The following is a 63,433-nucleotide window of genomic DNA, read 5'->3' as shown; positions in this document are numbered from 1 at the left end:
CTACAGAGATGGGTAATATGGTCAAGTGACCTTATTGCCTGGATTCTAAGGTAGTGAAGGTTTCTCATGCTGAAGTAGTTAAGCAGTAGTGTCTGAGGAAACAGTTTTAACTTTCCATAGCAGACCTTTTATGCAGTGGAATTGAATTTATTCGTAGTTCATAACTGTTCTTCTTAGGTAGCGTTATTTTCAACATCTGGAGTAGTTTGTTTCCTCAGAGCCATAGAAGGCCATAAAGCTCTCATACATAATTCCTTGGCAAGTTAGACCAAGCAAGTGGAGGCAGCTGTTAGAAAACACCAATACATGAAAAAGAAGCTCCAATAGCTACAACACAAGCTCTAATGCTCAATAAAACAACTGTCAGAATGCTCTAAACCCAAAATGCGCATGCACTGTCTTCATCTTGCATTTGTCTCATCTTCATTAAAACAGCCAAGAACAAAGTTTATTAGATCGAAATTGTGTGCTGTTTTTTGGTTGTTTACATTCAAGTAACAAAGGAAAGACTGTTTTGAGTACTTGGATCTTTCTTTGAGTTGATAAGGACTTTGTGTTAAGTAAATCTTTCATGTTTCTGCACACCCTGCAGCATTTGGCCGGCCTGTGATTAGAACATCTTACTTTCAAAAGTACACAGATCAGTTAGTAAATACAACATGCTTGCACTGGAGGACTCGAATGCATACTGTTGCAGTTATCAGAGAAACTAGTTTTGTTATTGAAAAAAGAACAGACTGTGTGAGAAGACCAGCTGTGAGAGATGAACCGTGGCTTGGAAGCTGAATCTGTATGTGTTTTTTGTTGCAGATGTATTGGACCTTGATCAAGTAATATCTCCTTGTTATATCAGAAATATTAATCTATAGAAGCATTATCAGGAGCTTTGTGCTGCTGCATTCATCGCTATTTAAAAATGTTCTAAAACAGTTGTTTGATTTTTTTTTTGTCCTGAATTCATTTTTTTAAACATACATACATTAAAGTTGTCATCAAAGTACAAAAACTTTCTATGTGTGTGGAAAAACTTGTCAAATGTGTGGAGGTTATATGTATCTGTTACAGACATCTGACCTTTTATTTCTGTTCAAATATGTAAGGAAACTTTAATTTACCACTGAAACACAGTTCTGTAGCTGGAGAAACACCACTAAAGACAAAGCCATTTCATATCCTGCTAAATTACAGAGAACGTTGTCATGCAAAACAAAATTTTCAGTTCTGGGACCTAATTAGAGAAGGTGATTTTTCCAAGCAGTCATAAATGCCTTTGTGGAGCAACCTGACCAGCAAGCTGCCTCTTTTTCATTGTACAGCCTGTGGCCACAGTTTTATCTTTTGCTGATGGATCTTAAAGTTTCACAGATGTGGGATGCATCTACTGGGTCCTGGCACTTTTCCACAAAGAAATGTGCATGCCTTGAGGACAGAATGTCAGGTATGTAAGACTGAAGTGTTGTGAATCTGGATGTGTTTCAGGAAGGAACAGCTGTGCCTGGACTAACAGAGACGAGCAATCATGGGTGTGGAGGGGGCTCATGTTAGGAAGAATGTTTTAGCTGGAAGACAAGCTCAGCAAAAATAACCATCTCAATGTAAAAGTCCATTGTATTTAAGACAATGCACAGAGAAGTGAATTAGACTATAATAACTATTTTTGCTGGACAACTAAAATCACTTGATGTTTGGCACTGTATTGCTTACCTGAGTGACCACAGCACTAACATGCTGCAGCTTACTTTGCAGCCTGTGCACAAATAAGAAAAAAAGATCAGTTTAGTTACTTATTTTTTTTCAAAGGAAGTACACCATGTATTCATTTACTTTTCCTTAAGGGCTTGAGGTTGTTTTTAGAACTGAATTTGAGATTTTGAGCAGGTTTGAAAATCTACCAAGCCCTCATGTTATTAGTGCTCTATTCCCGCTGAGACTGAATTGCATTGTTACCAGCTCTTCCTTCAGAAGTCATTATTGCGTATTGTTAACTTATGTTTCCATTCACGTAATAACAAGGTAGTTGAGAAATGATGAGGAAATGATAAGAAAACTATTTTCTGCTGCTTTGTAGATCTGCCAACTGACCATGATGAAATGTGATTGGTCATGTTCAAGGCCAAGCTCCTGCGGACAGTGATACCTCTGGGGCACCTAAACCAGCTGAAGGGGAGCACTGTGGATTCTATCATCAGGTAGGATTGCAAACTGAGGTCCATATATAGGATATACGGTCCAGCAATCTACAGACTTCTAGTTTTGAATGTTTCAAGTAATAATCAGTATATAACAGACTGCAGCATGGAGCAAAGCTACATTAAATGGCTTTTTGGAGGCGTGCTGATTCCAGGAGGAATCTTACAGATGGCAACGTGAAGCACTGGGCAGGCAGATTGCTCCTGCTGCTGTAGCTGGAGGCTGTAGGTGACTGTATCTACTGGGCAGAACCCAGCAATGCTAACAGCATGGTGGAAACCATGGTAGTTCACAAGAAGTGTGAGGGGCAAAAAGTAAGAACAAGCCACAGACACAAACACCGGGCAAACTCAATTCCTAAGTGCACTTAACCTGGCAAGCTCCTTAGTCTCCACTGCTGCTATTTTGGTTCAGGAACTGTTTTCTTCACATACTTTTCTGGGGTGCCCTGGACCTAGTTTTAATTTTTCTGGGGTTCTAGAAGGTTCAAGGTGTTCACTTTTTCAAGAATTCATAACACTGAGGGCAAAAACTTCTGAGATTCCTGTTTGGTTACTTAAACTGAATGTAGCTTTTTTTTTTTTTCCCTGTATGTCATCACAAATCATGTTAAGACAAGACTTTTTGTTTTAGAAAAAAAGTAAATAAAAGAAAGCTAATGCTTAAACTTACCTTTAGCCTTTATACATCTATATGCCAGGTTCAAGCTTGTCAGTCTCAGTTACCACAATAAGAACTAAACTCTGTGTCTCAATGTTTGCACTCAGATTTCTGTGAATTTCCTCATTGAGTCTGAGGGCACAATTTTCTCATACCCGTTTGGTGTGAGCTGTATATATGGGGCTTTTAATGATTAGAATAGTGTAGTGAATGAGCTTTACATTAACAAACTCACTTAAACTACAGTGAGACAGAAGCACCATCAACTCCATTTGATATAATACCCGTACTTGTGAGCAACCCGATGCTCTCTGTAGCTTTGGCTTTTTTGATCTTCAGGCACTTCTGTATACCTCAGATCAGTGCCATATTCCAAAATTTTCTGAAGATGAAATGAACCAGCTTCTGTTGGATGGTTCTTGATCTCAGCAGGGAAAATGTAATCAGTGAAAGCACAGTAATGGTTTTGGAACCTCTGGAACATATTTTGTTAGCCTTTCTCAATAAGTATTTTGAATGACACACAAAGTTGTTTTGCTGTGAACTTAAACAAGAAGTAGCCAGAAATCAAGGGTGGTCATGCTTGCTCAAATGTGAGCTGAACTAACTGGTATCTAAGCAACAATTCAGAATGCAACACCTACACTTTGACTTCATAGCTTTTCCCCTAAAAAGATTGCATTCTGCTCTGTGATGCACAAATTGTAGCCAAGCAAGCTTTTGATAGGTGTTCTGTCTTGCATGCAGGATCTGTTGATAGATAGAAGAACATAAGAATATTCCTGGTTTCTTTTTAAACACTGTGTGCTTCTTGCTGATGCTCTGGGACAGGAGGAAGGGTGCCCACACAGAGACAATTGAAGCAAACAGAGGAGGAGTGCTAAGAGGATGCATTCTTCACCTTGCTTCAAAAATACTATTTTAATTTAGAACTTTTTTTTAATGAGCTTTTGTTCACCTTGTAGAGATACAACTAAGAGCAGTCACTTTCACTATTGTTTCATCCCTCTATTTTTCCTGACTTTCTGATTTGTGTGTCTATTTCTGTTACTAAAACAGCTTGCTGCTTACCTTCCCCTGGCCAACAGAAAAAATGAACTTGCAGCACTTGCGTATACTAAAACATGAGCTAGTATTGTACCATTTCTATGCTGCTCAAGATGTTACAGTTCTGTCTGCCCTCACACAGATAAACTTTGTGTATTTCTTGCTTGCTCAAATGTAGATATTTGTCAGATCTTAATGTTCTTCCAAGTCTTAACGTTGATATGGTGTGAAACAAAAAGTATTTCTTCATCACAGGAAATTTAGCAGGTAATTTTACACAACTTAGCTGAACTTTTTTATATCATAAAATCTTGTGATTTCCAAGTAGGCAGTTCCTGCTGAGCTACCTACAATAGTGGGGGGTGATTTCCATGGTCGTTTGAAGGTTACGTGAGCCTAACTATGGAGAGGATACTGGTAGAAAGAAAGATTATACATATGGACTGATGTGTTTAGTACTTAAAAAATAATCTTTATTATAACTTAAATGTGATAGGAAATAAATGTCAGAAAACTAAATGGGGAAAAAAAAAAAAGCAGAGGTCAGTACAAAAGATCACCTTGAAAGAACTCAGCTGATGGGATAGGTGTGGTACAAAAACCAGAACATGGTTATTTCACCTTCTGTATAAAGAGTCTATGTTCCTCAGTAAACAAGTAAGCGTTTTGAACTGTACAAAAATGTACCTTTTTAATTAAAGGAAGAATATATATATATAAAAATATACAGATATGTACATTGTTGTAACATTCACGATAAAAAAAAAAACAAACACAAAAACCAGAACAACTTCTGCCTGCCAATGTGTTTGGCGCTAAAGGCTTCCTTCTGATGTGAATTGTTTGCAATCTTTTCTATGTAGTCTATGCAAATTTGGATACTATAATTGACATCTAAATATCATTTCATGCATAATAAACACAGTACAGGAACACTCTTCTGTTAAATTCTGTTCACCTCCTCTGTTATCTTCAGGCTCATAATCAACAGCTTGAAGCACTGTCTTTCATTCTTGCAGTGGGGGAGCGAACGCATTCACTTCACACTGTTTATTACTGCCTCCGAGGTCTGCTTTAGTTTGTTTCAGTTCTTTATTGAAATCATTCTATAGAAGCTATCCTCCACTAATTACAGTGTATGAAATCCAATCCTGCTTGCAACCTGCAGGACAGAATGGCTTTGGGGACTCGTGCAATTAGCTGTATTCATCACTGCTTCTTGGAATAAATAAACGTGCTTTACCTTTTCATTTAGTTTTTCAAAACCTACGTGGTTATTTGATCCCCCTCATGAATCTCTGGATTAATGATGGTTCATTGCTGGAGGGTGAGAGAAAGGAAATAAAAGACCAGTAGAGGCATTCAGAATGAGTCACTAAAGTGACACCTCCTTAGGCTTCATCATGCTGCTTCTGGAGGCAAAATTTGAAGAAACTCGCTCTGTATTTCATTACTGAGACAGCACGGTGGTGTTCTGGGCTGCTGGAGTGGTTCTGGGAACACTGTGAGGCAGCAGGCATTGGAGAGAAAGCTGCTTTGTGGTTCTGCTCGAGTGGCCTCCTACTCATCCATTTCAGATACACATCACGTGTCTCAAGTTTTCATGACCACTTCAAGGAAGTAAACGTAATTAATGCTCAGTAAGATCTACAAAGATGCCAGGTTCTAAAAACTCACAGAAGTCTGCCGAGGCTGAGTAACTGCAATTGCATTATTTATTACAAATCAGTCAAAGAAGTATTGTTCCTCAGCCTCATCTGACTGTTCCATCATAAGCTGCAGAGGAGCCAATAGGAACTCTTTAGCTGTGTTTAGATTTTGCTTTTCCTTAAGAAGTTGGTGAAATGCTACATTTTGGGATGCTCCTTCAAAGTCTTCATTCTACTTCCATGCTTAATGGCAGCTCCATCTTTCTTTCACATCTTTCTTTCACATCTGTTACTCTTAGGCAGGTTCTTTCCCTAAAAAGCTGTGGCAGATTCAGTTCCACGGCGACTTCCAACTCTGACAAATTCCCGAGGGAATTTGTCCAGCTGTTCGTAGGCCAGTCTCCCATCTTCACCTGAACACAACATGTTAAAGCATCATAGCAACCTGTATCATTGCCATACAACGTTTGAACTATTGGATTCTCTGCTATTAGAAGGTTACCAGTAACTTCTTTCCCTCTTAACATTTCTTACATTGTTGAAGGCAACTTCAGAAATTACTTGGAAAATTAAGTATGCTTGTACAACCAACTTAAGGATTACTTGGAAGAAAATGTTCAAACTATTTCTTAGTTTGCCCTTGCCGGTTGCTGGTTTTATTTAGAGCAAAACAGAAGCAGCTCTGGCTTGTATGGCTGGATGACAGTGTCTGTACAACTGTCTTACTTAAATGATCTGCAGTGCTCCATGTCTCAGCTGCATCTGTAATATGCTTGAGGCAGATTATGTTTATCTATTTCTAATTTAGGCACTTTCACCCACTTCTTGCTTTCTGGCACTTCTAAGAAGTGAGTCTAACCACATCTTGAGTTCACCATTAGCAATCAAAAAAAGTTCTCTGGTACATCATCTAGAAGAATGGTACAATCTCCCAGAGTTTACACAAGTGACACAGGGTTAAGTGTTTCAGAATCCGAGTAACAACATCAGCAGCAGAGTGAGTTCCTGCTAAATTGGTAAATGAAGAGTGTGTGTTTGATGAATTTGCATAAGTAAAATTACAAATGGACATATACCCATGAGCAAAACTTTGTGTCTGCCCTCCGGAGTTGAGGACAGGCCAGAAAAATACAGCTTTGTTTTTTTTTCCTGTACTGGAGTAGTGCCACTTAAGTACTGGGGTCCTGAAACCGTGCAGCCAGGTTCCAGTCACGCTGGTACACAGCTAAATAACAGGTTAATGAGCAGGGTGGCTGTTGTCTCCACAAGGTGCCTGAGGTTCTGTGTGAAGGAGCTGTCGCAGGTTAGAATCTGTCCAAATAAGCATATGGAGATCATTCAGCTCAAATGAAAGCTTGGTGGTGCTAATGGCACTTGCAAGTGTGATTTGTTTCAGTAAGCTGTTTAGGTAGCTAGGAAGTGCAGGGTACAGAGGATGCCCAGGAGGACAGGGTGTGATATGTTGCAGAAGGGGAGCTGGTTCTGCCTCCTCAAGGAGGAGAGGTTACACTCCCTGCGAGAAGCAGAACACAAATGCTGTTCTTCTACATAACTTTAATAAAAGGTGTTGTCCAGAATGCCTACACTTGTTTTTCAAGCATAAAGTCATTATGAAGTAGATCTCTTTTGTCAACTTTTCCTTTGCTATTTTTCCATTTCTGCTCCCCCCCTAGACTCAGACAGTTCAATTTCTCTCATTTTGGTCCATTTTCATGATCTTCAGAATGAATTATTTCTAAGAACATATACTTTTAACCTGTTTTTGTGTAATTCAAGAGTTTTATGTGTATTTCTGTTCAAAAGAAAACAAAATGCTGCTGTAAAGCAGGTAACTCACCAAGTGAGAGCAGGGTTTCAGAGGCTACTTTTCTAATCTCTTCATTGTCAGACTGGCAGAGCGTGACCAGCATTTTAATACTCTCAGTAGCCTGGAAAATAGAAAAAAGAATCATATTAACACTGCCTATTATGGTTTAATTTCAGAACATCTCATAGGAGTATTTACCACCCTCTGTGTTTCCTTTCCCATTCACTATGCACATGAAAATACCATCTTGTGTCCTTGATCTCATCTTAAAAGTGTTCACAAACCAAACTGCATGACAACATGCATACCCTTCTGCCCTGTCTCACTTCATGCAGGATGAGAAGGGCTCCTGCTCCACTAGCTTTGACCAGGAGGTTTGTGCAGGGGAAGCTGCTGGAGCGCCCAGCTCACCTTTCCGCAGCACTAACATGAGAAGCCCCATATCTCATGCTTCATGCAGGAGAAACTATCACTCTGCTGTAGTTCTATTGCATGGAATGTATTTTTTTTTGCTGTGTCCAGTATCAGCTGAGTTAGCAAGCAACTGTTTTTCTTTTCTTTTATGGGAAGTAGTACAGAAGTGGTACCAGAGGTGAGCTGATAAGGTAGCATGGCCTAAACTTCCTCTTACAGTCTCTCTGCAGTGTCACAAATTTGCTACGTGTCTCTTCTACTGTTGCAATCTGCATGCATTATAGCTAGTTTTATCCTGAAAAAAGATTATTTTCTTCCTCTCCTTCAAAACAAAGCTTTGAAACTGTTTCCAAACAAGGAATCTATAAAATAATATGCAGCAATTCAAAACAAAAGCAATACTGCTGTGCTATTGCAATTTCTATTTTATCATTCTCACCTCTCAGGTGTCCTTTCTTTAAAGTAATGCCAAGAACTACGACTAAACTCCTTGTCTCTTACCTTGAGATATCTCAGAGCCAGGCAGGCTGCTTTCTGCAGCTGGAGGTTGGGCTGGGTTAGCGCTTCACAGTAATAAATCAAGGCCTGGAAAAAGATAAAGAGAAGTAGCCTTGAAAATGTCTGTGGCTGTGTGGAGCAGCAGGCTGGAGAGTGGAGTCTGCCACGAATGGCTGGAAGTCAACCCCTAATTTCTTCTCATTCCTTTTCTCCCATCTCTTCAATTTCTGTGTTTAATCTGGCCCTACTTCCTGCCTTCAGCATCTGTGCTAGACTCAGATCTTAGGTGGGAGATCTCAGCTGCCAGCTTCCTTTAGGGAAAAAAAAAAAATGCAACCTACATCTTTGTGTACTGGTGATGCTGGGGACTTGCCTTCAAGCTGGGTTTAAGGTAGGCTGGCACAAAAGCCAAGATGTGGAAGATAGCTGGAGAGTTCAGTACTTCCTAAATACATGCACAGTCTGGTTTAGTACTTGTTTAGTGTAATTACAGATAGAAGCAGACTGGTATAATGACAGAAATAAACCTACATATTTACAGAAAAAAATAGGTAGAAAATCCCTCTGGTTCAGTTTAAATCAGGCTCAGAGCAATTATTTTATAAATGTAGACATTTGAGACACACTGACAGAAAAAAAAACTTTATGATTATACAGATCCCTTATGCAATAGGTGATTTTCTGCCACTTACCTTCTCCCTGAAGTGCTTGTTTTCTGTAGTAGCTGTCAGGAGTGATGCCACAGACTCACTGACTTCATTTTTATTTTCATTGAGAAGTAAAGCCAAAGCTCTCAAAACTTCTTGCTGTGGTGGGAGGTTGTTGGAGTTTATTTTGGACACATTTTGATGCAGTTTTCCATCTTTCACAGACTGCAACATCTGAACCACAGAGGCTAGAAGTCCAGGAGGAAGGCTTTTGTTACTTTTTTTTATCCCACATTTCAGATTTCTCATTTCCCCACCAGCAAACCTCACTATATAAAGAGGACAAATGAAAAATCCCCATCTGAATATGCATTGTGGTGTATCTTCACAGGGAACTGGGCTTTAGGTTGTGCTTGTTTCTCAGTCATTCTTCTTAAGGAGGTGTATGGGAACTGCTGAGTCACAGCCTGAACCACTGATGGATCACCTGAGGCGAGCAATGAGTCAGCCCTGGGAGCACAGGTGAAGGCAATTCACCTGTGTGACTGGAAGGGGTGGAGCCTGGCTGCACCTTTCTTAGACCTCATTTAAGGGCTGACTGCCACTAGGGAAGGATTTCTTTCTGGAGATCGCTTCTCTGTGTAGTTTTTTCTGCAAGTCTAGATCTTTGGATAAAGGTGAGCGTTTCTTTTCATTGTAATAACCTTTCTAGCTGTAACACTAGCTAGCTATAACAGGAGGATATGAGTAGATGGACTAAATGGGATGCTGTTGTGTCACTTAAATTTTTATCATAACAAGGGAAAACCAATATCCTAACCAATGTATTGACTTTCAGTGCAGTTTTATGGAAGTTTTTCCTAGGCAGGTTGATGTCTCCTATTAAAAGCTAGGGCTGATGTATTTCAGAAGTGAGCTGAAATGTCCTTTTCCTTCCAGGCTTTTGATTAAAGCTCTCCAGTTAGGGAAAACTAGACAACTTTCTTCAAACTGCATCTCAGCTAGCTCATGGCAGAGTTTTGGAACCCAGTGATCTTTGAGGTCCCTTCTAACCTAAGCCATTCTGTGACTTTGTGAAAACTTGACTTGCCAGGAATTGCAGTCTAGCATGCTTTGTAGAACATCTGCTTCTCTCTTTAAGTCTTGGAGGCAGAGCCTACCAGTGACCTAGGTGCTGTGATCCCTTGGCTCCTGAGAAGATCTCAGCATTTCATAGAATCACAGAATTCATGAGATGTCTCCATAAAGGAGGATGAAAGACTGGAACTCCACCAAAGCTGTGAGTATGGAAAATTTGCCAGGCCTTGGGCCTGGCTCAGCACTATCAGCTATTTCCTAAAAAGTAACTTAAGAGTCTTTTCTTATTCATTTGTGGAAATAGAAATGACTGACAGTGAATCTGCATCAGCTCCTCCTCTTTGATATGTGCAACTTTGGGGTGCAGTCACATTTAGTCTCCAAGGCATTTCTTTGCCTCTCCCCTGCTCTTCTGTAAAATCAGAAGGACACCAATGCAATCCCTGTTAGCTACTATATTTTGTATACCTACCTTCTTTTGCAAGCTGCAGCAAATAGCTTCCAAGGTCATTAACACTGTGGCTGGCAAAATAGTTGTAATACTGAAAGACTGTAATGATCTCTGAGGACATGGTGGAGTAGAGGACGGGCTCTGTCCGGTCCAGAATCTGAGATACCAGGATTCGGAAAACTGTAGGGACAAAAGGATGCGTTAGTGAGAACAGAAGCTGCTGGCATTCCTGCCCAGGTGTGTGGCGTGCAGAAAGTGAGCCTGGGAATGTCCTGGAGAGCAGCAGAATGGAACAGGAAGGAAAAACCCACCCTGGGTGGGTATCTGCAGTCTGAGCAAGCCATCCTTTTCCTGCCCAGGGAGAGCTAGTCAGTGGAGCTGGAGTTTGACAAATGGTACATCCAACCCCAAAAAGAAACCTGTATTCAGATAGACACACTTGAATTTGTACACATTTCATGCCAGTGAACTGTAACAGGACGTGGACGTTATATAAACACGTTGTGGTTGGACTAGGTGATCTTCGTGGTCTTTTCCAACCTTACTGATTGTATAAAATTGAGAGGATTCCCACTGCACTGTATCACTTTCAAATCTGTATTTGGGAATGCACTTTCCGATTACCTCATGAGTCTTTAAACAATGATTTCTTTTCACTTTTTTCTCCTATTCCAATCTGATTATTTCAGGCCAAAATTGTTCCAAGAATTTGTTGTATTAGTTTTCATACAACATCTTGGAGCCATGCCCAAAGAGACCTCCAGGGGTTGGAAAACAAAGCAATGAAAGCTGAGTAAAGCTCAGTGCAAAACAGTTCTCCCTTTTGATGACAATTTTTTTAAATTTTTTATTTATTTATTTTCTGCAGCAGGAGGTACCTGTTTCTGCAAGCCCTGGACATTCCTCATTCACAGTGGCAGCAAAATTGATATCCAGCTGCTTCATCATCTTGTCTGCAGATGTGTGATAGACTCCTGAAGGACCAGTACACTTCATCCAGAAAGCCAGCAGTGACAGCTTCTTGTGAAACTCTGGGATTGCTGAAGGAGAACACAAAATGAATGATGAAACAAAGTTGTGCTCAGTGCACTGTCTTCCTAAATGGAAATGTGATATGTGTGGAGGACATCCACTCCATCTCACTAATGGAAGGTAGGTCACTCTGTGTCACTGCCTTCACAGAGGTGGTCGCGTGCTGACCCCTAGTTTGTGATGTGTTGTTTCTGTTTCCCAAAGGAAGATGTGAGGAAAATCTTCTCCTGATCCAGTTCTGGACACTGTCTCATCTTTTTTAAATACTATGAATTACTAGGGAAAATAAATGGTCTGCATGAGACTGGTCCTTGTCTGCATGAGACTGCTCCGTAGCCTTGGGTAAGTTACTCCATTTGGGATAAACTGTTTGAGGAGTTGTCTTATGACTCCTGTAGCATAAGGCAGATCTCGAATTTCCTTGGGAAAGAGGTGGAGGACAAATTTGGCTGCCAAACTGGCAGCATTCCCCCCCGTTGCTGCAGCTACCTCTGCCCACCTTCTGCACATCAAGCAGGATAAGGATCAGTACAACCCCTTCTCACCTGCTTATTTCTGACTAGGAGCACATAAGACAGAATAAGGCGAGGCTGGATAAGGCCTGGGCAATATGATCTAGCTGTGATGTCCTTGTCCATTGCAGGGGAACTGGACTAGATGGCCCTTAGAGATCCCTTCTAACTCTAAGGATTCTATGAATAAGGTCCCTGACCAGCTTCAGTGACTGCTACATCTGTTTGTGAGTTGTCTCCTGCTATGGTGCACTCCCTGCAGTTAAGGTGGTTATTTCAGCAGGCCTCCTGCCCAAACCAGCCCTCTTCAGAAGGAAGACCCCCTAATGTGTCTCTTACCATCAGTAAGGGAGGTGATGCTTCCCAAGTTCTCAGTGCTGATCTCTGCAATATTCTCCATTACAAGAGTCTGCCTGGACAGCTTATCAAGGAGGTCTCTTGTCACAAATGGTGTTTTACCGGAGAAGACAATTTGCTAATGGAAACAAGATGGAAAGGAAGAAGTCATTTTGAAGCCTCAAAAAAAAAAAAACTTAAACCTCTGAAACACCTGGCTCCTGAAGAAATGCAATGGCAAATTCTTTGCCTGGAATTATCAAATATTTCTTGTTGCTCTGCTCTCTTTTGGCTCCGATCCCCTGCCCATCTGCCTGTGTGTTTGGTGCTTTCCCATGGCCAATGCTCCCTGCTGCTGACATCTGCATTTCCTTCAGCAGTCCAACATCATTCATATCAGACCTGGACAGTGTTCAAGCCTGCCTCCCTCAGCTGCATATTTACTGTGTGCTCTTGTATATGAGCCCAAAACTCCCTTTTTCTCATACTTGTGGGTCAGCAGAGTGTCCAGCTCAGTGCTAAGGGTACTGGAATTAGAGTTGTTCTACATTGCTCCAGTGGGCTTCAGGGGAAAAAACTGCTGATTATATCTGAGGTTGAAGAGTCTGCTCCGAAATGCTGGCGCTGTTGTGGTGGGGGTGAAGAATATCGGGAGGGGAGGCTCCCACTGCCACCACAGCCATCCCAGCACTCACTGGCCTCATTAAACTATTTACACCCATGAAAATGTAGAAATATAATGCAAAAATGAACTGTGCTCAGTACCTGGATGAGCTGTGTGCAGTACTGCAAGTGCTTAACTATGGTTATATCGAGGCTGTCGTTTCCTGTGGTCAGAGGCAGAGGGCTGCCAGCAACGCTGGTGCCTACCCCTGTGTCCTCAGTCAGGGCTTCGCTGAGGTGGCCCCTGGCTTCAGGGTGCTCAGTCCTGTAACTGCAGAGGGAGGAGGAGGTGGTTAGTGTGGGGCTGTGGCTGCCTGGGCAGACACACACGCTCACTCAGAGATGGGCAACGAGCACGGAGCAGAGCTGAAAGCAGCACCCTGGGACCACACAGCCCTTAGAAAGCTGGAAACATGGTGATGAAGACATCATGTCACACGTGAGCAATGGTATGGGAGGCACAGTAGGGACAGGCCTTGAACAACCTGGTATCTGCACCAGCAAGTGTCTATAACCTTGCTGTCACATAGAGGCACAAACATTGAGAGTAAACACCCAACTCTCAATAAATCATCTCCCATATTAATCCAGAAGAAATAGCGTTACAGTTTGTCTCGTCTCAAGTACTGAGCTGCTGAGAGCAGATCTAGGCTGTCAGCATCTTTCTGGTGCCAAATTCAATGGTCACTGCAGAAGGGAAGGGAAACCACTGCTGGAATAAGGGACATGATATTTTCATAGGCTGTTTTAGGCACACTGTGTACAGCTTAGTTTGCCAGTAGTTTCTGTAAAAGCGTAAAGCTGTTCTCGCTGTGTTTTTAATCATTATTTCCAACTTTGTCTTGTACAAATGGTCCTCCCTGTGTTTAAATACAAAGCCCGAGGTCAGGTCCCAGTCTGGGACTGCAAGTGTGTTTGGCTGCAGGTCTAAGAGTGTCAGCGCCTGCAATCCTTACACTGAGTCACATGCAGCTAAAAGTGGAAGTAGGAATCCACGTTGTCTGGGATGAGCCCAGGGGGAAAAATGAGATTTTTAACTTCTACTCTAAGGTTATAGTTAGTTGTAAGCTAACTTGGAACCTAACTTCAATTTCTTCTGCTCAAGTTAAAATTATGATGAAGTGCCTGCTTAAAGCCAAATCTTTAAATCAATGACCTAAGTTCAGAATACCAGAACAGCAAGCAACACAATTTTCTGAGTTTTTCTTCCCACCATATCTCAGCCTGGGAAGAGACAACAGAGAGAAATGATGAGAACTGAATGATTGTTGCTCGTTTGCACTCCAAATTGTTTTGAACAGGCCATGATAAGGTGTGAGAAGCAGAGCTCCCCTGTTGGAAAGCATGAGGGCTGAGGGAGCTGCGCTCTGCTTTTTCTTTTTTTCCTGCTCTAGTGCCACACATGGGCAGTGCTAAGGTAGCAGATGTGCTTTTAGGATCTAATGATCGAAACACAGCATCTTATGGTCACACAACAATGGCAAACCACGACACAAAACACCACAGCTTTTTTTTTTTCTTCTTCTCTTTTTTTCCCTCAAAAAGACCAGAAGTGATGAAAGAAGGGCAGGTAACACGCAGGGCCATGGACAGAGTACCAGTCATCACTCTTACATTCCAAAGGAAACCTACACCATGCTGCTTAAATCTGGCCCTGTGTTACTGTTATTGACAAGCTTAATCCACTGCAAAGACTCATTCGGCTAGAGAGAAAAGACAAAGGGAGGGGGGAAAAACCACAGAGGAATTAGTAATTACATCCAAGGAAAGCCAGGTCCAAACCTATGTCAAGGAAGAGGCTCTGCCAGTATCGATGACAGCTTAATTTAATTTACCCATCTCTTTTTTTTTGGGGGGGAGGCAGATTGTGCATATTTGAAAAGATTATCCTGGAAGCTAAAGATTTGGTACGCAGCAGCCACCAGAAACCCTATGACCCTATAAACTCCTCCAGAATTTGTCAGTCTTCCTTGAATAATGTGTGCACCGGGATCCTCTGTTAGCAACAAAGAGCTGGGGGGATCAGTTTGGCTTAAGCACAGCTGGCAGTTGCTAGAAACTTACCTATTCTTCTCAACCTCAGTATCTGAAAATACTGAGTCTGCACCTCCTCCACCATTACAAACCTCCTCACCACCACCATCCTCATCATCAAAGTCAGAGGTGTTCAGGAAATCAAAGCTTTCTAAAGCACTTTCAACTGTTAGACTTAAACTGGAGGACCTGCTTCGGCTTACTGCTGGCTTGCACTGCAAAAGCAGAACGAACCAATGAAAACCCCAGATATTAGCTACTACTGAAAGAAAAACATAGAGGATAAAGCTTAAAATTTTCAAATTCTTCATTTTATTTATAATACTTCATTTTATTGGGTATTTCATTTCAAACCTTCATATTCATAGCATACACAATCAAAGCCTGGGAACTAGAAAATCCCTTTCTCCTCCCCTCCTACCTCCTCTTTCACCCAAACAGAAGACCTGCAAAGGCAAAAATCAGCATGTTTTAGAGAAAGGACGGGTACATCTCAAGTCCAAGTGACACAGCTTTCAACATCCTCCAAAAGGAGAGATGGTAATTAAAACACTGGAATTTGAAAAAGAAAGGCACGTTGCATAATGGCTGTTAGAGGTACAAAGGCAGATTTATATGTAAATACATATACAATGGCACTACTGAATGCATTCCAGATATAACTCCAATGAAGCTAAGCTATATTGGTCCCACATCTGCAGATGTATACATGTGATGGAAGAGAGAGGACTTCTGTGGCCTTTGAAGCCACAATGCTTATGAAGGAAAAGTTAATCATGCACTGATTTCCTAGGTGACAGAAAAAGGTAGCATTCTAACCTGGAAACCAACAGTGCCTAGAGAGGGAGGAAGTCATCCTATCTCACTTCTGGGATGAAATATCACCAAGGCTTTGCCGGTGCTGCAGGAAGTACCAAAGCCCTGGTTACACGTGGTGGTTCATCCAGGTGTGCCCACAGACTTGACTCCAAGGTTATTTTGCCAGAGCAAATGATGATCAGCAGCTGGATTTGTGTGAGGACTTCTGCACCTCATGCACTGCATGACCACTGATGCAGGTACAAAGCTGCATCTTCCAGTCCCAAGTAGGAACCAGGACTCTGTTTCAGCTTCTAAAAGAAAACAAGCTGGCCTCTGAGTTTGGACTTGGCTCTTCTAGAACTGTCAAGGTTTGGAGTTTTGCTTCTAGTTTGTTTGCACAAATTGTATGTTAGCATTTATGATGCTTGTCACCTTGAACTGACAGCACAGTCTTTCACTGTTCAAACACAGTCCACAACATCTCCACGGGGCTGTCATACTTCTGCGGCACAGATGGCTTTAGCTGCCACTTCTTTCAGGCTGGTAGTGCAGCTTCTTCAGGCAAGAGCAACAGCAACACATGGGCTTCATGTTTCTCTGACCATCTGACATGGCCAAGAGAGCTTTCTTCAGACACAGCTGGATTCCAGCTCAGCCTTCTGAGCCCAGCACAGCCACTGGGGATGCTGTGCGTCCACCTGCAAGCTGGTTAATAGCCACATGCAGATGGAAAGCAGGTCTGGGAGAAGCAGCCATCCCCAGTGTGCAGGGCTCCTGTCTGCACATCTGTCCTCTCTCCCACCACGCCTGTCCCTTTATGGCTTCTGATAAAAGGAAAGTGAATGAGCAGTCTCCATTGTCCCTGTGTTGCCTGGACACTCAACTTCATGGCTGCTCTGCCATGAAGTTGAAAATTAACAGCAATGGTAGCTTTGCCTGCTTCAAATACTGGGGAAACAGAACTAAAATCAGGGGCTGCAGATTGTAAAAAACAAAAACAAAAACCACTTAACTTGGGGAAGTACCATGCAGCTGCATACACCAATGGAAACAAAGATGTTAACAAAGCTGTAGGCTATTTTTTTTTTGTAAAAAGATAAATGCTTCTCTGTTTCTCCTCAGCCTTGTTTTTAAAGGATGAGGTTTAAATGACTATCAGACCAACTTGCATATGAATATGAAGCATTTGAAATGATTATTTCCCATGTGACACTATTTGCACAGTAACACGTCATTATTCACAGGGGATATATGAGTCACAGTGATCAGCAGTCAACATATTAACAACACACATACAAAATTCATTACTTCTTTCCAATCTCCAATGTGTTTGGTTCATCCTGGTATAAAGACAGGATTTCTTCTTCTAAAAATGCATGGGGGAAAAAGAGAAAAGGCTTGGGGAAAAAAGCAAGGAAGGAATGGCAACCTTCAGTAAGATCAAAAATCACTTTGGCAGTTCAGAAAGTTCAGCTGCCATGCTTACATGGCCTGATCCTCAGCTGGTGTAGCTTTGCAGAGTTCTGTGTAGTTCAGTGTCAAAGTACACCCACCAAGGATATGAATTTTAAAGGCAGAAGATTGGCTATAATCTGATCTCCAGTATGGCACAACTAACAGGCTCTCAAGCGGTTTCTGCAGAGAAAGTCATAATGTAATTACCCCTCTGCCACCGTACCTTTTTCTCTTTCCCCCAAGTTTTGAGTAGATTAAAGGATCCATTGCTTGAGCATACAAGGCTACCACCCACACACTGCAGACAAGTTTAAAAATACAACACTGTGAAAGGGTGCTCTAACAGGAGCAAATCTGTTTAGTGATCTCTGATTTGATGTTTGCGTGGAAGAGGAAGAGATTCTACTCGCTCAGATTTCCTTTAGTGTGGTACTTTCCGAAAATGTACTCACTTTTAGGATGTCATCCAGATGCATCACTTCCTGGTCCAGGTCCTGAAACTCTTTGTACTGCTCTTTATGCGGCTCAAGAGCTAAGAGAAGCCCTTGCAAGGCTTCTTCAATGCTTCCATCGAGATAAGACTTGTAGCCTTCTGATTCCCCACTGATGGACCCCTCACACGGCAGCCTCTCTGGGGTCCCAGGCACCTCAGCAGATGTCAGCCTTTTCACCAGCTGCTTGGTGATGTTGCCCTCATAGGTGTCCAGCTCCACCGGCTTTAGCTCAGAACCTTCATCTGTGTCCTGCAGGAGAGACACCGGGACGCTCGCCTCCATAAAGCCACGATCGCTCCTGGCATCGGAGGGCTTTTGGCAAACTTCAGAATGTGCCCTAGGGGTGGCCTTGATCCCAGTCACTGCTGCCTCTCCTGGGCATGGCAGGACCTTGGGCTCAGGGACAGAGTCTCTGCAGGAGTCACTGCTGCTGCAGTCTGGGCTCGAGCTCTCGGACGACTTGAGAGCTCGTTGCTGAGTAGCAGTGATGGTGATATCGGGGCTGGAGCTGACGTGAGCAGAGGAGGGCTCTGCTGGGCTGGCAGGGAGCACGCGGTCTTCGTAAGGCAGGTCGCCAAAAGTGAAGGAAAGAGGCCGCTTCTCAGTAGTTGCCGTTCCATTTTCAAAGACATCATCTGGCAAGTTTGACTGAAAAGATAATTGAGAAAGAGAGAAAATGTCTTTCATGTCTCATTGGAAAGAAAAAAAAAATAATAATCTATGTGTCTGGGAAAGACAAATGCAAGGAATAAGATTAGAGAAGCAGTCAAGACTTGAGAAATGGGAAAAACTGAAGTCCAACTTGTGCTTTCATCTGGCACAGTTCCTGACTCCAGAAGGATTCTGCTGGGAACTCTAGGTTCAACATCTCTTTGGGGTAAGCCAAGAGCTCTGGTAAGCATGTCCTACAGCAGCCCCAAGCACTGTCTAAGCAAACTGACTCCAACAGCACTTCCATGGCACTACCTCACTTCTTGTGGGAAATCCTCTTGGTGGGCTGCACTCAAGCTATCTTGGCTACATTTTCATGTTCTTACAGATTTCTGTTGTATTTATTTCCCGACTTTTAAAGTAGCAATCCCTAAACTGTAAAACAGTCTGCTCCAAAAGTTTCTCCAGTGTCACATCATTTTAATGGGGATATGACCATCCCCATTCCTTTCCTGTGGAAACTACACTCTGCATATGGCACAGATACCTCTGCCTATTGCTGAACATGAGCTACACAAGAATCATGTTCAACACAAATTTAATCCAAACGAAAACAGAAGGATTTGTGTGGTGGTGTACTGACCAGGATACTGATCACTTAGGAAAAAAAACCAGCATATATAGATCCAAAAACAATATCATATGTCCCCCCAAAGTGATTATTGGCACATATATACGTTCACCTCTGGCTCACCTATGGGGACACTCACTGCAAGTTGTCTACCTGACCCCACAGCCTATCTGACCTACAAATTTTGCCTTAATTATTATCTCATGTTAAACTCACTTACTGCACATTGGAGAGTTAGAACATTTCTGCTGACTTCTTCCCTGCTATCAGGTTTGAAGCATCTCAGAGCTTTAGTACACATCTTTCTATTATTTTACACAATTTTTAGAATGGAAAGAAAGGCGAAGAGCAGTAAGGAGGGGAAGTACAAGAACCTGCCTGGAGCCAGAATGTAATAAATCAAAGCCTGAAATTTCACACTGATGGGCTCTGAAGCAAATTTTAGCCTTCATTACATGGCAAACTCATGCAAAAGCACAGCACAGATGAATGACAACTAGTATTTTGCTGACAATTTGCTGGAAGGAACTATAGGCACTCCCATGTTGGCAAGGTACTCACAGTTAAAATGTTCAAAATTTTCATCGTTTTCCCAGCAGCTTTTTTCCCTAGACATAACGATACTCTTAAGATTTATTTCTTCCTTCCCCTCACATGAGTACACTTTCAACCTCTCCTTTACTGCTGAAAGCCAAGTCACTCAGCAAATGTGTAACATCAATCAGTATGGCACGCCATTTGTAATAACTCCATTTTTAAGAATACCATATTGGCTCGTGCTCCTGCTCTGCACTCCCCTGTGCACTCAGAACATTACCCCTGTAGAAACCAAGAGGCACTTTGCTTTACCACAAGCAGCGTGGGCTCACACTCACACTCTCCCCTGTCAGCAGTCAGCAAAATAAGCAAGTTGCACCAGAGAGCAGCACACGAGGCATGCATGGGAATGGAGATGCCACACGGGGACTGATAAACTCCTTCAGCACACAAATACCAGGACTCACATATAGCTCTAGCCCCGCTTTGGGGCTTAGCCTGAGCGATGGCAGATCACTAAAAGAGCGACTGCGCCGAAGCTTGTCAAAGAAAGTGTCTTGCAGAGCATCTAAGATTGCCAACCTTGGCCTGTCTTGCAGGGGATGCAGCCATTTCTTCAACAGTTAAAAGCAAACATGGTGAGGAGGGCAGGTTAACTGAATGCTTTGTAGCAGAGTATTTAAATTACAGGCACGGGACACAGCACTTGTAAAATTCATATCTCTACAGATGGCCTAGTCAGCTTAATACACAGTCCTTATAAAGCATTCAGAATTTGTTTCGCACAAAATCTAAGAGCACCTTACAAATCTCTTTTTTACCAGGGGACACATTAAAAATACTACTGCTGCAATGGCTGTTTAACCACTGCTACAGGAAGAACAGACATTTCATAAAGATTACTCAGGTAACACAGCAGTCAGGGGAGAAGAATAGTTACATGGTAGTTGGCCATATAGCATGCCAGGACCACCATCACCTTCTTTGAGGATTAGCAGCTAGAAATGCATTTGCTTTGTAAGTATTTGTGAGGGTAACTTGCTGACACCAGGGAAAAAAGCCTAGATGTGGAAAGCAATGAAGCGTTTGCAGTGTTTGAACTGTGCTAGGGTTTCTCATTACATAAACATGAAGCCAAGGAAGGCTTACAAAGAACGAGTGATCCTTGAAGGTTGGCGTCTCTGGAGTGCCTTGGCTGTACATGGACATTCTCCTTTGGAGAGCAGAGGCCTTGCTCACGTTTCCCGTGGAGGGGGTCAGGTCCTCCACATCAAAGGGACTGCAAGGGGAAAATAAAAAAAAAAAAAAATAAAATAATAATAAAAAAAACATTGTTAGGCTGATGGAGAAGGAATTTCAGGTCCACAGAAAGGATTTTTTGAAAAGGATGTTTATTAGCACATCAAAACTCAGAGGTGGCATTTTTTTAACTGAAGTGTTTTAAAAGAAAATGTTAATTAAGTAGCAGGCTCAGAAGTACAGTTTTCATTTCTAAAAGCATTTTATTCTCAGGAACCTTTTATGCAGTACTGCCTGCTTCTCACAAGAAGGGTATTCTTGAAGCTGAGTTGACAGGTAGAACGTGTGATAACAAGGTAGGTACTCAGCAGAGTTAACAGTTGCTAATAGAGCTGTTGTATTATAAAAGAAATCAGTTGCTGTCATTACTAGCTTCATATTTATTGCATTACAAGAAACAGCATACATGACTGTAAAAGTTAAAAACATTAATACTACTTAAGAAGTGTCAGTTTTCTATTTCATTAAAACACACTAAGAATTGGGTTTGAATCCAAACATTATCAGCTTACCTATGCTTACCACTGCAGATAAACAGTGCTAGAAAACTTCCCACTGCCCTCATGCCATGTACAAAAACCACAAAGTCCAGCTTTTAAACCATATTTTTTCCCACAAAGAGAGAAGAGACCATGTTGATAGACCTCTTCTGTGTGATTTTTATCTACTTTTTTTTTAAAACAGCCACTTGACCCAGAGACCATCCAACTAGTTCTACTTACTACCAGGTGATTTCAAGGTTTAGCTTGATTGTGCCAAGGTCATTAATGTCTACTGCAACCACCTGGGGCCGAGCTGCAAACAGGTCTTTTGTTTCACAGGTAACACTTCCTACAAGGATGTGAGTAGCAAGTCCCTTCACTTCTGTCACCTATGAGAGAAAAAAAAAAAAAAACAGGACATCCATGATCATGCAAGGTACTGTAATCCTTAATTATAAGAAATGGTTTTGGTTTTTTTCTGGTCTGGGTCTCTTGCTAGAAGGCTTTTAAAATGAGATTATATTTGTTGCGTCTTCATTACTTAGGAGAAAAATGAAAATTTATTTTCTCTTTTTCATAAACGTCTAATTGCACACAATCATGCTTACAAAACACAGGCATATTTTGTATGTTTACTTTATGGTTTTTATTGGTGTCAGAAGAGAACAAGCAGGCTGGGTCAGGCCAAGGACTGTCTTGCGTTATATTTGTTCTCTAGCGGTGACTGTATGCAGAGTCTAAGGGAATAGCAATAGCAGCCATAGTGTATTTGGTGTTATTTCATCTAATATTCTCTCTGCAATAAGCAGCTTTCATATTAGGGCATTTCCTAATAAAGTTTGCCTACCTAGTAACTCCTAAGGGGACTCATGTCTCTGTATTTGTTTCCTGTAACTCTGAACTAACGTAATCGTTACATCTACAGTGGTGTTTGGTAAAGGCTTGCACAAATCTAGTAGGGAAGAATCCCTCATAAAACCATATAAGTTTTTAAAGCAAGAGTAGAGTACAACACTATTCAAGTTTACATGTGCGTATATCTCTTTTCCTGAAAATTCAGAGGGATAGTTATACATGCAGATCCTGTACAGAGGACAGGATCTGGAGTCAGGTATGAAGAGAGATGTTAAACTTTGGGAACTGCTGTATGGGAACTGCAAAAGAATCAGGTGCACAAGTTTGTTTAGTGCAGCTGGGTGGAGGACTGAGCTTTGGGGCTGTTCCAACTTACACCTACATGTCCCCTACATGTGTTTGAACTGGAGACTTCTGTATTTCTCCAGATCAACAGATGCTGCTCTTTTAACTGAGCAGCATTAACTGACTCATCAGTAGCAGATTTTTGGGGGTTTTCAGTTTGCTTTTGTTGTTGTTTTGCTGAATACTGTTAACAAATAGGTTTCCGTAGATTTATGTTGCTTTAGTGCAAATAATTAAAAGTTGCTGGAGAGTGATGTGAGACAAGGGTTACGTTAGTAAAGGCGCCTGTATAGGGAGCATTAAGACAACCTCTCCCACAGGGCTACCAAACTGATTAGCCTTGTAGGATTGCATAGTACTATGGCACTTCATTCAGTCAAGTGTGCTTGAAATACTAATTATGATTCATTTCAAAGAAGTTTCACGATCTACTTCTGTATTTTTCCTGATAGTACACATAAGGGCACTCTCTTGGCTCTTGTCTTTCTTGCAGGCAGAGAAGTTAGTATGCATACCTTTATGGAGATCAGTCCAACAATGAGAGGAAGGAAGACCATTTCTTCTCCATCCCAGCTTTGCTTGCCATTTACTTCTATTTTGCCTTTCAATTTCCATCGCTGGCGACCGTAACGCATGAAAATCTGAAATAGAAAAGTCATCTTATTATCTTGAGCAATAAAATCTCTTAATGCTCAAATACTGGAGAGGGAAGGTCCCCTTTTGCAGTTCTCTAACTCCTACAGCTTGATGGGTAGGCTAGGTGGGCTTTGGCTATCCCTTGTTGAGAAGCCTCTGCAGTTGCAGGGCTTTGGGTGATGATGAAAACAGAGCGGCAGTGGTGCAACATCTCAAACTGAGGTAGTGCGCTGGAATGACTGCCATGGATTTCAGAGCTGGTTGGGTGAAACCAGCACCAACGTTGGGCCTGCTGAGGCTTGCAGGCATGAAAGTGGTGCGAAAAATTGATGATAGCCAGAGTGGAGAATCAATGACCAAGACAGCTGTGAAGTGCAGGTTGTAGAGGGAATCCATAATCAAGCCACTGCAAATTCCCTGCTGAACAGAGCTGGAGACTTTAACCTGTTTCTAATGAACCTGCTCTTGATGTTCTCTAGGTCACTGCAGTGACCTGAGGTACTGACACAGCTTCACAGCATATAGCTCTGGGGGTCTCGAAATGATTCTGTGTCTTTCTGCTTCATCAAGAAAACTCCAGCATACAGTTAAGAATGTTTGCAAGGACCTGTCCAGTGAGCTGCACACAAATGGTGAAGCATATGCTTTATTTCCAGAAGAATTAGAAATGCTTGTTGAGAACAACATGGTGAGAAGCATGCCCTAATTCTAGGAGACACTTAAACACAAGAAAAAAGCCTTATTTTCATTCAAAGCAAAACAAAAAAGTCTTGTAGTTCATGGAATAGCTATCACCCAGTGCTCCAAATATAATTTTCAGGTCTTGTGACAAATGCCCTAACACAGGAAGATAGAGACCTGCAATGCTTTTCAGAAAGCTTACAGGAAAACTAGCAGCATGGAGATGTCAGTAAGTTTTATTCAGTGTGGAGTTAAAATGCAGCAGAAGCCTGCCTCCCTTTTAATTCTTCTTCTGTTGAACCAGAAGCCAAGTGCTACATACCTCATACTGATCCCCGGGGCAGAGCCGAGCAAAGCCAGCCAGACCTGGGGAGAGAGACAGAGTGAAAGTCAGTGCAGGCAAATAGCCCCCTGGGTCTACCCAGCGGCCACCAGCTGTGACAGGAGAGGGCAGCAGCCCTGTCAGCCCACCCTCTATGGGGATGACTTTTTTTTTTTTCCTTCGGTACAGAAATTCATCATGTAGTAGTTTTGTGCATATCAAAGACTTGCACTTCCCAGCTTTTTTTCCTCTGAGTATACTTCTCCCTTTTGTGTAATAACTATATAAAATAGAAGAAATAGCTTCCTGGCATCATCTGGTTTCAGAAGCTGGGCTTCATGCTCTGACTATCACAAGGCATAGGCGAGCTGCCGATTACCAGCAGTGCTTGCTGATTAACCCAAATCAGCCCCAAATATCTGTTCTAACAAGAAGTCTGTGTTATAACTTCCTAGTGAAAACACTGAGAGGGAGAGAGACTCCTTCTGTATCCGTAGCATAACTACTGCTGTACTATCCCAATACTAACTACATCAAGAACCACAAGTGACTTCTGTAATATGAGATTTATCCCATCTTTCCCCAGAGGGGTGAGATATATGCCACAAGAGCTTTGCTGCACTGTCTGCTTGAGAGCTTTTCTTTAAAAGGATGTCATGATGCTATTTCTGCATAGGCGCCATATATATGAAATGGAAAGTTTCCTGGGACTCGTGACCATCCTGGAGTCCCAGGGAAGCCATCACCCCCCTCCTGGCCTTGTAACTTGCCCTTCTGCAGGATGGGGAAAACTGGCTGCTTTCTGGTCACCCAACCCTCTGCACAGGGAATCTCTTCTTCCTCACTGATCTCTTCATTAGGTAGCTAGCTACTGCAATTGTTTTGTTAAGAAAAAATAATTGCTTCATTTCCTTCAGCTGCTCAGCACCCCAGGCATACACCATGTCTTTTTTTGTCTTCTCATACCAGCTACTGCTGGTATTTTCACAGAGAGAAAGAGGTGTCTTAGCATCAGCACAGCTAAGCTGTGCCCTAGTGTTGGCTTCTACTACCAGGCTGCAGCTGGACGGTGGGACCAACTAGATCCCTCTTGTGCAGTCATGGTCTGTCCCTGTTATCTGCTGATCTTTCATTTCTTTCATCAGAAAATAGTTTTCTTCACTCATCCTATTGCTTAGCTGAATAAAGATGTCCTTGTTCAGAGCTCATATTACCAATTCCTGTCTAATTTATTTACTGTTTATAAATAATTCAAACTTTCTAGCACTCCGCTGCTGCTCCCCTCTCCCTAGGCACACTTTTACAAAGGAATTTGATCTCTGCTGGTATGCATCTCTGAAAGCATCTGAGGAACATAAAAGGCCCCTTCTTTGCTCAATGGATGAGGGGGATGTGGTTGGGGCCTCTGTGTGCATGCTGTCTGGAGCTGAGGTCTATGCCCAGTGACAGGCCCTGCCAGGCACCAGCTTAGGCAGGAACTGAGGTCTAGGAATGAGGTCTTAAGGCTGCTGTACAGATCTCTGCAGCCTGATGATGGGCAGACCGAACAGTGCACAGCTGCTGAGCTCAGATCACTGTCACAAGGCATGTAGGTTTTGATGATATGAGTGGCTCTTGAGGCCTCAGTGTATAGCAGGAACCAACAGCTCTCGTCATAGAATCATTAAGGTTGGAAAAGACCACTAATATCACCTAGTCCAACTGTCTATCCATCTCCACTAACCACGTCCATCAGTGCCGCACCCACACGTTTCTTAAGCACCTCCCTGGGCAGCCTGTTCTAGTGCCTTACCACTCTTTCAGAGAAGAAATTTTCCTTAATATCCAACCTGAACCTCCCCTGATCCATCTTGAGGCCATTCCCTCTCGCCCTATCGCTGTTACCTGGGAGAAGAGGCTGATCCCCACCTCCCTACCACCTCCTGCTTGTACAGCTTCAAACAGCTTTGTAAAAGCAGTGTCCTGGGCTCAAAATACAGTCTGGGAGGGGAAGGTGGTTGCTCTTGGGAGGTCAGGGCAATTAGTGGCAGGACAGGGCCGCTAGGTGGCTATGTAAGGTATCAGAACATGAACGTATTTTGTGTTCAGGGCCCTGAAGCCTTCTGCAGCACGCATAGCCCTGCTCAAGTGTAGGAATGTGGGCAGATGGACTTCAGTGCTGGACCAGCGTTGCTCTGAGATGGCTGAGTGTTTTGCTGTCTGCTGTTCCGGTGCTTCAGAGAGGGGCAAGGGCACTTCCCTGTGCATCATAACAAGGTGCGTGGCTTACCCACACAGACTTCCTACAGTCCCACATTGGGTTTTCCTGTTTAATTTCAGCTAATTAATCCTAAGCTACCACTCATTCTGGCAAGTTTATTATCTTTATTTTGAGAAATGATTAGGCTTAAAAAAAAAAAAATTATGTATTGTACAATCAACAGGCATACAGAGGTTAGACTAAGTAGGATTATTGTGGTGAAAAGATAATAAATGAAAAATGCTCACCAATATTGTAGGCTTGCAATAAACTCCACAAGGAGCAATCTCCAAAAGATATCTTTCCTCAGTGGCAGTCAGCATTTAAATGGGATCTAAGAGACCTGGAGCAAGGTTCCACCTCTTCTGGTAGCACAGGTGAAGGCAATTCACCTGTGCTCCCATGGCTGAATCACTGCTTGCCTCAGGTGGTCAATCAGAGGTTCAGGCCATGATCAACAGTTGTCATACATGTATCAATCATAAAACAGCATAGGCCTCCTGCTTCCTGATGGTGCTGTGTGGGCTGGCTCACTTTTCACGTAAGCAACAGAGTACACTAAAATAACTGTCACTGGAGTGACTAGGAATAGGTAAGCTTTGGGGGGAGGAATACTTTGATTTCTAACATTAGATTCTAAAATTAGTTGGCTGTGCTGTGGTGTAATGAAAGGGTGCTTGCTATGCAATCACTAGGCTTTTGTGCTGGAGCTGCTCTAGCTGTGCTAATAGCAAAAGTTGGATTGTCCTACTGGATTCCCATTCCTAGGGAAAGTGATCTAGATAAGAGTCATGGTGTCCTAATTAGAAAATACTTAGCAAAGAGAAATACCGTATTACTAATTTCTCCTTTGGCTTCTTCATGGTACAAGAATGTTTAGATACAGCCGTTATCTGTGATTTGCTCTCTGCTTCACTGTAGGCAACAGGCCTTCCTAGAAGACTTGGGCATACAAGAGAGAAGGGGGCAGGCCTTTTCAGCCCAGTTGTTTGTGATGCCTTGATGCCTTCTGCAACATGTCACCTTGTCTTGAACCGTGTATTGCGCTGCATTTGCAGCAATTATGGAAACACCCTGAGGGGTGCAGCTTGATGCAATTTCCCTTCTGTGCTGCATGGCCTCGGGTTTACTATTTTAACATTCAGCTCCATGGACGTTTGTGTAGCTCTTAAAGGGTTGTGGCGATAGAGGCAAAAGGTGCAGCAGCCTTCAAACTGAATTGCTTTGGTTGTCGGGAGGAGCGTTTGGGAGAGCTTAACTATCACATCTCCCTTGAAAACATGAATCATCTTATTGGAAGAATCTCTCTGCAAACTCTGCCCTGAGCACTGTGATCCCTTCAAAGGGCAGAGGTGCTAGTCAGAGTTTGAAGGCTCAGCAATTAGTGCAGTGGAGGGGAAAGCAGCTTCTAAGTACATATAAAACCAAAGCATCTCAGTGCCTTCAGTACCAGGCACAGACTGACTTCTGCTGTTCAGTGAAAGGAAAGGTGAAAAAGTAATTACCTTTCATCTTGATACAAAACTCCCCTAGCAGGTTTTCCAGCTCTGCTTCAATGGTACACATGTTCTGTTATGGAAGACAGAATAGCGAGGTCAGAAAAACCCTCTTTTTTTTTTTTTCTTTGGAAATAAACACTAAGCAAAAGAAAGGTATTTTTCATTAAAATCAAAATGCAAGAGCTACTCTTGTTTTTAGCAAAATCTGGCCCTAAAAACGGCAGCTGAGCTATGCCTGCTCAAACTGAAGCTGAATGTAACCCTGAGATCTAATCCTGGCATTAGCAGTGGGCAGCTGTGGCCCTTAAAGGATAGCATGGCTACTGTCCCTGTCTTCTCCAGCCAGGATGTGGGCCAGCAGCAGCTCCATGCCAGAGTAGCTCCCAGCATGTTTATAATCTCCCAAGAAACATGGACGACATTAAAAATAAAGACTGTGTGAGATGGGCACTTGACCCTCCCCAGAAGAGCTAGGCAGGATGCCACAGTTTGTGCGCTGTGATGTTTGAAACGCTGTAAGACTTTCCATAATTAAACTGCTGCTTTAATAAAATAGATAGTAATCACAGCAATTGAAACTGGATGCAGAGCACAAGATGTCTGCTTGTTCTAGCTACCCTGCCACCTTAATGTCTGCAAGGTGGGAAGGAGCGTGTATGGTTGTGACATACGTAGGTAGGTTCAGGGCAGATTGACTTTTTTACATGCAGTCGTTCCTGGGGTATAGCCCTGGTCTTCTGGAACATAACTATTATTTCAAAGGACTCTTTGGGTTTATGTCACCTGTCTTTATAAGATAGCAGGCAATCACTTGAAGACAAATAAATAACACTCTTCCTTCACTAATTTTACATCTAACCCTTTTATCTGGATGTGATTATCACTGAAATGAACGGCCAAGTTTTCATGGCCTTTCAACAGTGAAAATGAAAGACCAAAGGGATGAAGACATACCTCTGTGTATTCTTTGTAACTCCTGTTGATTTCGGTTAAACTCTCTCGAGCTGCTTTGCTGGCAGGAGACATTGCAAAGGCCTGCTTCATTTTGCTGGCACCATCACAGAGACGTCTCTGAATACAATAAGCCTCGTAAAGCTCATCCACCTAGAGCAACCCACAGGAACATTGAGGAAGGGAGGGGAAAAAAAAGATAAACTGAGAACTCAATGAAGTAAAACAATTGTGTTACAAGGAAAAAAGCCAAACAAGTGATTTAACCCTTAGATGGAGAGTGAGTGGATGAATGAAGTTGTCATACTGTTACAGCTGACAAAAAAAAAAAGCACAAGATAGAAGTATCTTCTACTGCATAAATCTAATTACTGTGATAACAGATGCTTTGCAGCAACTCATCTGCTTACCCTGTATGCCCTTGAGTTTTGCTGCTGCCTTTCCCTCCAGTTTGGGACATACAATTGCAGCTGTACAGGAGGAATGCAGCAAGCTTCTAAAATATACTGGTGTTGTAAGTGCTCTTTCAAAGATGTGGGCAATGTCCACACTGCCAGATGGGAGTGGGCACGTTAATTGGCACATTTCTTAGGGACAGCAGTGTCTTCAGTATTGCTAACACCAGCCATGCATTAAGACTGTTGCGATATTGGACTGACAGGTAATAGTGGGGGAAGGGAGTGGTTTTAAAGCCTCAAGAACTAGGAGTTGTAGCCCAAATAAGTTTAGAAACAACTATTGTCAAATTGTATTTTGAACTTCAGCTCCATAGATGCTTGCATAATTTCCTTGTGTTCTTAGAGTCCTTGGCATGGCCGAGACACCAGTCATTCAGTAAAGCAGTCTGGAGGTTTTGTAACACTTGGTGATGTACAATGTAAAGTCTCACCTGGTCTAGCCTACAGTGGATTTACATGTGTCTCATGCTTTGGTTTCCCTTTTCTCTCTAATCCCTGCACTGAATGTATATGGTTTACGCCATCCAAGCTGTCCAGTGGAAGTCTACAGTGGTATAGTTTAATTTACGGTTGAGAAGAGGACAGGTTTTCTAATCTGACATTATCGGGAGAGGAGAGGAAAAGAGAAAGATGCATCTCTTCCTGCTTCTAATGTCCTTGTGAGGATGGAATGATATCTGTTCTTTACCTAGAAGAACTGTTTTCCTTTGTCCTCTGACATTAAGAGTCTGCCCTACCCATGCTGGTGCTTTCTCATAGCTTTTTATGGAATCTCTCTCTGTGGAAGCTTCCAGCACCTTGGCTTTGTTAATCTATGATCATTTTGCTGTGCTAGAAATGATCCTGATCCAAATGTGCTGCAATTGTCTTTTTTTTTTTTTTTTTTTTTTTTAAGCCTGCTTAATCTCTAGCAAAAGATGTCACTGATTATTTGTTTGGAGTGGGCCTGCTCTTCCTGACTTCTTCAAAGCACAATGTTGACTCCTACAAGGCAGACTTATATTCCTGATAGCAGAAGCCCTTATTGTTGGTTCTCCAACCAACATGGGAACTACTCTGCAAGTGAAATGGTGCAGCAAAGAGTAATGGAAGCCATAGGCAGCATCTTGACATTTCAGAGTTACAGGAAAAATTTTCTTTGCGATGTACCCGCCACTTTACCACTTCTAAGTCAGCACAGTTCCCTGTGCTAAAAACAGCTCCTATAAATTGCCATTTCTTGGAGTTGACTCCTGCCATCAGGGTGGAGCACTGACCTCGTGCTGCTATCTCCAGCGAGAACATACTTATCTGCCCTGATAAATGTGTGGTCTGCTGCTGCACGCTGTTTCCCACCCTTTGCTTCCCATACAGAGGGTGCCCTTGTTTAGCATAGGGTTGAAAGAGCCCTCCAGCATCTGAAACAAAACTGTGCTGTCACCTGAACAAGCCCACAAGTTTTAATGCAATGCAACTCTGCTCCTCTTGCCTCTGTTGCTGTGGGTTACAGGAAGAAAACTAATGTGCTCAGGTGACCAGTGTTATCCTCTTGCATTTGGTGCCTTTCAATCCTATTATAAGCATAGAAACCATTAGCTCTAAAAGGCTGGAGTGGGAAGACCTTGAATGGAAATGTTCTCCAAGCAGTAATTTTGCCATTCATGTTGCCAGCAAGAAAGAAAGCGGCTGGGGGAACAAAATTTCAGCCTACTGCCTGTTGACTTTTTTAGCTCTCAGAGTAAGAGAACACAAAATTAAAAGGTTTGGATGGGCTATCATAATTGGAGTACTTCAAGCTGCATGAATGCTTTTCAAATGGCTCTCAAAACGCATTTCCTCTGTCAAAAATAATTCCTTCTTTTGTCAGGCTTAGAAAAGTAACTAATAACTAGCAGATATGTTTATAACCAAGAGAACGCACGTCGTGGGCCTCATCCAATTCTAAATTGTATAGGTATAAACCACAAAGTACTTCCACTGGGTACAAGACACTCATTCTCGCCAATGCAATCAAGAGGATGTGAGCCCACCAAACCATGCAGCAGCAGATGTACAAGATGACCAAGACCAGCTAAAACATCCTAGGTGTGGTGTGCCATGGAGTTACAGCTGGAGAACTAGGTGACTTTCAACTGTAACTCCACTTTTACCTATAGTTTAGAAATAAGCTCGCTCTGAGAGACTTGCCCAAGAAAGCATCTGCTCCCATGTTCTCAATACGGCTAAAAGTGCATGGGAGTGTTGTGGGGCACAGAGAGCAGCTGGATATCAGAGGTTACCAATGAAAACCCTCTTTATCTCTGACCACCAAGCTGTTAGAGCAAAAATATTGAATCTGGGAGAGGCTTTGTCAAATCCACCTCCCTGGAAGGTGGAGGGAGGGGGCAGTAGTAGGCCCAGGGCTGTTTTTTCTAATGTATGACATGCTTGGGGTGCTCGTTACCTTGCTGATGTGGAACTCCAGCCTCCTCATGTATCGTTCAACTGCTTTGATTTGCTGGGGGAAACAGAAAGGTAGAGTGTGAGGCACATGTGAACACATCTGCAAGATATCTCCACACTAGCTTGAGTCTTCAGATCCCCAGGAGTCTGAGAAACTCCTCCTTAATGCACGCAAGGCATTGCTGACCACGAATCCGGCCTCAACTGTCCCACCTTACTGTGACTAAGCTGCTACTGAAAATGGAGCTCACTGATACCTGCACATAATATGCTTTTAGGTACAAAAACATGCTTTCTGATGGAGTCTGCAACAATTTTCTTTGATGCGAGTTCCCTAGTTCATTTGAAATTAATAAGTTGAGCACTTTTGGCTTAAAAACCTCTGTATTTTCACTACTTTGAAAGCCTATAATAAAACTGGTAAGATTTTGCATTTCAAAACCTGTTCTTCTCCTGAATAATCTATTTTTGAAAGCAAAATCAAGCTTGGCATTTTAACTGAAAAAAGCCAAATAGTTCAGGAAAAGCTTTTGAGGGTTTGCATTTTGTTTCAGCCAAAATTTCCCATACAGAAGGAATACTTTCAATTCTTCAGTTTGTTCTCCCCCTAGCAGTGGCCAGAGCAGGAGTAAGCAGTGATCACACAGGAATTACCCCTAGGGCAGCTATCAGCAAGCCCACATTGTACAATTCACTCTCTGGGGAGTTTGTCCTGCTCTTTTGAATGTCCATGCTATGAAGTGCTGGCTGGCTCTCACTCAGAGGAGCATATCGTAAGAGGAAAGGTAGCTGCTTGAGCCCTTGGCTTGTCCCTCTGGGGTTGACCTGTAGACAACCAGGATGTGCCCTTGCCAGCCTCCCACCCCTACTGGAGGCTACAGGGCAAAGTTGCACAAGCAACTGATTCAATGGCTTGCAGGTAACTTCTGTATCGAAGACATTAGCCTGGCTATTAGAGCTGGCTGAGATTTTCCAGCTCCATACATTGTACAAATACCAATGCTACTTTGCAAGAAGTGTTAAAAAGGGTAACGTACCTTATCTAAATCGTACAGGACTCCCTGAAACAGAGAAGATGAAACTGTAATTTATTTTGAAACACAACAGTGCCAGAGCACTGTGAGACAATAATATTTATCAGTGAATAGAAATCAAAACCAAGATGAGAGCTGGAAGGGACAAAGATCATGCATGCACATGCCCGGTTTCTCACTCCCAGCCCATGTCTGTTCCAGTACTTCTGGATGGGTTCTGTGCTTCTCTACACAATCACAAGTATGACACGTACCAGGCGTGAGTTTCTTCTCATGTCTTTTAACTGAGCAGTCAGCTTGTCCAGCTCTGTCTGGTGCACTTCCAGATACTCGCTGTAAACACAAACCAGAGAAGGGAGGCATGAGCTCTGCAGCGTGTCATGGAGCTGCTTCCTGAGCACTATACAAGGAAATCTCTGCAACAACCAGCCTTCCTCAAAATGTTCATCTGTATTGATCTGTTCTAAAAACAGTTTCCCTGCTGTTCTGAGAATAAGTAGAAACCACTTGTTTAAGCAGCCCAGTGTTTTCCTGATATTAAACAACCACCTTCAAGTAAGCTATCTTCTGCTTAGTTTACAGGCTGGTGCTTTCCAATTGCTGCTATTGTGTCTGGTTGGTAAAAGCCCTTATCATCAGAAGCCTTATCTTAAGGACGATACATGCTTCTGATATGACTCCAGGAAACCTGGAGGGGAAAAAAAGAATCTACTGTTGAAATCCCTGTCCTTGGGACTTTTTCAAGCAAACAGAATTGGAATTCTGGACTGATTTTTCCCTACGCATTTCCAAACCTAAGTGTTACTCCAATAGGTTCATTCTTCTATCATTAAGGATCTTTGCTTCTGTGAAATGTTTTTCTATGCCCTAAATGTCCCAGAAGGCTTCAGATAACAAGCACAAGAACAACAAGCTCTTACTCCAGGCCATTCTTCAAGGCCTTGTAGACCTCTTCCATTCTTTTGGGCTGGGGCTCCTTGGGGGTGGTGCTGTTCTTGTGGCCCAAATTATGCATTTTCTTCACCTTTGCTTGGGGCTTCTTGAGCCCAGAGGAATTTTCAATAAAAGAATTACACCTGCAAAGTGAACATAAAAGAGGAGAAAATCCCTATAAATCATAACAATCTCAAAGAAGCGTAGCTTAAAGAGATCTTCCTGATCTTATCTGTGCTAGAGAAATGGTTCTGCTTACGTGCCTGCCGCTTAAAGGGCTGTGTTTATTTACAGGTTGAGAGGTCTGAGCATTCTGGGATGTGTGCCATCGGCTTTTGATGTGCCAGTTGCCTTTCCCAGATATGAAGTCTCAGGCTCATCAGGCATTTCTTTGTCTTATCCTGTGCCTGTCCTGCCTCCTGCTGCTTAGACTCAGCCATGAAAGGGCTGAGAGCGAAGGGGTGCCTAGATAATTTCAGGTGTGAAGTCTGGAGGTTCCTAAGACTGGGGACTGGTTACATGTGTGTCTGGAGGCCTGATGGCAGCTGCAGCTCCTCACGGGGAGCGGAGGGGCAGCACTGAGCTCTGCTCTGTGTGACAGCAACAGGGCCTGAGGGAATGGCATGGAGCTGTGTGAGGGGAAGGGCAGCTGGAGGTTAGGGAAAGGGTCTGCACCACAGGGCCGTGGGCATGGAACGGGCTGCCAGAGTTCAAGACAACATTCTCAGACATAGGATTTGAATTTTGGGTGGTCCTATGTGGAGCAGGAGTTGAACTCAATGTTCCCCGTGGGTCCTTTCCAACTTGAGCTATTGTATGATTCTCTATCATACTGCTGGTCTTGATCGTGGACCACAAATGGAGGACAGCTGTACTGCATGTAGGTGGCTCTTTGGCTCCCCTCCTGCAGGTCAGCATCTAACCCTACTGCTGGCAATTGGGAGGTGACCTTCTCACCCTGTGGCTCCTCCCTGACTGCTAACTGGTGATCTGGAACTTGGTGGGGTTCATGCAAGTTGAAACTAATTGGAAAGCAGCTCTGGAGGCATCTGGCTGACCCAGTAAAGTGTGTGGCTCAAAGCCCGAGGTCCTGTCTAGCCAAAGGACCATGCAGGGAAAGGCTCTGCACCAGGATCTGCTTCCAGCAGAATGCTGAAGGAGCTCTGCAAAAAAAAAAATGGGGCTGCTTTGACTTCACAGCAGCAATGAGAAAACTGACTTTTAGGTAGCAGCAGTGTGAAGCTGGGGGCGGTGGAAAGCTTATCATAGTTCTGTGCATTTTACTTGTGAAAAGATTGCTGCATAAGTTAGGAAATTAAAATCATTCTCTGAAATGTTCTCACAACTCTGAGGAATGTGAGGAAGCCTTGCGTTAAGGGTGGAGGGGAAGCACTTGGTAGTTAAGATGCAGGGTAACAGCTTAATGACATGGCCAATATATAAGGAGATTTTAGCATAGAAAACGTATTCCTGCAAGCTGGGGAGAAGGAAGTTCTGTATCACCTCTTTTCTGCCTTCTAAGCCCTCAGGCCCCTTTAGCACCTGACTGTGAAAGCTACTTAAAGAACATGGTACTTGCCTGGAGCGTCTCTCTTGCAGACCGCTGAAGCCAGCAAAGGACTGGCTCCTGATAATCCCATTAGGACCTCCTGGAGAGAATGAATGTGATCCTATTGACATGATTTCCGGAAGCCGGTAGGATATTCCTGAAAAACAACAGAAAGAAGGTCAGGGATCGGGGTGGGCAGGAGGCGTGCTGTGAAGCAGGGGCATCAGAAAGGAGAAAGGGCAACTCAACCCTAGGAGGGGCTGTGAGCCAGGGCATGAATACAACCCCCAACTCCAGTCTGCTGAGGTCTGTTGCTTGGTTTGCAGAATAAATTACAAGAGTGGACTATGAAAACCATGTTGTGGCTGCAATGAGGATCTGGGTGTGGGGCTGATAACCAGCTGCTGTGATGTGCTAATCCCAGCAGTGGCCCCAGTTCATGCCATGCCTGGCACGCTTCTCCCCCAGTTCCAATGTTACCATCTGCCACACCAGAAGTGCTACTCCTCGAGTGCTATGCTATGCTGAAGTGGTCAGTGAACTAAGAAGGAGGACCCTGTTGCATCCCTATCTCACAGGACCCATCCATTCACCACTGCCTTCCTTCCTGGGGTGCTAACACCATTGCTTTGGGAAACACATGGAGAAACTAAGCCAGTTTAAAATAACCTGTCAAAAAAATGAACAAAAATATTGTTTTCCCATTTATTTTAAAAGCAGAGCCTGGCACACCCCATACCCTCCATTCATTTCACCCTACATCTCCTCCACAGCTGTGCATGAGTCTGGGGCTGAGACAGGGCTGCAGCAGGACTCCAGATATTAGGGCTGGAGCTGCCTGCAGGCAACAGAGCTGATGCTTTGCGACACTGAAGCCTATGGGACTCAGTGGGTAAATTTAAAGCAGCCTCTTGTCCCCACAAATGAATAATCCATAGCTGAGTGCCTGAAAGGGAGCCCGTGTGAGGACCACAGATTTGCAGCCTGAGCTTTCACAACCAAACATATTTATTGCAGATAAGGAGCAGAGCTATGCAGTGCCTCCATGGCAAACACTCACTGGAAAAAGCAAATATGTGGGGAAACATCGTGCACAGTCCAGTTATGTTTGATTTGTAATGCTAGGCTGGACAAATACTCCCCGAGGTGGCATTCGGCACCGTAGCGAGCTGCTACTTTTCTCTGGAGAGGATTGTATTGCCCAAGAAGAGCTGCTTTGTCAGGAATATTTCTATAAGAGCTCTGCCAAAAATATTTCTTCCAGCCTCAGAATTGTCAGCGCTATTAGCGATGTGAAATCTTCTCCGTTACACAACCCAAACAGCATCGATCTCCTGATTTTGGAAGTGAGAACTGATCAGTACCCTGTAACTGGGCAACCCTCACAGATGCAGCCTTGGCTTTGTGATAGGTGTGCTTAAGCCAAATTTTCTCCACTGCTGTGACCAGCAGGTAGCTGTGATCTACCTGGGGAGGTTTCTGTCTCCATCCAGCCTCATGTCTGGGCAAGAACAACCACTGAGGTCTCTCTCAAGCCAGCTATGCCAACCAAAGCCTTCCTGAACAATCCCCAGGCACATCTAGGGAATTAGCATGGTCTAGAGGCTATTCCAGCTACTCTAGCATGCAGCTTGGATGTGGCCAGACCCCATTTTTGGGAGACTTTTATAGCTGGAGACCATTCCAATCCTTGTGCCTGGAGCACAGGAGCAGGAGTGATGGGTTTATGGCAGAGCTCCACAGGAGCATCTGTAGATGTGAGCCCTGGCTGCCAGTTGTCCAGCTCCCAACCACCACTTTCCACCTCCGCTGTTTCCCAGCAGTAGTGCTGGTACCTGCTAGGATCAACCTTGGGATACAGAATTGTCTTCAGCAGGCCAGTGCAGTAACCTGGAAGCAAAACCTTGCACCCTTTCATCTAACAGTGTGTTTGTTGTATTCATTATGTTCACTATGCAGCAGTGATCATGCTGCGAAAACCCTTCTGAGAACCAGCCCAAACCTCTCTGAGAGGAGCAGAAAGCCTTGAGGGAGGGAGTCCAGCAGGATGGATAGAACAGCCTCGCCAGCATCTGGTGACATCACAGAATCACAGAATGCCCAGAGTTGGAAGGGACCTCAAGAATCATGAATCTCCAACCCCCCTGCCACATGCAGGGCCATCAACCTCCCCATTTAATACCAGACCAGGCTGCCCAGGACCCCATCCAATCTGGCCTTGAACACCTCCAGGGACATTTGAGGGTGGAAGCTAAATCCCGCTGACAAAAAACCCTCAGGAAACAAGGGGAACAAGAGCAAACCTGATGCTGGGTGCTAGTCATGGCTATGTTGGCCATAAAAACATAGTTCTTTTGTTTTGGAGAAGCTTAAAAACGCAACAATCTTGAAAAAGGAATTTACTGATTTATTTATTTTACTTATTTTGCTGAAGTTCTCAGGGGCTTTGCAGTGCTTTAGTAATGAGGGCTTTGCTCACAGTACCAAAAGGAAATGTGGATGAAGTGCAATTGAAATGCAAACTGGAGACCTGCCTGGAGCTACTTCTGCTTTGCTATTGCATAGAACGGTCAGGACTCAGAGCCCACATTGGCTCGTACTCAATATATACGTTCATCAGGTTAGAGTTTGCCTCTACCATACAAACACAATCTGCTGTTAAGATTTAACATTACATTGCCAACACCTCAAACATTTCCAGCTGACCGCACACAGCTGCACTGACCCCCTCTGGAAGCAGCAGCCTCTTAGCCCAGATTTGCACAGGCACCACGTTCACATTCGTGGATTATTTCTGACACTGACATCTAGCAAATACCCTTTGGGTGATGAGTATTTGCCATGCTGTGGGAAAACGCTTTGCTGAGGAGCAGTTATATTCCTGCTTATTATTAAACCATTCACAAGCCCCTGTGCTAAACAAGCTTACCTCAGAGTTGAATAATACAGCTGTACACTGATTGTATACATGCATGTAATCACTGGGGTAATTTCATTAAGGCTCAGCCCACAAGGACTCATCCAGATCTGTCATAGAACTGACCACTGTCCCTACAGATGCACAGCCCCAGGGGGATTCTGGTGATGCTCCAATGTAGTGACCAAGTTTCTAATAGTTACCTGATACAAAACTACCATCTTCTAGTTACAATATGCATTCTTCTCTCAATATTAAAGCATGGTGTGCTTTTGGGAGCTGTTGGAGAGAGTCCAGAAGAGGGACACAAAGATGATCAGAGGGCTGGAGAACCTCCCCTTCAAAGACATGCTGAGGGAGCTGGGTTTGTTCAGCCTGGAGAAGAGAAGACTGCAGGGTGACCTCATTGCAGCCAGCCAGTACTTAAAGGTAGCCTATAAACAGGAGGGGAGCCACCTCTTTGAAGGATAGACAATAGCAGAACAAGGGGAAATGGTTTCAAGTTGAAGGATGGAAGATTTAGGTTGGATGTTAGGGAACAAGTTCTTTAACAAGAGAGATGTGAGATGCTGGAACAGGCTGCCCAGAGAGGCTATGGATGCATCCCTGGAGGTGTTCAAGGCCAGGTTGGATGGGGCCCTGGGCAGCCTGGTTTAATGTTAAATGGGAAGGTTGATGGCCCTGCATGTGGCAGGGGGGTTGGAGATTCATGATCCTTGAGGTCCCTTCATATCCAACCTATTCTATAATTTTATGAGAATGTGCATCTGAAATGGTATTAAAAGCTCTGGAGATTCAAGATTCTGCCCCAGCGGTGGATCAAACCAGCAGAAATTGAAATCTTATTTCATCATTTTAAAATCTCTATAGCTGATGAACCACCAATGTTTCACTTTAAAAAATCATCAGTCCGCTTCCTGCTAAGGTAAACATGTACTGTGTGTGTGTGAGCATAATTAATACAATTAGTATTGCCTGTGCTAAGTGTGTGGCAGCTGAGTGATGAGTCTAGCAGCAGTGCTGAGGGATAAGGTGAAATTGTATCAGTATTTTTTCCTGCCTGACTCAGTGACAGTGTGCAGTGAGGAACGGCAGATAATTGACGGTGCCTCTGTCCCCGGAGAAATAAAGCCCCACTGCTCTCATCTCTCCTTACAGCTAAAACAGCTGAGCCTGAGCTAATGAGAGGAGAAGTGACTGCTGAGCCCATCACTTCCACAGGGCTGCCCTCTTTCAGTCACCCTCTGAATGGACTTGCACCTCCCGTAATGCCAACGTATATTATAAACAGTGCAGGTTTCAAGCTAAGAGATGGGAAATTCAGTCAGAAACATTTGCTAAATCAAGACTGACCTTTTTGTTTGCTTTCCCCCTCTAATTGACCTAGAGACCACCAATAAATACATGTTGGCGGTGCCCATGGTTGACCCCGCTCTCTCACAGCATCTGCAGTTATGGCTGTAGGTCCTGGGTTTGCTATAGAGTGTTAGGGAGCTGAAGCTGGCGGCTTGCAGCACAGCGGCTTTGGGGATGCTTTTGGATTAAATATAATCCTTGATTAAATGGGAATGTTGGGGGTAGATTCAAGGGCCGATCTGATCCTTGAAAATCCTTTGTTCCTATCTTATTTTTTTATGTGGCATGCGTCTCAAGGCCCCCTCTGGATCTGCAAAGATGTAATCCCCATAGTGAGACCGCTGATCTGCGGTCTGAAGACTGTGCATTAAGATTTAGTGATGATTGCTTGGGGTAAGGTAAGATGAGAGGGTCCACTAAACCGCTCTGAGCAGATTGCGGCAGCAGCCAAAGGGCTCAGCTGTGCATTCGAGGAACCCCTCTTAACCAAAAACCTGGCAACTAGATATGTCTAACAAATGAACTGGGAACTTACTGAATAATGAAAGAATATATTCATATCTCATCTGTGTCAAGGATTATGGTATGCTTATCAGAGTAGCTTGTTAACTTCAAAAGGTAAAATGCTTTATTGCAATAAAATCTCATTTAGTAATGTACACCTCCAAACGAGTAAGTACAACAAGGGAAGAAACTGACTATCCCCTACAAATCATGGCCCTGCACAGCAAGCCAATTTTTTCTGCTTTGCATGAACAAACCTGAAGAGCACAATTCAGTTCTGCACTCTGTCTTAGTCCAATTCCAAGCTCATTCAGTGTACATTCATAGAATCACAGAATCAGTAAGATTGGAAAAGACCACTAAGACCATCTAGTCCAACCAGCCCACCCCCACCATACCCACTGACCATCCTCAGTGCCACATCCTCAAGTCCCCTGAACACCTTCAGGGATGGTGACTCCACCACCTCCCTTGGGCAGCCTGTGCCACTGCCTCTCCTCTCTCACCTTCCTGAGAAGGAATTTTTCTTAATACCCAACCTGAACCTCCTATGAAGGCAGCTAGTGCTGCTTGCATTTGTGGTCTACAATCTAGTCTTCATTAATATCAATTTTCCAGTTTCTTCCTTCTGATTAATTGAATTACCCTGGCAATATGAGGCCAGCATGGCCAGTAGCCCAAACCACCACCTGGAATTTACTGTTTCCATGTTTCCCAGACTCCCACCAGACAAAGAGGTATCCTGGATGACAATTTAGACATTCTTTGGATGAATTTTTAATATAAAAGTTTGACAATAATATATGGGTAAGAGCCCTCAAAAGCATTATAAAAGCTTCTACAAGGAAATTAACTCTCTTACAGGAATGTTAACGTTTTTAGGACAAAAACTCCTACGCATTTGTACGTAGGCTCCTAATTTCTAAATGTGTCAGGATCATTTCTGTGGGATGGAATCTCCTGGAAGCATCAGAAGATGACTGGATTACATATAGTACAACTTTGATGGCGTTTTTATGCTCCCAGTGACTGAGTTGCTAATTCTTGTGCAGGGCAGGGTTTGCTAGAGCAGTACAGACATCTGAGCCCCATCTGAAGAACTATTCTGGGTTGCCAGAACAAAATCATGTGCATTTGTTCCATCAAAGTCCAAGTCAGAGGTACTCCTAAATAGAAGCATATGGCTACACTGAGAAGCACACTTCCCAAGCCTACATCAGCCAGTGAAAGGCCAGCAGATCTGTGAGCTTCAAATGTTAATTTTAGCACAGAAAAAGAACCACGTGGGCTTATCAGCATGGCTGCGGAGAACAGTACTGCACACAGAGGAGCTACAAGCTGGCTCCCTCTCCTTCTGAAGGGAGATGTGGTAGTTCCTGGGTTGTGCTGGGGCAGGCATCTAGGCAGTAAGCAGCCTTGTTGGCTCCAACACAAAGAGCAAATTTCAGTCAGCCCCTTGCAGCCCCAAGACTCTGAGATGGAAGCAGCACCAACGGGATCTCCTCAAAGGCGTGGGCCCACTGCTGGTTGACAGCTCTTCTCTTGCAAGGATACTTTCTTTTGTTAGTTGTATTTTTATATCTTCAGTTTGGGTGGATTCAGTTTTTACAGCGCACAAGGAAGAGCCTGTGTGTCCTTTCGGGCCCTGCCTAAGTCATAGCTGAGAGCTCTGCTTGACTGCAGAAAACTGTTGCATGTAAGGATGTTTTCAGCTGAAATGCTGCAGTATTTGCTAGTTCATCACAAGACAGCCTGAGCAGACAAGTTGTCTACCATCTGGATAGTTCATGCTGTTTGTTATGCACTTCCAACCTGACTGGATGAAGCACATAAACCAAAAAGCAGTAACAACAGTAGTAAGAAGAAAGCTAAGCATTCAGGTCACCAGCAGAATGGTGATGGCATTTGTGCCTGTGTATATATGGGAGTTGGTGGTTGACACTCCTATTGTAACATAATTCCAACAAATTCAGCTCGTATCAATCTGTTACAGCAGTACAGTGCCAAATTCAACGTGGGGACATCAAACTTGCTTTTTTATTTTCTAGTAAGACCTCTCTTTTCTGTCACTCCCATTGCTTTGCTGGTGGTTGCAGCAAAGCAGCACGCTGCTGCCTTGCAGCCATGCCGTGGTTGCTCTCAGCAGAGCTGCCGGCACATGGAGCCCTTTCCTCTGCTTCAGTCCCCCTCAGAGAAACACCTCCAGCATCTTCCTCAATTTTGGTTTAGCACATGCCAAAAACATAAGGCGGGGGAAACGCTAAGGAGTTATTTTGCTGTAATAAACCCAAGGAAAATAAATTTGAGACTAAACGGCTCCCACACACGACAGATGGGTTTGCGGTGGCTGACCTCATTTTTTCAGTTTCAACATTTGTTTCATGCTGGCAGCTGGAGCAACTGTGAGCGTGAAATATACCCAGGGCCGTCCTTAATGCCGTTCTCTTACAGCTCTCTGAGTACAGAGCGACCACATCCAGGAGGTATTAGTGGGGCTCAGCAGAAGCGGCGCTGGGACGGCACACGGGAGTGCGGCCGAGAGATCAGGGCCTGCCTGTCTAATTAGATTTCATGTTCGTTCATTTAAACTAACCCTGGGATGCAGAATTATCTTTGATTAGAAGTCAACTCCAATTCTACTCATCATTGATTGTTCTTCATGTCAATTAAAGAATTAATTAAAAGCAAAGCCCCCTGCCATTCGAGTGTAAGAAAATAACATAAAGAAAAGCATTTCTGAAAATCAGCTGAGGATGATCTCCCCGTGCTTGAAAGCCAGCTTTCACTGCATCTGCAGCAGTAGCTCAGTGCAAGTAGTCCATGCCTTGCTGAATCACACCGACATTTAGCAGTGCTGTGGGGAGTAATGCAGTAGACTTTGGCTGCGGTGTTATCTCTCCCTGTAGCAGGAGATATACTAAAAGATGCGGTCTTGTGAGAAGTAATAAAACTAGCAGGATGCACAACGGGCTGTGGGATTACTGCTTAGCAGTCAGGCTGCTTCTGTACCTCTATAACCATAACCAGACAACTACTGTAAGGTTGCTCGTATGTGTTGGGCAGAATTGCAATTTCTCAGCAGAGATCACAAAAGGTGATGAAGCCATCTTGCACTTTTGCCAGCGCTAACAGTAGGAGTTGGGGAGTCAGCAGCCCTCGGTGGCTCGGTGAGTGGTGCTGTCCCTTACTGACCAGACTTCACCCTTGGATGAGCCCAGCAGTGGGATTCGAAAGCAGCTGCGTGAGCCAGCCCTGATGTAATGATGTGTGACTCTGGTGGGAGTCATTTGGCAAAAATCCACGATGAGCACTGACCTAAAGCTCTACGTCAGGTGTAAGCAGGAGAGTGACCTGATTTCATAGACCGTGTAAGCAATGAACGTAAAAATCTTCCCCTTGTCAGGAGAGAAAAGCAGTGGCATAGCAGTGTTTAATGCAAAACCACTCTGATGAATGCTACTTTCTCCTCTCACTTTGCACCAATATTTCTGTTTACAACCTTCATTTCTTTGCCTGTACAAGAAAGTAAAGGCACCAAGATCTGTGTAGGACGGTGCGGGTAAGTGGTGGGCTGCTCTAGGGGTCGTTGGGTTTGCTCCAGCCAAGGCAAACCAACCACTGCCATACTCAGTATCCCCTCCATGTTCACTCTAACATAAGCAGGCATGAGATAAATTAAACAAGTGAGGCAGGCTTTTCATCCCTGAAAGTAAAACATCTCTGTTGTCAAACCCTTTCAGCCGCTAATGAGATGCAAACACTTTGCTGCTCCTCTTTAAATACTTGGGATTAGGGAGACTTAAAATGCCTTCGATGTTTACATGATAGTTCTGTTTCCAGGAGTGTCTTAATGGCACATTGCCCATTAATATATTGTTGAAGATACACTGCTGCACAATTTAGACAGAACACTGTCCTTAAAGCCGGACATTTTTGTCCCAGGTGTGAGCACCGAAGCAATCTATTTATTTAATCTTTTCAACACTTCACAAGTGTGTCTGTTCCCAAAGCATCGCCATAGAAGTCCCGTGTTACTTCATTTATACTTGGCCACGGTGTACGGCCGAAGTTCCTCTCTGGAACATCAAACAATGGAACACTGTCCGTGCACAGCCCAGCAAGGCCGTGTGCTCTGATGGAACTGCCGTTCCTTGGCTTCAGCTCATCTGCACTCACAACTTGAATCTCACATTAGACAACAGCTGATGTAGATGACCTCGATTATTTTTTTTAATTTAAAGTTATGGTAGAGGTTGGTATTCTTCTGATGACAATTTTTCAAGTCTTCTGTGAATAAAGGCTTGAGAGAGTTGGGCTCGTTCAGCCTGGAGAAGAGAAGGCTCTAGGGGAACTTCACTGCAGCCTTATGGTATTTAAAAAAGAGCTTTTAAACAGGAGATAGAGGGACTTTTTACATCATCTGACAGCAACAGGACAAGGGAGAACAACTAAAAACTAAAAGAAAAGAGACTCAGAATCAATATTAGGATGAAATAGTGCCCGTTGCCTGGGAAGCCTGTTCCAGTGTTCCAGTGCCTACTGCTATTAATGCTGGAGAACAACCCCAAGCTGATATAGTTTACTGCTATTGGCATGGCCAATGCAAACCTGATGAGACTCTTGAATACATAGTAAGTAGAGCTAGCTGAGTTCAATTGGTAAATTTCAACTGGAGTGAATATTAAAAAAAGAAATCTTGAGTTTAAAACTTCATACACTGCAGCCTTGCTACTAGTTGCCATTTAAGTCTTTCTAGATACAGAGACATGAAAGATAAACCTGGATTAAAGAGATCTGACCGCATTTATATTGCTGAACTACAAGGCAATTATCTGGTGGAACTTTTCACTGCATAAAAGAGGGCTGTGTGCACCACGGGACAGGCCCACTTTTCCATGTTCTGCTGTTTAAAGAAGAAACCTACCGGGGCTATTGCAAGCCAACAAAAATTTCCCAGGCATGGCAACACACTCTGTCCTCCACTGCCCTCCTGCTCTTTTCTCATTTTGTTCTCTGTTGAGGTTTCTGCATTTTCCAATTCACATAACAGCAACAATGGGCATGTGCTGCCATTCTGGGTATAAGAAAACAAGGACGCAAAGACTCCATCCTTAAAAAGAACATCGGGCAGCTTCTGCTTGCAGCGTAGGGCATGGAAGCCAAACACACTGCAAGCCCTTCCAACCTGGTTGCGCCTGCAGCAAGGCTCTTTGATCTCACTGCTCTCTGAATGCAAAGAAAGCAAAATCTTGGCTTTGCAAGCAGCCTTTTAAGCTGATTATTCTCCAGCCATGGCATCAGCTGGTCTTACCATTTTTAATATGGCCTCGGTTTGGTTCTGTGTAGCACAGATGATTTAATGAGTGTTTCCAGCTCTTGGGTTCATTAATCTAAACGTCTGATAAACCAAGCAGTCCCCTCTGCTCACTTTGGCAGATGTCTATTCTGATTAAAAAGATGCGTTTATCTAAATAGATGTGGCCTGCGAGCGTTACACTGAATTCAGGAAAATGCCTCATGCTTCAAAGAGCACCTCACAGCCAATTGCTCCCCAGCCCACAATCAGCCCTGTGCAAAAACCCAAGTCCTTCTCTGAACCAACAAAATGGCATTTTGCGGATATACTGATCGAGACAAGGAAAGGGCATTCATTCATGCAGGGCTTGACGTATCATACACTTGACTGAGCAGCAGTATTTTTTTCAGCAGCTTCATCACCCACAACCATGCCTGTACATTTGGGATGGCTTCTGTTACCAAAACCCAATGATGCTTCCAGTGATGGGCAGAGAAGGTGCCTCTGCACCCAGGGAGATGTCCTGGCCAAAAACCACTTGCTGGGATGTCAATGCACAAACGTGCAATAGATGCCCCTACAGTTACAGTTTTAAGCCCAAACACATTTAACTTAGAGACAAACAGAGGAGATTAAGTTACTTAATTAAGGAAAAAGTCTTTTCCTTACTTCCGTACAACCTGAAAATGCCCATCTGTGAATGCAAAGCTACATCCCCCTTCCCACCTGCCTGCCCCAGGTTGTACCAAGGGCCTGAGCCCCATGCACTCCCATGGACCAACTCCACAAACCACATCTGCCCTCTGTACTGCTTCAGTCTTCCAGCAGGTGTAAAGGGAAATCCAACTGAAGGGAGAGGTACTGGGAGACAGAGCAAGAAGTGAGGGCTGTTCAGAGGTATCTCAGGGAGAGAGAAAGGCAGCAGCAGTACTTAGCCTTGCCCCATCCGTCCAAGCGCAAACCTCCCACAGGGATTTGCAAGTGCTTATTTGCCTATCTGCCTCCAACACTGTAAATAGGTTCAGTCATATGACAAGAGGTAATGACCTCAAGTTGTGCTATGGGAGGTTCAGGTTGGATATTAGGAAAAATTTCTTCTCATAAAGAGTGGTGAGGCAGTGGCACAGGCTGCCCAGGGAGGTGGGGAAGTAACTGTCCCTCGAGGTGTCCAAGGAATGTGTGGATATGGCACTGAGGGATGTGGTCAATGGGCATGGTGGAGGTGGGTTGGTGGTTGGACTAGATGATCTTAGTGGTTCTTTCCAACCTGAATGATTCTGTGATTCTATTCCTTTGGTCAGCTTGAATAGGAATGGTTAAATATGAATAGGTAGGGTTGGTCCAGGCTGACCTTCTGTGGGCGTGAAGGCAAGCTGCAAGAATACATGACAGAGAAGCTAAACCCAGCACCTCAGGGACAGCTACCTAGGTTTTCTCTGCTGCAACTCCTCAAGCCTCTCTGGGGTTGATGGATGGCTTGAAGTTTTCCCATCAGTGCTATTTTTAGGACAAAACCAAGTCTGACCAATCTCTGGGTGTTGCAGCTAAGTGGTTGTGTCGTGTGTTTTGTTGAATTAAAGACTAAAAGCGCTTTGGAGAAGTGATTATCTGAAATCAATCGGTGGCTGGAGGCCCACCAGCAGCTGTCTGACCCAGGAGGCTCTGGTGGCTGCAGTACATGGGGTGCTTGGGGCCAGCAGAGCAGGCGTTCAGCAGCAAGGCTGAGGCTTTAAAAGGGCTGGGAGATGGCATGTGTTATTGTGGCTGCTCCGTGGGTTGTGCTGCTTCCAGGGAACTGTCAGCTTCAATTTGTGCCTCCCATTGAGGAGAAGAAAGATGCTCCCGTACTTCGGGGCTAATCTGTCATTTCTTTTGTACTTTGCGGGGGTAAGAATGAGAGGATCCCCTTGTAACATGAAAACAGAGCAGTAAAAGACAAATTTAAAGAAAAAAAAAAGCAGACAGTTCTTGCGTCACACTTAGAGAACTTGCTCCTTACAGAAGCCACCGTGTGCAGAGCCTGGATACAAAGAGAGAGGCGAAGTTGATACTTGCAGCTTAAAAAGTAACTGCGGTGTGCCAAGGGACCGGCCCTGCTCTGGGGCAGCACGTCCCGGGCTGGGCACAGCTGCAGTAAAACCAGAGCAGTGCAGGGCATTGCACAGAGCACACAGGTGGGGACCTCCATGCTCAGCCCTCCCCGAGGCACAGCTGTACAGGGAGGAGCTGGTGCATCCCCTTGCTTTTTATCATTTCCAAAATCTGTCCACGGGCTGCCTGTCCCTGCTGCACATAGCACAGGGACAGAGGCAGAGCAACCAGCCCTTTTTTGGAAACAGCAAATACTGCCTCTCGCACTCTCTGCTGCTTCTTCACAGCGGGTAGGTGGGGGCACTGCCTGCAAGTCACCTTGCTTCTGGCTGGCTTATAGAAGGCAGCTCTGGGGGGCCATGAATGCATTGCAGTGGGGTTCGGGGCACACTTTGTGCAGCAATCACCTTGAGTGTTTGCTCTGTAGTAAAATAGAGTGGATAAAATAAAATAGTTGATAAAATATCATAGAATCATAGAATAACTCAATTGGAAGGGACCCCCAAGGATCACTGAGTCCAACTCCTGGCTCTATACAGCACCATCTGAAAGCCAAACCTTGTGTCTGAGAGTGCTGTCCAAACGCTCCTTGATCTCCAGCCCTCGGGGCCGTGCCCACAGCCCTGTGCAGCCCATTCCATGCTCATCGCCTGCTGGTGCAGACCCTTTCCCTAACCTCCAGCTTCCCCTCCCCTGACACAACTCCATGCTGTTCCCTTGGGCCTTGTCGCTGTCAAAGAGAGCAGAGCTCAGTGATTTCATAAAGTTGAATGAAATGGCCGTGCACCTTGAGAGCACAGAGGGGCAGAGCACCCTTCTCATACAAGAATGCCAGGCACTCCTCGTGCACAAACCACAGCCTTCTCCCATTACATTGCTCATTCTGTTACAGAGAAGCCCTAAGCCATAACTGCATCGTTATTCTAGAGAGCAGTAAGGAGATACGGAAAAGCAAATTGTTAAGCAGGAACCTGGAAATGCATTCCACCTGTTGCTCCTCAAAAGGAAAACCAAAACAAATAAACAAAACTCCCTCATCCTACCAAGGAAGTGCTGCTCAGATGCTGAAATTTAAAGCAAGGTTATGGATACTGAGATTTTCAGAATCCACCCTGCACAAATGCTTGCTGTACTAATGAGCAGCACAGGCACCATCTTAAGTTACTGTCCAAGTGATTTAGTCAATGACTGAGAAAAATGTTATATTTATAGAAGAAAAGGTGGATGTGGTGCCTTGGGACTCACGCTGCCCCATATATACCCATCTGTGCCTACCGAGGTGTGGAAACTGCGTGGGGTGATCTGTGCCACTGTGGTTATAGCGAACATCATCCTCCAGCCTGGCCATAGCAACCTGGACCACATTACATCTCTTCCTACCGTGTGACAAGCAAATGAAAGGGAATACCCCAGAGGAGGCAGGGCAGGCAGCGAGGGAATCTCACCCCTTTATCCAGCCCCTGGTGGGGTATGCACCCACCTTTTGTTTATTCAGAAGAGAGCAATGCTGGTGAAACCTAATTAGCTGCTGGGGAATACGAAGGTAATGCTGCTGCTGCTTGGGAGCGCTCCTGCCTGGGGCTCCGACTGTGCGATAGCACCAAAGCACAGTCACGAAGATGAGCACGGCAGTGTGCACGGACACACGGACACATGAGTGGGCATGGAGATCGGGCTGGGAACACATCGGGCTCCTGACTGAGGGGATGGATGAAAAGGCGTGCAGGAGGAATGGCCACACACGCACACAGACGCACTCACACCGTTTCCAGAAAGCTTTGCAGAACTTTGAATGAGGGGCAGCAGGGTGCCCGGCTGCTCAGCAGTGGGAAGGTCGGCTCCAGGATCAGGGCGACCTTTTGTAACCGGGGCAAGCCCGGGAGCAGTGCCAGGCCGTGATGTGTTTGCATCAGCCCTTGGGAATGAGCCAGGGACCAAAAGGAGAACTTAAGAGGGTCTGAGCTCTCCTCAGCCGTAATACCATGGAAGCTCACTGGAAATAGAAAGACAGCACCCGAGGAAACGCCGAGACTCTACTTTAGGACGGAACCAAGGCAAAGCACTTCGTGAAAATACAACGGCCCCCCGCGCGGTTCTCCCTACCCTCTACGAGCACCCCGAGAATTTCACCTTATTTCCACGGCGAAACCCGCACACACTCCCCTCCTCAAACGCCCACCCCGCGCCCCCTCCAGCCCCGCAGCCCCGGGCTCGGCTCGGCCGCTCCGGAGGCGAAGCTCGGCGGATCCCGGCTCTCGACCCCCGATACCTGCAGCTGTCGCCGGCTCACAGCGCGCCCCGGGACATGGTTTGCCCGCTGCCTCCGCAGCCCCGGGCTCCTCGGGCACAGCGGCTCTCCATCCTCGGAAAAATTCACAATAATAATTTAAAGAATTTTCTCGTTGTTGTTTTTAAAGAAGAGGGGTGCAGGCTGCCTCCGCTCGCGCTGCCCGCTGCTCTGACAACGAGCGCAGCCGCCGCCGGCTTTTCCTCGCCGAGCTACGGGAGGAGGAGGAAGAGGAGGAGGAGGCGCGGCGCTGCCCGCCCCCGCCGCGGTGAGGGCGGTGCGGGCCCCGGCGCGTTCCCGGTGCCGCTCCCGCGGCTGTGCACCTCTGTCCGAGAAGGCTGTGCGGTTCCCGGGGCCGGCCCCGTACTTTTGATTTGCTGCATGGTATCTTTGTCGTGTTTTTTTAGCAAGAGGAGAGGGACGAGGAGTGGTCTCCTGCCCTCCTGCTGTCCCGTCTGCTGCTGGCAGTAATGTACACGGGTCCAAAAATGGAATGTTGCGAGGGCACGAGGCAGCAGCCTAAGGTGTTACAGAGGGAAGAACGCACCAATGAACAGGACTGAAGAGTTTTTCCTTTTGGCCCTCTATGCTGCATCTCAGCAGGAAAGACAAAAATATAGGAATGCTGCATCGCCACAGAGACTGTAGGGTATTTCAGTCATAGGATCATAGAACCATAGAATCATTCAGGATGGAAAAGACAGCTGAGATCATCTAGTCCACCACCAGCCCACCCCCACCGTGCCCACTAAACCACATCCCTCAGTGCCACATCCACAGGGTTCTTGAACACCTCCACGGTTGGTGACCCTACCACCTTCCCAGGCAGCCTGTGCCACTGCCTCACTACACTTTCAGAGAAGTAATTTTTCCTAATATCCAACCATAATATTTCAATTTCAGTCTTTCATCCAAAATATATACTCCACATTGCTATAAATGCATCTCCTCAGATACAAGGTTCTGAACTGCTGGCTTTAGGACTTCATCCTTTCTCTTCCACAGCTCTTTTTGTACAGGGTTTTACTTCAGCCATCACCCACCAGCAGCACCCAACACTTATGCCCTATTTGCCATAGGATTTGCTGTCCCTCCTCCAACAATTCAAGCTGCTGCAGAGCCCTTCACCAAACTCTTCCCATTTCTCTGAAATAGGTATTGATCCAATACCTTCTTTAATTGACTTTAGGCAAAATTCAAACCTGTGCCTCATGTAGATGCACCTTAACACCTCATTAACATATTTACTTGTTTTTTGTATTGAATTCAAATAGAAGAGAAAGAGGGATAGGAATAGGAACACAGGGACCCCTGGCAAGGCTGTGGGCTTGGTAAATTGGCACAGTTTGGGTGGTGGCTCAAGAAGACCCTACTGGTACTCTCCTTTATGTGTGGATCCTTCCCCACTTGGGTCACGTTCACCCTTCCAAATGCCAGTGTTGTCCATGGAGCACACAGGGTGATTCCATGTGGAGAAGTTTGTGAAATGGCAGTAAGAGTTTGAGTTCCACAAAGCATTGTGCTCAGAGAAAAAAAGGCATCCAAATAAAAGAAAATCCCAGCTGCCAACTCCAGCTGACCTACAATCTTCAGTAATTTCCAGCAGTACTAATGAACATGTGGTATTTATATCCTATGCTGAAAATAAACAGCACCCTGAAGCCTTCAGAAGTAGAGACAACAGAAAATGACTCCAAACTCTCTAAAAGCACGCGTATTGAGGGAGAAGTATAGAGGCTGCCACTGGCCCGTGGCGCTGCTGTAGTGTCCAGGACATGTTTTTAGGGTCATACCTGCAGGTCTCTGCCTGGACCATCTCCATGTGCTCCACATGGGATGTGAATGAGGAGGGTATGCAGGAGAAGTCGCTTTCTGGGAAAAAGCAGCTGCGTGTTTTGAGCTGTGGAATTTCAGGGGAAGAGGAGAGGGAATATTTGTGGCAATGCTGAAAGCTATAAATGTCTCATCATGCATACTTAATATGCTTTTGAGTCCATTTCAGCCTTTTAGGGGGTGGCAGCTCTCACTGTGGAAGTCTAGTTAATTTGTTATAGGTTTTCAGTGCTGTCAGCTAATTGCAGCATCTGACTTCAACCTTGTGCCTCCCACAGTAGTTCCTGGCAATTACTCCATGTGCTCCATGTTGCAAATTCCCTCTGGCCTCATCAGTCTTCTCTTTCAGAAGATTTTTTGAACCTAAGGTTGCAGATGTAAATGCCTCCTTCATTTGCAGCCTCCTCTTTCAAGGAAATGTTCTCCGTCCTATGCAAATACATGTGCTGAGGGATGTGGGATCTGTTTCTCTATGTTTCTCAATACTGTTTTGCATAGCAAACGTGGAAGTGTAATTCCCTCCTGTCACCTCTAGCCCTACGTGTGTTCCCACTTCCCTGCTCTCAGGGCTGCTGCTTGCCAAAGGGAAGGCTGAGCAGGTTTGAGGATGCTCTAGATAAAATCTTTGCTCCACATAGTCCTTCTAAGCACGCATTCATCATGACAGACATGCTTTTGAAAGGATTGTGTCAGTCATTCCACGTGTGTCTTGTTTTGCTAATTCAGTGGAAAATGCCAGAGAGCTCTGCTTCCCTCCGTCATTAGGCCAGACCCGAAGCTGCCATTGTATTGTGGCCATGGTCATGCTACTACCCCCATAAATTATTCACTGGATTGCACTGTAATCTGCTGTTATGTTAAAAATAGGTCAACACAAATGTCCTCAGTGCAATTTCCAAGTGACAACAGCAAAACCTATTCTGGCTTTGTCTCTACAAGAGAGAGTGACCTCTGCAAAACAGCAATTACCAGTTGTGCTGCACTTACATATCCCTGCTGTGCTTCCATGCACCTTTATAAGCAAGACTTCCAGCAATGGCAGCCCCACGCTGTACTTGAGAGATCTAAGCCTGAGTTCTTCAATTACCTGCTGGGCTTCACAGGAGCACTCTGCTTTCTATTAGCCTTTGCTCTCAGGCCAGAGAGCAAATCATGCTTACCAGAGGAGAGATTAGAGTGCACCTAAATGCTATGCTACTCCCAGACACCTGGAAGGCTTCTTGCAAGGGCCGAGCAGGATTTTCTGGCTGGTACCTATCGTAGAATCACAGAATGGCTTGGGTAGGAAGGGCCCTCAAAGCCCACCCAGCCCCACCCTGTGCCCTGGGCAGGGCTGCTCCCCACCAGCTCAGCTGCCCAGGGCCCCATCCAACATGGCCTTGAGTGCCTCCAGGAATGGGGCACCACAGCTTCTCTGGGCAGCTGTGCCAGCGCCTCACCGCTCTCTGAGTAATTAATTTCTTCTTGACATCTCATTTAAATCTCCTGTTTGAGTTTAAAACCATTGCCCCCTGTCCTGTCACTACACTCTCCAATAAGGAATCCTTCCTTGTCTCTTCTGTAGTCCCTGTTAGGTGCTGGCTCCCCAGAACATCAGAGCAAAGCAGTTGCCTTCAGGCCCACTGCTACTGTCCTCTACAGAAACTTGGAAAGATGGAGGCTTGTGGGGAATCTCTTCCCCCATCAAATTCTCTGAGGGAGGACCCTGTGAGGATGAGTGAGAGTGTGGGATATCCTTGTACCTTCCCTGTTGTACCACAGGGACACATGTCTGCCATGCAGATAGACATCCCAATCTTGGCTGACTTCAGACACCTGGAATCAGGGGGCTGGGGTTGGCAGACAGCTCAGTGGCAGTGTTCAGCACAGCGTGCAGACAACAATTTGCATGAGTGTCTCTCATCAGCACATTTGTGTGAGCACAGGCTAGAGGAAGTGGCCACTAGACGGTGGCCTGGGCCCTGGATGTCTGAGGTAGATTAGGCTTGCCCCAGCCTTCATGGAAGACTATTTGTATGTTTTTTCCTATTGTAACTCCTTGCTGTGTTTCTGTGGAAGTCTCCTCCCATTCGTGTGGGAGGGAGTGCCTTGGTGCATTTTCACCTCATGGACAGACGTCCCAAGATTCCTACAGCAGGTGGCATGCCCACGAAGGCTCCCCTAGGAACACAAGTAGCAAACCTGGGACCTCAGTCCAAAAAGGGAGCGAGTAATCAAGTTTGAGAGCGGAAAGCAAGACAGGTGCTTCCACTAGGAAAGGCCTTTTTTGGAGAGCTAAAAGCCAAAGACCTGATGCTGATTAGAAGCAACCTGGGCAGGTCTGGCCATGTACAAATTCACCTTTTTTCTCAGCTAAACGTGCAGCTCCTCAAGTTGGTTACTCCATTCCCATATTTCCACCTTCTCTGTCAGATGGAGCTGCTCAGTACATCTGGCCTGTGCTCACTGCCCTCCTGCGGCACTTGTTGCTCACCTTCTGCAGTCTGTTTGTACTCACTTGTTTTTCTGCTCACACCCTTTAACCGCTGTGCAACCATTTCCCCCCTTGTACTTCCCGTCACTGTGTGGCTGCTCCACCCTCAGGTTCCCCATTTTACTTTCTTCTTCACGTTGCTTTTGCAGCTCTCACGGAACTTTACGGGAAATAAAAAGGTCACTTCAGCTGATGTTCTGCAGTGATTCAGGAAAAGATTCAATCTCCCAGGACCTCTGGCCAGATGCTCAGCACAGCTGGGTCTTTGGGAATGACTGGTGCGTACATAAGGCAGTGGATGTGCCTTGTGGCTGTGGACACGTTGACAAGCCTATGCCCTACCTGCCCTCAGATACCTGACCTAGGGAAGCAGGAGAAAGGAGTCACTGACCATACTCTTTTTCCCCTCGGAACCATATGCCTTCAGAGTCAAGCCAGTGGGCAGCAGCCCCTCTTCTAGGCAGGTTTCAGTGGCCATGGCAAGGAGCAGAGGTGTTGGAGGGAGCAGCACATTCCAATTCCTCAGCCTGCTTAGCAACTAGGGCTGGCTGAGTTGCTCTTGTGCACGCCAAGTGTGTGGATGGCATATCTATTGCTGCAGCTCTACCCTAAGCTTTGTCTCTTGTTGTTTTCAAAATGTATTCCTTGTTTGCTAATTTAAGTTGCACGGAGATCTGCTGGAAATTCATTTTGCTTTCCTGAACAGTTGAAAGTCAGAAAAGCAATGCAATGATCAAAGCCACTGTAGTGATCAGAGAGCTAAAGGTATGATGGTGTCAGGCTGCTCTTTAGGAGCGTGGCTGTCAGACAGCCTCCTCTGCGCTGAGCTGAGCCCTCACTGCTGGATGGCCTCGAAACCTGGTTGCCACATTGCCCAGAGGGCTGAGGAGAGTGGGGGGCTCCTGAGGGGAATGAGGTGTGGGCCCACAGGTCAGGTGCCTCCTCAGGACAGGAGCAGGAGTGTCCTATCAGATTGTCTCCAAGACAAGATTCATCCCTGCATACAGAAGCCTTTCTGCTGGGAACATCTTGAATTTTTATGCCCTCTCTCGGCTCCTTCCTGCTTCTTGGTTCTTTGGTACTGCCTGCCCCAATCCTCACCGTGTGTTCCTGCAGCAGGCTGAGCTCCTGCTATGTTTGGGTGTCTCTTTGGGATGGATAATAATGTCCACTTCCAAAACGTGCTGGTTTCAGCAAGACTTCAGTAGAAATGTGGGCCCAACCACATCCAGACTGCCTGGAACTGTCTGGGCCAGCCCTATGGATGCTCACCTTATGTTACCAAGAGGGCACCAGACTCGGAAGGTCACGAAGGACAGTTGTTATATGGGGTGAGGCACTGTGGGGTTGGAAGGGACCTCTGGAGATCATCAAGTCCAACTCCATGCTAAAACAGGTTCCTAATATGACGGTTTCATTATAGAAACCTAAGAGGAGTCCCCTGGTGCAGAGGCTCTGAGAGTTTCCATTCTCAGCATAAAAGCAGAGTTGCCTGGAGATCTCTTCCAGCCAAACAGCAGCATGTTGACCCACACCAGGTCCCCAGCATGAGATACCTCCGAGATACCCCACAGCCCTCTTCCTCATTGCCGCATATTTCTGTGGCTTAAATATAGCCGATATAAAACAAGTGCAGCGCATATGAAATGCCATTCGGGGGAGCGCGCTGAACATGCTGCCTGAGTAACATAAGGAGCCCAGAGAGCATCTGCCAAATATTTGGGCTGAGATGCCAGAGAGGGGTCTTCAGTGCTGACAAGGCCCTCAGGCTGGTGCTGTGAGCATCTCTAAGGGGTATCTCTAGGGGAGGAGGCAGGCTGCCCATGATCCAGCCAGCCCTGCAGCTGCAGGAGCTGCCTTCCCAGGGGTGTGACATGGCAATGCAGTGGGGTTACACGACACCAGGGAAATGAAGCCAGTTTTTGAATATCCGACCCTGGTAGTATATTCAGCACAGTGCTTTTTGAAGCGATTAATGACAACAGCTTGGCACCGATCAGTGGCTGGTGTTGCTGATTAAGCTAACTCTTCTTTGGCTCGTGGCCGGCAGCAGGAATAGAAAGGGCAGGAAGCTCCCTAGAGCAGCAGGAGAGGCAGAGCAGCTCAGGACCTTCCCAGCTGCCTGCTTTTCCGTGGGAAAATTGAAAAAAAAATGATGGCCACCCAGCTCCAGAGCTGTGCTCAGTCATGCTGGAGGTTTGGCTTCTTCAGCTTCATTTGCAGTGGGATTCCAGAGATGCGATCCAGCACCAAATCCATGTCCACTCATAAAATCTTTCATGCAAGTTGCTCCTGGGAAGGAAATCTGTCACATGTGTGTGAATGCCACATGTCATGGCTTGATCACCAGAGCTGACATAACAAAAGCTCCCCTAACTGTTCTGTTTATAAATAAGGCAGCTCCTCCAGATGCCACCACAGAAGTCAGCAGTTCCCTAGAGGAACGGGCTGTGCTCTGCACATCGTCTCCATTAAGAAACTGCAGTGAGCTCTGGTCTGCTGATTTCTGAGGCAGAAAAAGATCTCATTTGCTTTGCGCTACCTCTGTTAGCTCCATGGCATCACCTGGGCCCTCTCCTATTTTTTTCTTTTTTCTTTCCAAGTAAAAAAATGTAGGTTAGCTCCCTGCAGGCTGTGTGCCGAGCCACACTCACATGATGAAACGGGAGGTGTTGCAAGCACTCGTGTGCAATGCCACTTGCACCTTGGGCAGGCACAAGCATTTAGGGAAGTTGAGGGCTTTGCTTCCCAGGGCGGTCATTTCACTGAAAGTCCTGCCTCAAGGAGAGGCTTCAGTATTTGGGGCTGGGTTATTTTCAGTGTCTCCTTCTCTGTAAGGTAGATTGCTATCAATTAGAGGAAAGCTCCCTCTCAATTTTTGCCTTTCTATCTTTTTACTTTTTGACCTCCAGGCATAATTTTCAAGTTCCAGCTCTGAATTTTCCAATTCCGGGCTCCTTGCACTTAAACCAAAGTGAGCCAGCATCATCCCCCACACCTGTAAGTTATGCAGCACAGCCTTGCACTCAGCATTTCCTGGCAAAGCTGCTCCACCTGTTGTCTAGCCATCAGGTGCAAGGGGCTCACAGTGGCTGTGCAGATAGTGGCTGCTCTTCTGCACCCTTAGCAGAAGGTCTGTTGCTGCAGCTGTGCCTCCCACCCATCAGAAGGGCTGTTTTTGAGGTAAAGTCGCAACAAAGCTCCCTTCAAATCATTTTACTGTTCTTAAGTGGCAGGTCCAAAGTTTGGAAATGCTGCTCCAAATTCTGTGGAGCATGACAGCACCCTTCACCCCACTGTGATGATGAGGCTGCATTAAAAGAGGGGTTGCTAGGAGGGAGAGGGAGGTGATTGTTCCCCTCTACTCTGCCCTTGTGAGGCCCCATCTAGATTACTGTGTTCAGACCTGGGACCCCCACCACAAGAAAGACATGGAATTGTTGGAGTAGGTCCAGAAGAGGGCCACAAAGATGCTCAGAGGGCTGGAACACTTCTCCTATGAAGACAGGCTGAGGGAGTTGGGCTTGTTCAATCTGGAGAAGGCTCCAGGAAGTGTTAATTGTGGCCTTCCAATGCTTAAAGGAATCTTATAAACAAAAGAGAAATCAACTTTTTACATGGACAGACAGTGATAGGCCAAGGGAGAACAGCTTAAAACTGAAAAAAGGGACATTTAGATTGTAAGTCAGGGAAATTTTTCACTGAGAGGGTGGTGAGGCGTTGGCACAGCTGCCCAGAGAAGCTGTGGTGCCCCATCCCTGGAGGTGCTCAAGGCCAGGCTGGATGGGGCCCTGGGCAGCTGAGCCGGTGGGGGCAGCCATGCCCACGGCACAGGGTGGGGATGGGTGGGTTTTGGGGTCCCTTCCAACCCAAACTATTCTGTGATTCTGTGTTTCTACGATAAAGTCCTATCCTCAGGAAACCATCCCACTACCAGCATTGCAGTGCTCCAGCAACATTGCCAAGTGCTCAGCTGCTCCATCCTATCCCCTTAACTCATGTCATCATGCTATTTTCTCTGTTTTTCTCTCATTTTCACTCACAGCCTTTACCCTCATGCTTCCTGATGGGCTGTGTTGCGGTGTTACGCCCTCAGCACACCAGCCTCAGATCTTTGTTTTCAGCACAGAGAGGCGGAAGCGTTCCGCATGCAGCGGAGCTGTGCCTTGCATCACTAAGTGGAAAAGTGTTTATTCTGTCAGCCCACCCCAGCCAGGCCACATTCATTTTGTGGCTTTAAGAAAGGGGCTGGATGACAAAAAAAAGTTGTGTTCTACAGGCTTCTGTAAAAGGGCTCCGAAAACAGGAACCAAAAAGTGGGAAGGAGGGCACTTTGGCCTCAGGCTTTGGTGAGATGCTGGTTTGGAGAGCCTAAAAAGTCTCCTGAGCACCAACACCTGCAGTCTCTGACTGGCTAGTCACTTCCTTTTCTGTGAGGACTGGTTAAATGCCACTTGTTTATTATTTGACCTGTTTTTTTCTCTCACTGCTGTTATTATTAGTGATCTAGAAATATTGCAAACAGAAACCAAACAAGCTGCCTTCAAGACACGGGGAAAGGGAAGAAAAGATCAAAGATCTTCAATTAAAATACAGGGAGACAACAAAGGACAATGTGCCCCTGATTCCAGTTATTTTTAAATTCCAGGCCTGATCATCTCTGCGGCAACACCCCATTAAAAATAGGACTCCAGCTGCTACAGGACAGCTGTGGGATTTCCGGGGTGGTGACGGGCATCCCACACAGCCCCTTGCTCCGGATCAGCTTGGACCTGCCCACACAGCCCACAGACCCAACCCTGAACAGCAGCTGTGCAGAGCAGGGGATCCAAGCAGTCCACATAGATAGGAGCAAGAACAGCTGCTCCATGCTGTGCAGTCACCTTGCAACTCTGCCCTCATCTGGCCTGAACAGGTCTGTCCGTGCCCTTGGAGAAATGTTCTTAAACCCAAGTTTATAGGCCAAACACCTCTTACTAAAATCCATCTATCTGGTTCAAGTAAACACTGTTGCCTTGGTGATGAGGAATTGGGACTTTTCCTTCCTCTGCACTGCAGTGAGTGTGCCACCTGCCTGTTCCATTGCGGGCATGGGAGATAAGCTAGAAGGGCTGGTGGGAGCTGCAGGACAACCATCCTTTGTTCCCCAGTAGTCATGCTGGGGATGCAAGACTGCTTGTCTTTGCTAACGGCTTCCCATGTGCTGGGTGCTCAGCATGTTGGGAGATAGACATCTCAGACACAGTTTGGAGTGAAAATATAAGATAAATTACATCTCTGAGGTACACACCTGCTGGAATATGGCACTGCTGTGCATATGGGAACATCTTTAGTGGATGCAGCTTGTTCAAGATAGCAGCAGTTTGATGTGCTCCATGGGCTGTGCAGAAGCTGGCTCTCACTGAAGAGGCATGGAAAGGAGCCTGGCCCCATGGACCGTGGGCAAGCTGTGGCACCAGTCTTGTGTGGCTTTAGATATGGTGCCTGAGAGGTACTTCCAAGGAAAGTGTAATGTCTTGCATTGTTTTAGGGGAGAGAAAGGTTGCTTAACCTGAACTGTTGCTAAATGAAGAACATGTCTCAACTTCAGGGAACTCTGAGTTAATCATAGAATAATAGAATGCTTTAAGACCACCTAGTTCCAACCCCCCTGATATAGGCAGGGACACCTCCCTATAGACCGGGTTGCTCAAGGTCCCATCCAACCTGGCCTTAGTGATTTCAGGGAGGGGAATTCACAGTGCTCTGTCAGTGATGGAGCTACAGCCTGGCAGTGCGTCCTGACTTCCTCAAGGAATAGCTGATGTAGGAGATATAAGCAAAACTAAAAGAGATGGAATACAACCAGCAGCACTATTAGAGTTTTATTGAAAAGAATTGTTTTGGTACTATACTTGGACTTCTGTGAGAAATAGTACTTGGTACTGCATGAGAGCTTGACTAAGAAACTTGAAATGATGTAGGTCAGTTTGGGGCGTGCTGGATGGATTCAAAGCAAGTCCGAGAGATAGAAGTAAACCAGCTGAGGAGTCATCAAGGATGCCCACATATTGTGTGAACCTGCACAGATTAAATCCCTGTGGGATTTAACTCTCTTAATGCCCAAGATCTAACTGTGACCATATGCCGATGGCTCTATGTCTGAGGAAGTGATAAATAACTGGGAGAAAAGACTACTTGGAGACTGAACTGATTCATCTGGGTTTAGGGTGGGCATATCTGCAGGTGAAGGATGTGAGCCATGGTTATGGAATAGTGTTGATGATATTCTCAAATTTTGATGCTGAATGTGTTGAAGGTTGTAGAGGAAAATCTTACAAGGAGTATATCCTCATGTGATGCTGGGGCCTGAAAGGATTCGAGCAATCTTGTATATATTAACTGATCCTTTAAGCAATCCTGATATAGATAGATATACACAAGTATGAGTGGCAGATCATCTAACTTCTGGATTTATCCCTGGTGTAACAGGGACAATCTGCTCCATGCTGATGTCTACATCTCCAAGACATTGGTCCCAGGAAGATCCATGAAAATGCTCAAAAACCTTAAAACTCATGCCTTATACAGAAAGAGCTATTGACAATGGTCTGTTTGACAAGGGTAAGAGTGGTGGTGGGTACAATCTGTAGGTAGTTGTATGAGGCACACACCTACAGCATGAGTAAGTTGTTTACTGTCCTGGGCAACAAACTCCAAAACCAAGACAAATTAACACCAAAAGTAAGATACAGCTTTTTTACACTAACTAATCTCTGGGATAACTTAGATAGTAATTAATCTCTGGGACAACTTTAGAAGTTGCATGGGAGCTCTGCCATCACCTATTTCCAAATCATGCCGGATGTGAAAAAAAAAAAGAAAAAAGAAAAGAGAACAAAACAAGCCCACACCCTCGGAGCTATGGTTTGAAAGTCCCAACTCAGCAGCTGCCAAATGGCTCCAGCTGGCCCAAAAACCCACAGCCAGGTTTTAGCTGGTACGTGCTCTCTACAGTTTGGGGTTTCAGGTGTCGTAGTGGTGCTGGCTCTGCCTAACATTCCCTGTGAGGTACCAGGGAGGGTGCACCCGGACCCCAGCCACCAGATTTAGCAAGCCTCTGACAGAAACAGATTTCTTGTGTAGTTACACAGCAGCAGCATTTTAATTTCCAGTCTCAGAATAAGCAAGCATGAGAGCACAGGTGTTGGCTCAGCACCTTGCAGGAGTAACGTAGTTAGAGAAGTTCATTAGCTGAGCTGGGCTCTTCCAAACCCTATCAGGCAGGATGGACATCTTACCCTTATAAGAAGAGCAGGTCTACCCCCAGTATGGTTGGACTTACATGGTCTTGGGAGCTCAGCAGGAGCACCGCAAAGCACAGAAGCACCAGCGGACCCACCAGAGGTTTTGTCAGGCACAGGTCTGCTCCTGCACACAGGCTATCTTTGCTATTGCCCATTTTTTTCTCCCATACCCTCTAATTGAAACTGGTGTTGCACCTCCCTATGCCAATCCTAACCAGCCAAAAATACATTTACCTGCTAACCTGCTCAGGAGAACAAAGAGAAGGATGAAGGGGAGGGTGAATACTGTGCCATACTAACATGGGGCTTCCAGCTGTAAGTCTGGGAGCCAGCATCCTGCTGTGAGCTGCATGCGGATGGAGTGGAAGGTGTGGGAACCAGCCCCTAAGCCAAAGAGTGATGCGGGTTGGAAGGGACCTCATAAAATGACTCTTGCTCCCAGCAAGGTCACAGAGAGGTTCTAAAGAATGTCCCTATCCTAGAAAAGCCTGTGCTCTAGCTAGCTGTGCTGGATAGCCCTGCCAGAATCAACATAGCTGGGAGGGTCGAAAGGACTTCTCAAGAGCTGTATCTTTCCTGATACATAAATATCAAATACATTCTTCTCTTCCCCTCCTACCCTGCTAGTTAAGAACATCGGCTACAGACTTCAGAAACAGCAGCAACACCCACCTAAATCCCGTCACAAAAATCCACATGGAATAGGAGCAGGTTGCTGATCATTGCAGGAGGCAGTCTCCCCTGTATGAGGCTGAGCTGTGGGCATGCAGTTCCCAGCACAGGCTGATCTGGCCCAGGGGTGCCAGCTCCTCCCCGGGCTGTTGGGATTTTTGCCCAAATGCAAATGCTCCGACCTCTCCTTTCTGCAAATCCTTTGGCCCTCTGAGCCAGAACTATGACACAAGGCGAGGAGCCGGGTCATATATACGTGAGAAATGTATCTGAGCACAGACAGTACATCACTGAAGTTGCTTTCTTTTCTGGGCTGATGCCTTTCAGTGAGGCTCGGATAACTTGATTTGGCACCATTCACTGCTAAGTTTTCCATACCAACCGCAGCTGAGCTTTGTTTAAATGAGGTTTGCTGAAGCAGTGCTGCAAGTGAGTTTAAAGGGTCACAGTCCCTGGAACTGGTCCAGGCGACTCTTTGTGCCTCCAGCTCCCTTGGAAACTGCTTAGGGCTGGGAGATTTGCATGAGCCATATCCCCCAGCCTCGCTCAAGTGCAAGTGGGAGCAATGAGCAATGTACAAATTACAACCTGTGGGCCCTCCAGTTGTCGGGACGAGAAACTACGGCACCAACTCTACCCTGAGCTGCAAAGGCTAGAGAGGAGGCGGCTAATTTTGCAGAGATTATTTAGGTAGCCCATTGCCTTCAGCCCCTGTAGGCAGCCCCTAATGCTTTAAGGGCAGCTGCACGTGTGGCACTGAATGGCAAATGTGCAGCTTTGCAGCTGTTCTAGAAAACACGCTTGGTGTGTCCACCCAGCTTTCTTCCTCTGCAATAAGCTCCTTGCTGAGGAAGCAAGCTGCTGAGCAGCGTGAAAGTTGTTTTTATTGTGTGTCGGGTTGCTTTTGTTCCCTATTCTCTCAGGGAAAAGAAAGTCTGATTACCCTGACACTTTGGATTCAGTAGAGAACTTCAGATTTACCCAAGAAATACCACCCAAGATAGGAACTGCCTTTAGTCTGTGCAGGAGAATGATTAGTTGAATAAAAGATGACTTTACCTTCCTCAAAGGCATCATCTTCTTCCCCAGATGCAACCAGGTCTTCTTCGGTGTGCTGCATCATGGTGAGGGTGCAGCTCAGGGCAGCAGCCAGAACTGAATGCTCACACCGGTTCCTACACTAAGAGAGGCTATTTCCTCTCGCTGGTTTCCTAAACATCGTGGTTGCAACAGCTTCCGCTTCTGCCTTTGTGAAAGCAGACTCATTCATACAAATAGTGAGAACTATTGGTGATAGGTGGACGGTTGGACTGGATGATCTTTTAGGTCTTTTCCAGCCTTGGTGATTCTGTCATTTTATTTCTATGAAATAATGATCCATGGTCTTACTGATGGCCTTGGGAGCAGCTCTGAGTTGTGCAGAGGAGG

The 63,433-nt window shown here is 45.2% G+C and overlaps 1 protein-coding gene across 3 annotated transcripts; it reads right to left on the bottom strand.

Moving 5' to 3' along the window:
• Positions 1-4,348: 4,348 nt before the first annotated feature.
• RIPOR2 (RHO family interacting cell polarization regulator 2) lies at positions 4,349-63,143 on the bottom strand. Of its 3 annotated transcripts, none has more exons than XM_085220652.1 (23): positions 63,065-63,143; positions 35,321-35,447; positions 33,729-33,884; positions 33,063-33,141; positions 32,812-32,835; positions 31,776-31,829; positions 28,899-29,048; positions 27,951-28,014; positions 24,207-24,250; positions 23,083-23,208; positions 21,608-21,756; positions 20,736-20,865; positions 20,054-20,200; positions 17,726-18,415; positions 15,048-15,232; positions 13,086-13,254; positions 12,324-12,459; positions 11,319-11,480; positions 10,462-10,620; positions 8,958-9,160; positions 8,269-8,352; positions 7,384-7,474; positions 4,349-5,959 (listed from the first exon to the last, which is right to left on the bottom strand). In XM_085220652.1, the coding sequence occupies exons 1-23, from the start codon at positions 63,126-63,128 to the stop codon at positions 5,859-5,861; spliced, it is 3,294 nt and encodes a 1,097-aa protein (XP_085076778.1). In that variant the 5' UTR covers positions 63,129-63,143; the 3' UTR covers positions 4,349-5,858. The 3 variants fall into 3 exon arrangements, with proteins under 3 accessions (XP_085076778.1, XP_010706971.3, XP_085076779.1); XM_085220653.1 differs by lacking the exon at positions 4,349-5,959 and adding an exon at positions 6,004-6,857; XM_010708669.4 differs by lacking the exon at positions 20,054-20,200.
• Between the last annotated feature and the right edge of the window lie 290 nt (positions 63,144-63,433).

Source organism: Meleagris gallopavo, chromosome 3 (assembly GCF_905368555.1).
Source record: "Meleagris gallopavo chromosome 3, MGAL_WU_HG_1.1, whole genome shotgun sequence".
NCBI lineage: Eukaryota > Metazoa > Chordata > Aves > Galliformes > Phasianidae > Meleagris > Meleagris gallopavo.
This window is presented reverse-complemented; position numbering and strand designations above follow the sequence as displayed.

What these genes read in the sequence shown, in the direction of transcription:
- RIPOR2 (XM_085220652.1), bottom strand. Translation starts at nt 63,128, where the DNA reads ATGATGCAGCACACCGAAGAAGACCTGGTTGCATCTGGGGAAGAAGAT. An exon ending in CTGCAAGAGAGACGCTCCAG is followed by an intron (nt 33,885 to 35,320) that starts GCAAGTACCATG and finishes TTCACTTTGCAG; the next exon opens with GTGTAATTCTTTTATTGAAA. An exon ending in CATCACCTCCCTTACTGATG is followed by an intron (nt 11,481 to 12,323) that starts GTAAGAGACACA and finishes GTTCTCCTTCAG; the next exon opens with CAATCCCAGAGTTTCACAAG.